Source organism: Zingiber officinale, chromosome 2B (assembly GCF_018446385.1).
Source record: "Zingiber officinale cultivar Zhangliang chromosome 2B, Zo_v1.1, whole genome shotgun sequence".
NCBI classification, from domain to species: Eukaryota; Viridiplantae; Streptophyta; class Magnoliopsida; order Zingiberales; family Zingiberaceae; genus Zingiber; species Zingiber officinale.
In genome coordinates this window covers 51,677,606-51,749,694 of record NC_055989.1, presented here as the reverse complement: position 1 = coordinate 51,749,694, position 72,089 = coordinate 51,677,606, and the positions used below count along the sequence as shown (strand labels likewise).

The 72,089-nt window shown below is 39.6% G+C and overlaps 1 protein-coding gene across 1 annotated transcript; it reads left to right on the top strand.

The window, feature by feature from the left end:
- Nucleotides 1–18,674: 18,674 nt before the first annotated feature.
- Nucleotides 18,675–22,100, top strand: LOC122048280. The gene is made up of 4 exons (XM_042609870.1): nt 18,675–19,008; nt 19,284–20,394; nt 20,597–21,558; nt 21,655–22,100. The coding sequence occupies exons 1-4, from the start codon at nt 18,675–18,677 to the stop codon at nt 22,098–22,100; spliced, it is 2,853 nt and encodes a 950-aa protein (XP_042465804.1).
- Nucleotides 22,101–72,089: the final 49,989 nt, after the last annotated feature.

Below are 72,089 nucleotides of genomic sequence, written 5' to 3'. Positions count from 1 at the left end.
CAGTCAATTTGTCATGAATTACAACATGAACGAAATTGACAAACCATTGCTCGAGCTGCTAAGCATGTTGAGAACTACTGAGCTAAACCATAAGAAGGTTAACCCCAACTCCATTTTGATGGTGCAAAAGCATAAAGGCAAGGGCAAGCCTAAAGGTAAGGGAAAGTCCCAAGGCAAGGCAAAGGCAAGGCACTGAAACCTAAAGGAGGGGTTGGCTAGGATGCTACCTGCTTCCACCACTGCGGTTAGACTGGGCACTGGAAGAGGAACTGCAAAGTATATCTGGAAGATCTCAAGAAGAAGAGAAGTGAGACTTCTACTTCAGGTATATATATTATAGAAGTCAATCTATCTATTTTTGCATCATGGGTATTGAATACCGGATGTGCTTCTCACATTTGTACTAATGTGCAGGCGCTGAGAAATAGCAGGGCATTGACAAAGGGCGAGGTGGACCTACGAGTAGGTAATGGAGCACGGGTTGCTGCTGTTGCTGTAGGGACTTACTTTTCTATCTCTACCCTCTGGCTTGTACTAGAATTAGATGAATGTTGTGATGTGTCTGCTCTTACCAAGGACATCATTTCAGTTTCTTGTTTAGACAAGAAAGGTTTTTCGTTTATAATAAAAAACAAATGTTGTTCCGTCTATTTAAACGATATGTTCTATTGTAGTGCACCTCTGATGAACGGACTCTACATTCTAGACTTAGAGAACCTCATCTATAAAATAAGTACCTAAAGGTTCAAGTCAAATGAAATGAACCAAACCTATCTCTAGCATTGTCGCTTAGGTCATATAAATGACAAATGCTTATCCCAGCTCCATAAAGATGGTTTGCTGGACTCATTTGATTTTTGAATCATATGAGATATGCGAGTCATGCCTATTGGGCAAGATGACCAAGACTCTCTTTAGTGGACACAGAGAAAGAGCGACTGACTTGCTAGGACTTATACATAATGATGTATGTGACCCTTTCAATGTCGCTGCCAGAGGTGGTTATAGGTACTTCATTACATTTACTGATAACTTCAGTAGATATGGTTATGTGTATTAGATGACACATAAGTCTGAATCCTTTGAAAAGTTCAAAGCATTCAAGAATGAAGTACAAAACCAGCTTGACAAATAGCGAAAGAGCGACTAACTTTCTAGGACTTATACATAGTGATGTATGTGGCCCTTTCAATGTTGCTGCCAGAGGTGGTTATAGGTACTTCATTACATTTACTGATGACTCCAGTAGATATGGTTATGTGTATTTGATGACACATAAGTCTGAATCCTTTGAAAAGTTCAAAGCATTCAAGAATGAAGTACAAAACTAGCTTGGCAAAAGTATTAAGATACTTCGATCAGATCGAGGTGGTGAATAACTTAGCCATGAGTTTCGTGACTATCTAGCTAAGTGTGAGATTCTATCCAAACTCACTCCTCCTGGAACACCACAGTGGAATGGTGTATCTGAAAGGAGAAATTGTACCCTATTAGATATGGTGTGATCTATGATGAATCACACAGATCTTCCTATATCTCTTTGGGGCTATGCTCTAGACACGGCAGCCTTCATACTTAATCGTGTTCCATCCAAGGCTGTGATAAAGACACCATATAGGATATGGACTGGGAGAGATGCCCAGGTGTCTTTTATGAGGATTTGGGGTTGTGAGGCTTACGTTCGACGTCAAGTCTCGGACAAATTGGGACCCAAATCTTATAAGTGCTATTTTATAGGATATCCCAAGGAAACGAAGGGATATTACTTCTACATTCTCAGTCAACACAAAGTAGTTGTGGCTAAGACTAGGATATTTCTAGAAAGGGATTTTGTTTCTAGAAAAACTAGTGGGAGTACGTTCAATCTTGAAGAAGTTCAGGATATGAACCATGGCACTGAAGCCTTGATGGAAGTTGAACAGGAACCACAAAGTGTTGTGAATGATGAGATTGTTCCACAAGGAGTTGACGAACAATAACCAGTTCAAGTAGACCTACCTCTTCGCAGGTCTGATAGGATACGTCGTCAGCCTGGGAGATACTCATTTCTCTTGTCTGACCATGATGATGTTATGCACGTTGAGAATAAGCCTACCTACTATCAGGAAGCTGTGATGATACAACTCCGGATCAGCTCCAAGCCAATGAGACCGAACTGCAAGTCCAGATGTACGTCCCAAACAACGAGGAGCATGAAGAGGACTTGCACGTGCCAGCTGAGCAGAGAGTGAAAACAGAGGTCAAGCAAGTTCAACATGCTGTACAAGCATTGACATCTCGTACCTTGGAAGGGCAGGCTATGGAGTTACAGTCGATGTCATGCCGAATGATCAACTTCATACAAGTTGACCCTAAGATGGGCCAATTAGCTGCGGAAGAATGGAATATCATGATGCAACATGTTCCTAGCCAAATACCATACTAGAATGGTGGAGAAACTCACCATTCTGGTTGGAATTGGTGTGCCATTTAATGCCACCTACATTTTGGATGAATTCCCAAGTTGGAGGATAGCTAGAGGACTTGCATTCATCATCTTCTCTTTCCATGCATTGGAAACTACCATTTGTTGGAAAGGGAGTGTGCATGAAGACTTGCATTACTTGCATTCATTATCTTCTCTTTCCATGCCTTGGAAACTACCATTTTCAGTTCTATATAATGTCTTGAGTAGATATCAAAGAGGGTAGCAAACATTATATTTTGAGAGAGTTTTCCTCCTTGTTGTTGTTCAGCAACTCTGCAGGGATTACGGGTGAGCACTTGTAATTCTCAGCACTTTTATAATATTGGTTCTTGGTTTTGTTATAATTATTGGGTCGATATTCTCCATTGTTCTCATAATATTGGTTCTTGATTCTCTATAATCAACGGGTCAATATTCCATCCCTCCGAAACCTCCTTTGGGCGATCCCAGAACTGAGTTCCAATCTTATTGTTGCTCTCACGACATTGTTCGTCGAGGTTCGCATCATCTTTGGTATCAGAGCCAAGTTCCAAATCAGGTTTATCTATCTTTCCTAGTGTTTATTTTGTTTTTATCACCACAATCTTGTTATCTTCATCTACTTTCTAGTATTGTTGCAAAAAAGAAAAGAAAAAAAAAGAACAGAAAAGAAAAGAAAAACAAAAAAAAAAAGAAGAGAGCAGAAAATAAAAGGAAGAACAAAGATCGTTTGATTTGTTTTGATTGCATCTTGTGATGTGATTCCGTTTCCATTTGCACGTTTCTTTTCAACTCCGTTTACCATCTCCATTGTGCTGCTTTGATTTCATTTTCTCTATCTTATCATCAATTCTATTTTGCTTCATCAAATCATCATTTCTGTTTGCTTCATATCTGTTGGTGCAACCTTAGGTCAAGGTTGACCTGGTTGACCCGACTCGAGTTGACCTGACTCGAGGTATATTTTGATGTTTGACAAGAATAGAGAAGTTGTATTTTGATGTTTGACAAGAATAGGAACTTGGGGGATTGTGGGTGCAACCTTTGGTCAAGGTTGACCTGGTTGACCCGACTTGAGTTGACCTGATTCGGGAAAAGTCCAAGTATGGAGACTTGGCACGGAAAAGTCCAAGCAGGGAGCTTGGCACAGGGAAAAGTCCAAGTATGGAAGCTTGGCATGGGAGGTCGGAGAGGGCTCGGTAGCTCGTTCTCTGGACTGGACGAAGTCAGAGAGGGCTCGGTAGCTCGTTCTCCGGACTATGTCCGAGAGGGCTTGGTAGCTCGTTCTCTGGACCGGACGTGGAAGTCGGAGAGGTCTCTGTAGCTCGTTCTCTGGACTAGGTTAGAGAGGGCTCGGTAGCTCGTTCTCTGGACCGGACGTGGAAGTCGGAGAGGGCTCGGTAGCTCGTTCTCCGGACTAGGTCAGAGAGGGCTCCGTAGCTCGTTCTCTAGATCAGGAAGGCTTTAGGTTTAAGGCTGAGAAATTGGATCGATCTGCTGACCGATCCAGTGATACTATGGGTATCTGGATCGGTCTGGCCGATCCGGATGACTCTGATTCTCACGTGGGTCATCGATCCGGTGACCGATCGGTAACCAAACAGTTGGGAGAAGGAATAGGAGGATCGGTCGTGGACCGATTCTTTGATCGGTCCACGACCTATCGGGGCCTAAACCCACTCTCGAGAGTTGGGATCGTCAGGGACCGATCGGCCTAGGGCTGATCGGTCCACAAACTGATCAGGGCCTAAACCACTCTGAGAGTTGGGATCGATCGGGGACCGATCGCTAGTGCCTGATCGGTCCCGGCCGATCGGATCCGTCTGGATCAATCGGTGGAGCTCGATCGGTCAGTCTGGCCGATGAGTCTGGCGGCTAGATTTCGTGTCTTCTTCTTCGCAGTTCATATAAATCAAGAGGTGGAGGGCCTCTACATAATGATCTTCGACTTCTTCTTGCTCCCACCGATCCTCGCTCTCCACTGCTGAAGCTTCATGTGAGCTTCCCTCGGCTGGACTCCAACTGATCAGTTGCTGCTATTGTTGGCATCCGTGAAGTGGTTGCTTCATCACCAGTCGACGAGAAGGCAAGCAAACTAGTATTTTTACATTCATATTATTCTTGGCTTCTTGCTTTATCTTTGTACTCCGATCTTGCTGTTGCAAGAGAGATTCTGGCGAGGTTTCTCTGCCCAGAAGAAGTTTTTATTAGCAGATTTTACGGGGACTCATCCACCTACGAATTGATAGGATTCGTCCACCTTACGGACACGCCGAGGAGTAGGAGTATCATCTCCGAATCTCGTTATATCGTCGCGTTTGATGTTTGATATTCTCCTGTTTCGTTTCTATCTTTTATTTCCGCTGCGCTAACTAAAATTGCAGGAAGAAACGTGAATTTGGGGTCGGCTATTCACACCCCCCCCTCTCTAGCCGCGTCCAAAGGTCCTAACAAGTGGTATCAGAGCGAGGTCGCTCTTATTCGGATTAACACCCGGGGGAGTACGAGCTAGAGAATGGATCAACTTGGAGAAGACGTCACGATTCCACCCTTCTACGATCACGACGACATCGCGTATTGGAAGGTAAGAATGAAGTATTTTTTTATGACTAACCTAGTAAATTGGAATTGTGTACAAGTAGGTTTTATTCCTCCGGTGGATAAAGAAGTAGAACCTCTCGAGAAGAAGAAGTGGACGAAGGAACAAATCCACGAATCCATAATCAACGATGAGGTAACGAAAATCTTTGAATTTTCATTCCCTAATGATATCTTGTGTAAGATAGGTGGATACAACAATGCCAAGGAGTTGTGGAACAACTTGGCTAAGTTCCATGAGGAGAGCTCCAATTCAAGTCATGAAGAGAAGTCAAGTGAGCCAAGTAGCTCACATCATGGAGGTATGGAATTAGAAGTTGAGGGCTACTCAACATCTAAGGAAGAAGAGGAGGAGAGTTCTTCTTCAAGATTGGAGCAAGAAGAAGAAGCCTCTACCTCCGGAAGGGATGAAGGAGAGAGCTTATATCCATCCTCAACTCTAGGTAACTCAAGCAACTTAATTTTAAGTAAATTACATATAATGTGCTTTGAGTGTAGGGAATATGGGCATTACAAAAGTAAATGTCCAAAGAGGATTAGGAAGACTCCACCGGCACCAAAAGTCAAGGAAGCCGGAGTCCCGATACGCAAGGGCAAGGAGCACGTGGTCTGCTTCCAATGCAAGCAAAGGGGACATTATAGGAGTCAATGTCCAAGGGGGAGGCAACCTCACAAGGATAAGAGAACAAGCACATCTATGGGGGGAGCTAAGGCAAACCGTAAGGTATCCTTTAAGGCACATTCTTGCAATTCTAATAAGACACATGCTAGTAGTTTTATTGCAATTGTCAATAATGATAAGCATGATAACCATAGAAACCGATACATGTGCTTAGGTGCCAAACATGTTAGCCTAGATAAGGACAATGCTAGAAATGCCAACCCTAGAGTTAACTCATCTAAGGTTAAGGAAAACCTAGATAGGAATCCCAAAACAACGAGACATATGCCTAGGAATACCTCAAAGAAAAATGGAAAATTAAAGCTTGAGGTATTAAAGAAGGAAAATCAAGTCTTGAGGTCAAGACTCGACACTTTAGAAAAGGCTCTTAAGAATTTGGAGAAGTCAAGGGTCAAAAATCAAAGCCCAAGGACATGAGAGGTTTTTGTCACAAACCTAAGTCTCAAGTGGTCAAGCCCGCTTATCATAATGTTCCATTCGATTATGGAACAAGACCTAGGGCTAAGAAGACCATCACCAAGGTCACAAGGGGAGTCACCCCTAGAGTTGATCTTGATGAATCCCAAATGACCACGACTTTAAAGCCTAGGAGGGTCATTAGGAGGGTTGCTAGGGAAGTCATCCCTAGTGAATATTTAGTGAACCCAATGAGCTCAAATAGGTATTGGGTTCCTAGGAGCGTGATTACTTCACGCTAGATGGTTTAGGGTGTGTCAACCTTAATTGGATAGGTAGTTAACCTACTCATGGAAAAAGGTGGCATTTTAGGAATTTTCAAGGTGTAATCAAGCCTTGAAAATGAAATTAAAAATTATTCCTAAGGTGATTAGGATGTGCCAACCACATTTGAGGAGTTTTCTAGGGTCAATCTAATTGGCACATAGTGATCTAAAAATCTTTAGTATATGATTTTAGGTCTATTACACTTAGGAATATAGAATTTATGGTAAAATGATCAAAATTATCAAAAATGGCAACTAAGGCTAGAATTAGGTATTTTCTATACCTTTATATGTTATTTGCCAAACATTGTTTGTCATATGTCATGTCATGACATCATATTTAACTTATTATCATTTGAAATGTCATGATAATACTTAGGTTAGTTATATGTCATGCCTTATTTAAGTTTCATACTTTATGCCATGACATCATAACATTGGCACATATTTGTTGGGTTTTTCGGACCGCGAAAACCGCTTTTTCGCGTCGCGGAAACCCCGAATCACCCTAGCCAACGGATCTCGTGCGAAGAATATAGAACAAAACAAAATTACGAGTACGAGTTTACACCTTAGATCTACTCCTAGATCTACATGAAGAAAGAATATACCCTTGATGCGAAGCCCTTCGCAATCCCGCTCGTCCTCGGTTCGCCGGATCTCGAAAGTGTCAAAGTAGACACTTCTCTATGTGTATCCACACAAGCAAGAGAAGGAGAAAAACCTCTAAGGATGTGCTAGCAACCTTAGAGATCAGTAGTGGAGGAAGAGAGGGAGAGAAGAGAACCAAGGAAGAAGAAGATGGAGTTACACATAAAAAATGAAACTCCTTTTCATGAATAAAAATGGCCGGCCACATTTTTGGCTTGTAACTCCCATGGAATATCAAGAGTCACCCCTCTTGATAACTCCCATGAGGTGGCATTTGGTCAAGTCAAACTTGACCAAATGAAGAAGCCTTGATGATGTGGCATTGGTCAAGTCAAAGTCAAGTCAAAACTTGACTCTTCATCTTCCTACTTATGTCAAGTCAAACTTGACCACTTCTCTCCCTTGGTTGATCTAATCTAACCATTGGTTTAAGTCAATTTTAATTTAGTGAATCTCTATTCATTGAATTAAATTAATTAAATGAGTCTAAGTCCAAATTAGACTCACTTAACACATGAACCAAATTGAGTCCAACTCAATTAGCCTACCTTGGATTACTCTTAATCCAATTTGGTTCATCAATTGAACCTAATCCTTTAGGTTCATCAAATGAACCTAATCTCCATCTAATTGCCCTTTGTGTGTGACCCTATAAGTTCTTGTAACGTTGGCAATGCTCCTAAACTCATTTAGAAGCATAAGTAATGAGCGGTATCTAGCAACACATCATTACTACCCAAGTTACAAGAATGTTGAGATCCAACATCACCTTGTGACTACTAATTGTGACTCCTCACAATATATGACAAGTGTCCTTCTATCCTAGACATCTAGATTGATCAATGTGAGGCATAGACCGTGTCATCCTCTAATCAATCTAAATCTTGAACTCCAAGTAGACTCACTAAATCAAATGAGCTCAATATCTCATATTGACTCATTTGGGCATGACCATGCACTTCGTGGTCTCACTCTATCAAAAATATCGATGTCTCTCCCGTCATATAGGAGGGATAGATCCCATCTACATCACTCACATCCCTCTGCATAATTCGTTACATACCTAGTAATCGCCTTTATAGTTCACCCAGTTACGGGTGACGTTTGACGAAACTAAAGTACATAACTCCTTATGTAGGGATCCATGGTGACTTCAGGTCTAAGGACTAATAGTCATACTAATAGCCACATGAGAAAGTATATGACACTCATATAAAGATTCATGATACTTTCTCATGGCGGGTCATTCAGTATACATTCTCCAATGTATACCCATGTGTCAACTCGATATCTCTATATCCATGACTTGTGAGATCAAGTCATCGAGTTGACCTACATGCTAGTCTTATTGCATTAACATTGTCCCTGAATGTTAATATTCGACTAGGAATGATTAAGAGTAGTGTTCCCTATATCATCTCACTATCGGTTCAACTAACCGATTGATATAGGTAAGAACCGTCTACTCAAGGACGTTATTATACTTAGTTTATTTGGCACCAATACAAGTAAGTATAATAACCAAAAACCAAATGCCTTTATTTATATAGAATATGATACAATAAGTCCAAAATACAATCATCAAATGATTGGCTCTAGGGCTCTAGCTAACAATCTCCCACTAGCACTAGTGCCAATCAGTGTAGGCTCTAAGCCCAAATGACCTAGTGTGACCATCATGCTTCTTCTGTGCCAAAGCCTTGGTCAAGGGATCTGCGATGTTAGACTCTGTATCTGCAAATCTTCACATCTCCTCTCGATGATCTCTCGAATGAGATGGGAGCGCCGTAGTATGTGTTTGGTCCATTGGTGTGAGCTTCGCCTGTGCTATAGCTCCATTATTGTCACAATAGAGCTCAATGGGATCAGAATGCTAGGAACCACCCCAAGTTCGATGATGAACTTGCGGATCGCCTCCGCCTCGATGCAGAATGTACTCTGTTGTAGAATCACATCGTATCCCGAACTCTTCCACTCCACCATTAATGCAAAATACGAACCCCGATTGCGATCTATAGTCATCCTGGTTGGAAGCTAGCATCACTGTAACCCTTTACAGCTAGCTCATCATCGCCTCCATATATCAAGAAATATTCTTTAGTCCTTCTTAAGTACTTAAGAATATTCTTGACCGCTATCCAGTGACTTTCACCTCGATCTGACTGGTATCTGCTCGTCATGCTCAAAGCATACGAGACATCAGGTTGAGTACATAGCATGGCGTACATGATCGATCCTATGGCTGAGGCATAAGGGATCTGATCCATGCGGTCTCTCTCCTCTCTAGAAGAGGGACCTTGAGTCTTCGAAAGACTCACGCCATGTGACATCGGCAGAAATCCCTTCTTGGAGTTCTGCATGGCAAACCGAAGGAGTACCTTGTCAATGTATGTACTCTGACTTAGGCCAAGTAATCTCTTAGATCTATCTCTATAGATCTGTATCCCTAGAATGCGGGATGCCTCACCTAAGCAACTCCCTAGCCAAGTCTTGACAGACTGAAGCATAGGGATGTCCTTCCCAATGAGTAGTATGTCATCCACATACAATATGAGGAAGACAACTATGTCCCTTACAACCTTCTTGTAGACACAAGGCTCATCTTCGTTCTTGATGAAACCAAACTGTTTGATTGCATCATCGAATCGAAGATTCCAGCTCCGAGAAGCTTGCTTTAGTCTATAAATAGACCTATGCAGCTTGCATACTCTACTAGTATGCTGTGGATCGACAAAACCCTCAGGTTGTGTCATGTACACATCCTCGTGTAGGTTTCCATTCAGAAACGCAGTTTTGACGTCTATCTGCCATATCTCGTAATCATGGTAAGCTGCAATAGCAAGCATGATCCGAATAGACTTAAACATCGCTACTGGAGAAAATGTCTCATCATAGTCAATACCATGAATCTGCTTGAAACCTTTAGCTACCAAGCGACCCTTATAGATAAGTCCATCCATATCAGTCTTTCTCTTAAAGACCCACTTACACCCTATGGGTTTTACCCCTTCAGGTGGATCAACCAAAGTCCATACTTGGTTGGTGTACATGGATTCCATCTCGGATTTCATGGCTTCTAGCCATTTCTCGGAATCTGGTCTCATCACAGCTTTCTGATAGGTGGTAGGCTCATTCTCTATGAGCACAACGTCATCATGGTCAGACAAGAGAAATGAGTATCTCTCAGGCTGACTGCGAAGAGGTATGTCTACTTGAATCGGTTGTTGTTCCTCAACTCTTTGTGGAACAACATCATCCACAACACTTTGTGGTTCCGGTTCAACTTCCATCGAGGCAACAGTGCTATTGTTCGCATCTTGAACTTCTTCAAGATCGAACGCTAGTCTTTCTAGAAACCAAGTACCATTCTAGAAAGCCCCCAGTCTTTGCCACAACTACCTTGTGCTGACTAGGAATGTAGAAGTAATATCCCTTAGTTTCCTTGGGATATCCAATGAAAAAGCACTTGTCGGATTTGGGTCCTAATTTGTCTGAGACTTGACGTCGAACGTAAGCCTCACAACCCCAAATCCTCATGAAAGACACCTGGGCTTCTCTCCCAGTCCATATCCTATATGGTGTCTTTATCACGGCCTTGGATGGAACTCGGTTGAGAATGAAAGCTGTCGTGTCTAGAGCATAGCCCTAAAGGTATGTCGGAAGATCCGTGTGACTCATCATAGATCGTACCATATCTAATAGGGTACGATTCCTCCTTTCGGATACACCATTCCACTGTGGTGTTCCAGGAGGAGTGAGTTGGGATAGGATCCCACACTCTGCTAGATAGTCACGAAACTCATGGCTAAGGTATTCTCCACCTCGATCGGATCGAAGTATCTTAATACTCTTGCCAAGCTGGTTCTGTACTTCATTCTTGAATTCTTTGAACTTTTCAAAGGATTCAGACTTATGTGTCATCAAGTACACATAACCATATCTACTGAAGTCATCAGTAAATGTGATGAAGTATCTATAACCGCCTCTAGCAGCAACATTGAAAGGGCCACATACATCACTATGTATGAGTCCTAACAAATCAGTTGCTCTCTCGCTGTGCCCACTAAAGGGAGTCTTGGTCATCTTGCCTCGTAGGCATGACTCGCATACCTCATATGATTCAAAATCAAATGAGTCCAGCATACCATCCTTTTGGAGATGGGATAAGCGCTTGTCATTTATATGACCTAAGCGACAGTGCCAGAGGTAAGTTTGGTTCATGTCATTTGACTTGAACCTCTTGGTATTTATGTTATAGATAGGGCTCTCAAGGTCTAGAAAATAGAGTCCGTTTATCAGAGGTGCACTACAATAGAACATATCGTTTAAATAGACGGAACAACATTTGTTCTTTATTATAAACGAGAATCCTTTCTTGTTTAAACAAGAAATTGAAATTATGTTCTTAGTCAAGGCAGGCACATAACAACAATCATCTAATTCTTGTACTAGCCCAGAGGGCAGAGATAGATGGTAAGTTCCTACAGCAATAGCAGCAACCCGTGCTCCATTGCCTACTCGTAGGTCTATCTCACCCTTCGCCAATGCCCTGCTATTTCTCAACGCTTGTACATTAGTACAAATGTGCGAAGCACATCCGGTATCTAATACCCACGATGAAGAAATAAAGAGGTTGACTTCTATAACATGTATACCTGAAGTAGAAATCTTATTTCTCTTCTTCTTAAGATCTTCCAGGTATTCTTTGGAGTTCCTCTTCCAGTGCCTTGCTTGTCCTTGATATAGGTGACAAAGATGTTCAACCATATCGTAAGCGTCCATCAACTCATGTTGCTTCTGAAGCTCAGAGTTCATGGTCGCGAGCATAAGACAGGACACATCTAATGCGTCATCTTGATGCTTCTTGTAAGCATCTCGGTCTGCTCGCGTGGCAGTGGCAGGAGGAGCCTCCGGAATGGGTGAGAACTATTCTCAGGTTCCTGTACCAGTCCAGGAAATTTGCTCCGTTGAGCTTGTCCTTCTTAAGGACAGATCGCAGAGAGAAGGTGTTCGTATTCGACGTCATGGAAATTCTACAACAGAAATAAATGTAGAAATAAGTATCATATTCTTAATCATTTAATTAGGCCTTTAACTAAATGATGCTCCCACTGAATTCTATAATTCATGTGGGACAAGATCCACATCATACTAACCCTTGAGTTAGCTTTGGCTAATACGCCCAAGACTTAGTATGATCGGTAGGTAACGATTACCAATTACATCTCTATGCAACTCTTGTTTATAGGATGAAATCCGCATTTATATTAAAACTCGAGTTAGCTTTGGCTAATACGCCCGAGAATTAATATAAATGTGATTTTGTCCTACCTTTCCAACCATTGGAAGAATGCCTATAGTTGTACTCGATCCAATCGAGTAAACTAGGAATACTCAATCTAATTGAGTTTGTACTCGCCCATGCGTTGATAGGCGGGACCAAGATTGTCCCTCCGTACCCTACCAAGATAGTATGTGTTGCTCTGCTTTGGCAGATTCAACAACATCATGCGATCGAGGTAGTGGTAGGTATCACGGCATGGTAGGCATTTTGAGTTGTCGTGATTTAGATCTAATCTAAATGATGTTGTATCATATACACAAAATAGATCTAATTTAATCGATAGAGTGCATCTTGTACACGATGTAGATCTAATCTAATCGTAAGGGTGCATCTTGTGCACGATTTAGATCTAATCTTAATCGCTAGGTACTAATTAATTACTTAATTAAACATGCATCATATACACAAGTAATTAACTAAGTTTTGTGATTAGTCATGACCCTACTACGATCTTCTCAAGCCAATGAGAAGATCGGATGGTCAACCTAAGGTCAACTTCTCAAGCGCCTTCCTTTAGACCACCTTGTGTTGCTCGCGCCTTCCTCGTAACTCCGTCTCGAGTGGACCTTCCACAGCTCCAATTTTGTACATTACAATTTTGAAACTCGAGTTACATTCGAGTCTAAATCTAATTTACAACCAGAATAAAAGAAAGGCACGACGCGCAGGTCGCGAAAATAAAATAAAATAGAACACGCACATCATATCACAGCGCGCAGGCCGTATTATGAATTACAACACAAATTGTCCAATCAAATTGGGTCTTTGGGCCATGACTATCACAAAATTAATATATAATTCAAAATTATATACTTTTCATAATTTTCTGTAATTTTACAGATTTTATGAGTAAAATTTTCCGGGCGGTCCCGATTAGCGATTTCGGGCGCAATCGCGGAGCAAATCCCCTTGCGGGGTTAGGGGCAGTACCCCTACCCGCGATCTAACCATCGCGAGTTGCTCCTAAGCGATCCTATAGCGCCTAAGTCCGCTGTCCCAAAACGATTTGGGTCGAAACATTGCCGTTTCGGAAAATTCTTCTCGGTAGTCGAAGCCTACAAGTGTAAAAACATTTGTGCTTCGCTTCTACGAGCAAAATACCCATAAAATCTTAAAAATTAGGAAATTCACAGAATGTTATAGTATGCATATTTTTCATAAAAATACGAATCTAAACTCGTACTCGACCGCTTTTTCGTGTCGCGGAAACCCCGAATCACCCTAGCCAACGGATCTCGTGCGAAGAATATAGAACAAAACAAAATTACGAGTACGAGTTTACAACTTAGATCTACTCCTAGATCTACATGAAGAATGAATATACCCTTGATGCGAAGCCCTTCGCAATCCCGCTCGTCCTCGGTTCGCCGTATCTCGAAAGTGTCAAAGTAGACACTTCTCTCTGTATATCCACACAAGCAAGAGAAGGAGAAAAACCTATAAGGATGTGCTAGCAACCTTAGAGATCAGTAGTGGAGGAAGAGAGGGAGAGAAGAGAACCAAGTAAGAAGAAGATGGAGTTACACATAAAAAATGAAACTCCTTTTCATGAATAAAAATGGCCGGCCACATTTTTGGCTTGTAACTCCCATGGAATATCAAGAGTCACCCCTCTTGGTAACTCCCATGAGGTGGCATTTGGTCAAGTCAAACTTGACCAAATGAAGAAGCCTTGATGATGTGGCATTGGTCAAGTCAAAGTCAAGTCAAAACTTGACTCTTCATCTTCCTACTTATGTCAAGTCAAACTTGACCACTTCTCTCCCTTGGTTGATCTAATCTAACCATTGGTTTAAGTCAATTTTAATTTAATGAATCTCTATTCATTGAATTAAATTAATTAAATGAGTCTAAGTCCAAATTAGACTCACTTAACACATGAACCAAATTGAGTCCAACTCAATTAGCCTACCTTGGATTACTCTTAATCCAATTTGGTTCATCAAATGAACCTAATCCTTTAGGTTCATCAAATGAACCTAATCTCCTTCTAATTGCCCTTTGTGTGTGACCCTATAGGTTCTTGTAACGTTGGCAATGCTCCTAAACTCATTTAGAAGCATAAGTAATGAGCGGTATCTAGCAACACATCATTACTACCCAAGTTACAAGAATGTTGAGATCCAACATCACCTTGTGACTACTAATTGTGACTCCTCACAATATATGACAAGTGTCCTTCTATCCTAGACATCTAGATTGATCAATGTGAGGCATAGACCGTGTCATCCTCTAATCAATCTAAATCTTGAACTCCAAGTAGACTCACTAAATCAAATGAGCTCAATATCTCATATTGACTCATTTGGGCATGGCCATGCACTTCGTGGTCTCACTCTATCAAGAATATCGATGTCTCTCCCGTCATATAGGAGGGATAGATCTCATCTACATCACTCACATCCCTCTGCATAATTCGTTACATACCTAGTAATCGCCTTTATAGTTCACCTAGTTACGGGTGACGTTTGACGAAACTAAAGTACATAACTCCTTATGTAGGGATCCATGGTGACTTCAGGTCTAAGGACTAATAGTCATACTAATAGCCACATGAGAAAGTATATGACACTCATATAACGATCCATCATACTTTCTCATGGCGGGTCATTCAGTATACATTCTCCAATGTATACCCATATGTCAACTTGATATCTCTATATCCATGACTTGTGAGATCAAGTCATCGAGTTGACCTACATGCTAGTCTTATTGCATTAACATTGTCCCTGAATGTTAATACTCGACTAGGAATGATTAAGAGTAGTGTTCCCTATATCATCTCACTATCGGTTCAACTAACCGATTGATATAGGTAAGAACCGTCTACTCAAGGACGTTATTATACTTAGTTTATTTAGCACCAATACAAGTAAGTATAATAACCAAAAACCAAATGCCTTTATTTATATAGAATATGATACAATAAGTCCAAAATACAATCATCAAATGATTGGCTCTAGGGCTCTAGCTAACAATATTTTCACTTATGATATCATTTTATGCCATATCATCATCTCTTGCATTTATGATCAATTAAATTTATTTAAGGATAAAAACACAATTTGATATGGAGATCTAATTGTTGTTTAGAAAATGCATGAGAACTTAGCTTAAGATGACCTAAACCCATATCTCACATCAAAATTGACTTGGATGTGTTTGATACACCTTAGATGTGTGTGAGATATTAGGATGATGAGTTAGGATCAAGGTGCATAATTCTTGTACCTAGATGAGCCTAATTCGAATTTGAGGATCATAGGGAAAACTTGTGTACAAGTCATGTACATTTAGCCCTAAGATTGTGGTCCTAAATTGAATGGTTTAAGATCATTTCAAAATTGATTTGAAAAACCTTGATGAAGCTTTTCTAGTGATAGCATTCATCATTGAGCAAGTTGATACAAAGATGGATTAACCTTGAGCTATTTCAAAGTCTTTCGAACTTTGTATTAAGATTAAAAAATGGGAGTTATTTTCATAGAAAACTATTTTTCCATGATAATATATGTTATGAGGAATGTATCCTCTAAATTTTACAATTTTTGAAATTTTCTGTAATTTTTTAGGGGTTTCTAAATTTCGAGAGAAAAATCAGAAATTCTTATCAAAGAATTGTGGACCGATCAGAGAAGATTCTGATCGGTCCAGGGAAGTCTGGATCGATCTCTGGACCGATCCAGGGCAGTGTGGATCGGTCTGGTGACCGATCCAATGGAGTCCTGATCGGTCTGGTGACCGATCAGAGCGTGCTAAAATGTAAGTTGGTGCTTTAGATTTCTAAAGGGTTGAAACTCTCCAAGACATTGTTGGTGCAATGGTCAAGGAGGAGTTGACCTTTAGGGGGAGTTTTACCTAATGGTCAAGGGGGAGTTGACTTTTAGGGGGAATTTTTGCTCGTCAAGTTTTTTTTGATAAGTGTTTATCACTAAATTGATTGTTGATTTTAGTATCAAGGGGGAAATTAAGGGTTTCAATGAAAGGTATGAGACTTTCATTAGGAAGAAACTCTTGACCTTGATTCACTCTTTTTGATGTGTGTCAAAAAGGGGGAGAATGTCCAGAGAATGTTCAAGGAAGAACATTGGAGTTTGGGGAGAATGTTCAGAGAATGTTCAAGGAAGAACATTGGAGTTTGGGGAGAATGTTCAGAGAATGTTCAAGGAAGAACATTGGAGAACTATTGGAAAACCTAAGTTAGGTTATCGGGTTAACCTAACTTGATTATGATTTTTGTCAAACATCAAAAAGGGGGAGATTGTTGGTGCAACCTTAGGTCAAGGTTGACCTGGTTGACCCGACTCGAGTTGACCTGACTCGAGGTATATTTTGATGTTTGACAAGAATAGAGAAGTTGTATTTTGATGTTTGACAAGAATAGGAACTTGGGGGATTGTGGGTGCAACCTTTGGTTAAGGTTGACCTGGTTGACCCGACTTGAGTTGACCTGATTCAGGAAAAGTCCAAGTATGGAGACTTGGCACGGAAAAGTCCAAGCAGGGAGCTTGGCACGGGAAAAGTCCAAGCAGGGAGCTTGGCACAGGGAAAAGTCCAAGAATGGAAGCTTGGCATGGAGAGGTCCGAGATGGGACTCGGCATGTGGAAGTCGGAGAGGGCTCGGTAGCTCGTTCTCTGGACTAGGTCCGAGAGGGTTCGGTAGCTCGTTCTCTGGACCGGATGTGGAAGTCGGAGAGGGCTCGGTAGCTCGTTCTCTGGACTAGGTCAGAGAGGGCTCGGTAGCTCGTTCTCTGGACCGGACGTGGAAGTCGGAGAGGGCTCGGTAGCTCGTTCTCCGGACTAGGTCAGAGAGGGCTCGGTAGCTCGTTCTCTAGATCAGGAAGGCTTTAGGTTTAAGGCTGGGAAATTGGATCGGTCTGTTGACCGATCCAGTGATACTATGGGTATCTAGATCGGTCTGTTGACCGATCCAGTGATACACTGATTCTCACTGTGGATCATCTGATCAGTCTGGTGACCGATCAGTAACCAAACAGATTGGGAGAAGGAATAGGAGGGATCGGTCTGTGGACCGATCCACCTATGGCATGATCGGTCCACAGACCGATCAGGGCCCTAAACCAACTCTCTGTGAGAGTTGGGATTGGTCTGGGGATTGATCAGCCTAGGGCATGATCGGTCCACAGACCGATCAGGGCCCTAAACCACTCTCTGTGAGAGTTGGGATCGGTCTGGGGACCGATCAGCCTAGGGCCTAATCGGTCCCCTGACCGATCAGATCCGTCCTGGATCGATCAGGGTGGAGCCTGATCAGTCCAGGTCTAGCCGTTAAGTCACAACGTCTAGATTTATGTGTCTTCTTCTTCGCAAGTTCATATAAATCAAGAGGTGGAGGGCCTCTACATTAACAGTGCTGCGACTTCTTCTTGCTCCTGCGATCTGAGCTTTGCTGAGCTCTCCACTGCTGAAGCTTCGTGTGAGCTTCCCTCGGCTGGACTCCAACTGATCAGTTGCTGCTGTTGTTGGCATCCGTGAAGTGGTTGCTTCATCACCAGTCGACGAGAAGGCAAGCAAACTAGTGTTTTTACATTCATATTGTTCTTGGCTTCTTGCTTTATCTTTGTACTCCGATCTTGCTGTTGCAAGAGAGATTCTGGCGAGGTTTTCCACCCAAAAGGAGTTTTTATTAGCCGATTTTCCGGGGTCTCATCCACCGACGGATTGATAGGATTCGTCCACCTTACGGACACGCCGAGGAGTAGGAGTATTATCTCTGAACCTCGTTATATCGTCGCGTTTGAGGTTTGATATTCTCCTGTTTCGTTTCTATCTTTTATTTCCGCTGCGCTAACTAAAATTGTATGAAGAAACGTGAATTTGGGGTCGGCTATTCACACCCCCCCCTCTCTAGCCGCGTCCGAAGGTCCTAACAATATCTTCTTTCTATAGTTCCTTGATTGATATCGTAACCTCGATCCAGCTGAGCCTAGAATCGGTATTCTGAGTTTGTTGGGTTGAATAAGTGTTTGTTTGTTTTGACTTGCTTAGTTTCTCTAGATCTTTTTGGAGGAAAACAAGTGAGCAGAGAGAACTCAATTTTCTGAGCGAAACACGAGTGTTTTTGTGACATTCAACTGAGTGCAAATACGTGAGGGAGTGAGTGAGGATCCTCCTTTGTTCATAATATTTCAGTTGCAGCTCACTATGTCTTGAGAGCACGGTGGCAGGGTTGATCCAAGTGATGGAGGAGGGGCTAATCAGACTACAATCATGCGGGCTATGCAGCAACAATTTGAGCGCATGAATGTCGTGTTCAATGAGATTCGAGATCAGTTGGATAGGCATGAGGATCGGCTCGAACAACTTCAGCAAGAGCCATTACCTAGGCATCGGAGACCCGACCAGCGGCCACATTTTGCTCCAAATGTCCCAGTTGATGACTATGATGATGGAGCGAGCAATGAAGTGGTCTCCAATGCTACTTGGAGGAGAGCTAGGGATATCAGACCCGAAAGGCCAAGGCATGTTCAAAGGCAACACCGAGAAAGGGAAGCCGTAGATCGTAACATGGGCACCATCAAGCTGTCCATTCCTCCATTTCAAGGTAAAAATGACCCTTATGTTTAAATTGAAGGGGAGAGGAAAGTTGAGCTGGTATTCGATTTTCACAATTACTCGGAGGAGTAGAAAGTGAAGCTTGCTGCGGTGGCTTTTACCGACTATGCCATTATATGGTGGGATCAACTGACCTTGAGTAGACGTCGAAACCGTGAGCTTCCCATCGACAATTAGGAGGATATGATAGCCGTTATGAGAAGAAGGTTTGTTCCATCTCATTATTATCGGGACTTACATTTGAAATTGCAAAGTCTGAAGCAGGGTCCATGACTGTGGAAGACTACCACAAGGACATGGAGATAGCCTTGATTCGGGCTAACATTGAGGAGGACCGAGAGGCGACCATGGCTCGGTTCATTTGTGGCCTGAACCGTGAGATTGCCAATATTGTTGAGCTGCATCACTACGTGGAGCTTGACGATGTGGTACACATGGCAGTGAAAGTTGAAAGACAACTCAAGAAAGGAGTGCGATCATCTTCCAAGTATGAGGCTGCAAGTTCATCCCCTTGGAAGCAGAAGTGGGGATCATCAAAACCAACTGAGAAAGTAGTTTCAAAATCAAAGGGAGAGACGAATGTGGCCAAGACACAACCTAGCATCAAAGATAGGGGTAACTCATCTTCCCAACCTCAAAGAAATCGTGACATCAAATGTTTTCATTGTTTAGGATCAGGTCATATTGCTTCTCAATGCCCAAACAAACGATCAATGATCATATTGGATAATGGGGAGATCGAAACTGAAGAGGAAGATGAAGGAAATGAGTCTACTCCATTAGTTGAAGATACTAGTGATGTTGAGCTTGCTGTTGATGGCCAAGCTCTTGTTGTGCTGAGAGCTCTCCATATGCAAGCCAAAGAAGACGATGACGGGCTGCAAAGGGAGAACATCTTCTACACCCGCTGCCATGTGAAAGATCGGGTATGCGGTTTGATTATTGATGGTGGCAGCTGTGTTAATGTGGCAAGCAAGTTAATGGTGGACAAGCTTGGTCTACCTACCTTGAAGCATCCAAAGTCATATAAACTCCAATGGCTCAATGACAGTGGAGAAATGAAGGTAACCAAGAAGGTCCTTATTTCATTTACGATTGGAAGGTATACAGATGAGGTTCTGTGTGATGTTGTACCCATGCAAGCTAGCCATTTGCTTCTTAGAAGATCGTGGCAATTTGACAGATGGACCACACATGATGGGTATAAGAACCGCTACAGCTTCAGCAAGGATGGTAGGAACATTACACTTGCACCTTTGACACCTCGTCAAGTATTTGAGGAACAACTCCAGATAAAAAAGTCCGTTGCAGCAAGAGGAAAAGGTGTGGTTCAGATAGAAAAAGAAAATGAGAGTGAAAATGAAAAAAAAAGATGGTGGACTAAGAATGAAAAAAGAGAGTGGAAAAAAAGAAAAGATTGAGAGTTCGGCCTTGAAAAAGAAAGAAGAAAGAAAAATGAGCTTCTATGCAAAAGAAAGAGAGATCAAAAGTGCTTTTAACTCCGATAGACCGATGATCTTGTTTCTATACAAGGAGGCCTATCTTTCTTTGGCTGACCATAATCTTTCTTTGCCTAGTGCTGTGATGTCTCTTTTGCAAGATTTTAAGGATGTCTTTTCCGAGGATACGCCACCTGGGTTACCACCCAAAAGAGGAATCGAGCATCAAATTGATCTCATTCCGGGAGCTTCCATTCCAAACCGACCAGCTTATCGAAGTAGTCCAGAAGAGACCAAAGAGCTTCAAAGGCAAGTCGAAGAACTTATGACCAAAGGACATGTTCATGAAAGCATGAGTCCCTGTGCTGTGCCTGTGCTGTTGGTTCCAAAGAAAGACGATACTTGGAGGATGTGCGTGGATTGTCGAGCTGTAAACAAGATAACGGTAAAGTATCGTCACCCTATTCCTCGCTTAGATGACATGCTTGAAGAATTACATGGATCCACTATATTTTCTAAGATTGATTTGAAGAGTGGGTATCATCAAATTCGAATTAAGGAAGGAGATGAGTGGAAAACAGCTTCTAAGACAAAACAGGGGCTATATGAATGGTTAGTGATGCTATTTGGATTGACGAATGCTCCTAGCACATTTATGCGTCTCATGAACCATGTGCTACGTGCATTTATTAGAAAATTTGTTGTTGTTTATTTTGATGACATTCTGATCTATAGCAAGAGTTTGCATGACCATATTGATAATTTGAAATGTGTGCTTGAAGCTTTGAGGCGTGAAAAATTATTTGCTAACCTTAAGAAATGCAGCTTTTGCGTAGATAGGGTTGTTTTCCTTGGATTTGTTGTTAGTTCCAGAGGCGTGGAAGTTGATGAGGAGAAGGTGAAAGCTATCAGGGAATGGCCTACCCCTAACACCATCACTGAAGTAAGGAGTTTTCATGGTTTAGCCGGGTTCTATAGGAGGTTTGTGCCAAATTTCAGCACCATCGTTGCCCCTTTAACGGAAATCATCAAGAAGAATATTGGATTTAAGTGGGGAGAGACACAAGAAAAAGCCTTCAACGCATTAAAAGAAAAGCTAAGTACTGCTCCTTTACTACTTCTACCAGATTTTTCTAAGGTTTTTGAAATCGAATGTGATGCTTCTGGTATTGGTATCGGTGCTGTTCTTATGCAAGAAAAAAGGCCAATTGCCTACTTCAGTGAGAAGCTCAATGCTGCAGCGTTGAACTACTCAACATATGACAAGGAGCTCTATGTATTGGTGCGAGCTTTGGAGACATGGCAACATTACTTGTGGTCCAAGGAGTTCATTATTCACACGGACCATGAGTCACTGAAGCATTTGAAAGGCCAAGGTAAATTGAATCGCAGACATGCTAGTTGGATTGAATTCATTGAAATATTTCCTTATGTGATCCAATACAAGCAAGGAAAAGAGAATGTGGTAGCAGATGCTTTGTCACGCAGGTACACCCTTATCTCTACCTTAGGGTCAAAGTTTCTTGGATTTGAGGACCTGGAGGAATTGTATGTGAATGATGCTGACTTTACTGATATCTTTAAAGTATGCGAAAAGGGTGCATTTGATAAGTTCTATATACATGATGGTTACTTGTTTTGAGAAAATAGACTTTGCATTCCCCAAAGTTCTTTGTGTGAGTTGCTTGTTAGGGAGTCACATGGGGGTGGATTAATGGGGCATTTTGGAGCTATGAAAACCTTGGACATTTTGAAAGAACATTTCTTCTGGCCTCATATAAAAAGAGATGTTGAAAGGATTTGCATTAGGTGCCTTGCATGTAAGAAAGCCAAGTCTAAGGTGCAACCACATGGACTTTATATGCCTTTGCCTGTGTCTAGCCACCCTTGGACTGATGTGTCAATGGATTTTGTGTTAGGTTTGCCTAGGACTAGGAATGGCCGAGATAGTATTCTTGTGGTTGTGGACCGATTTTCAAAGATGGCACACTTTATCCCTTGCCATAAAATCGATGATGCTACACATGTGGCAAACTTATTCTTTAGGGAGGTGGTCCGTTTGCATGGGGTCCCTCGAACAATTGTTAGTGATCGAGATGTGAAGTTCCTCAGCCATTTTTGGCGAGTCTTGTGGGGAAAACTTGGGACAAAGTTGTTATTCTCTACCACTTATCACCCACCAGACTGATGGGCAAACCGAGGTCGTTAATCGAACCTTGGGAAATTTGTTGCGTTCTGCCATTGGGAAGAATTTGAAAGCATGGGAAGATTGCATACCATTCATTGAATTTGCATACAATAGGGTTACGCATTCTTCTACTAAGTATTCACCTTTTGAGATTGTCTATGGTTTTAATCCATTAACTCCATTAGATTTAATTCCATTACCTGTGGATGAGATTGCTAGCCTTGAAGGTCAAGCGAAGGCTGATTTGGTGAAAAGGATCCATGATAAGGCAAGGCAACACATGCTGAGGAGGAATGAGCAGATTGCAACCCGCGCCAACAAGGGACGAAAGCCGATTACTTTTCAACATGGAGACTGGGTCTGGGTTCATTTTCGAAAGGAGCGATTTCCGAAACGAAGGCAATCCAAGCTGAACCCACGTGGTGATGGATCATTTCAAGTACTGGAGAAAATCAACGACAATGCATACAAGTTGGATCTTCCAGGTGAGTACCAAGTGTGTTTAACCTTTAATGTTTCTGATCTTTCCCCTTTTGTTGTTTCAGATTCGAGGACAAATCCTTTTGAGGAAGGAGGGGATGATACAACTCTGGATCAGCTCCAAGCCAATGAGACAGGACTGCAAGTCGAGATGTACGTCCCGAACCACGAGGAGCATGAAGAGGACTTGCACGTGCCAGCTGAGCTGATAGTGAAACCAAAGGTCAAGCAAGTTCAACATACTGTACAAGCATTAACATCTCGTATCTTGGAAGGGTAGTCTATGGAGTTACAATCGATGTCATGCCGAATGATCAACTTCATACAAGTTGACCCTAGATGGGCCAACTAGCTGCTGAAGAATGGAATATCATGATGCAACATGTTCCTAGCCAAATACCATACTAGAATGGCGGAGAAACTCACCATTCTTGTTGGAATTGGTGTGCCATTTAATGCCACCTACATTTTGGATGAATTCCCAAGTTGGAGGACAACTAAAGGGAGTGTGCATAAAGACTTGCATTCATCATCTTCTCTTTCCTTGCATTGGAAACTACCATTTGTTGGAAAGGGAGTGTGCATGAAGACTTGCATTACTTGCATTCATTATCTTCTCTTTCCATGCCTTGGAAACTACCATTTTCAGTTCTATATAATGTCTTGAGTAGATATCAAAGAGGGTAGCAAACATTATATTTTGAGAGAGTTTTCCTCCTTGTTGTTGTTCAGCAACTCTGCAGGGATTACGGGTGAGCACTTGTAATTCTCAACACTTTTATAATATTGGTTCTTGGTTTTGTTATAATCATTGGGTCGATATTCTCCATTGTTCTCATAATATTGGTTCTTGATTCTCTATAATCAACGGGTCAATATTTCATCCCTCTGAAACCTCCTTTGGACGATCCCGGAACTGAGTTCCAATCTTATTGTTGCTGGGTCTCGCGGCATTGTTCGTCAAGGTTTGTATCATGTGATGAGCCCAGATTCTGAGAAATTGCTAGAGGTCATGAGATCTGAGATGAAATCCATGTACATCAACCAAGTATGGACTTTGGTTGATCCACCTGAAGGGGTCAAACCCATTGGGTGTAAGTGAGTCTTTAAGAGAAAGACTGACATGGATGGACTTATATATAAGGGTCATTGATAACCATGATTTTACTGCATTAATTTGATTCATTTATGCATGGTTTTGAGGTTGATTTTATAGGTTTAAATCATGGTTACATCATATTTTGTGCATTGTATCTATTTTGGACCTAATTGCAAATTATTATATTTTTTGGTGTTATTTGGTGCTAATATTTGATTCTTATTTTGTAGGCATCAAAGGATCTTGGATTTGGATCTATTTGGACCGAAATTGGGCTCGAATCGGAGTTCAAACAAGAAGATCAAGCTTTGGAGCGTTATAGGTCGTTCATCAAGAATAGGACAGATCTGAACCATCCGTTGAAGATCTGGCCGATCCAACCTAATGTGGAGCAAATCTGAGCCATTGATGAAGATCCAGAAGTTTTGATCCAGATCTGAGTTCATCTAGCAATTGATCCAGTCCGAATTAATCTGTACCGTTCAATGAAGACTGGGCCGATCTGGGCCATCCAGTGATGATCTGATCGATCCGACCTACGGGAGGGTAGATCCAGACCCTAGATCAACATCAGTACCTTCGTATCAGATTTTCGATGACTTTTCACCGCTGATTTAGCCCGGAATCATCTCAACCGTCCATTCCAGATCCAGATCTGATTTAAATGAGAAGCTACAGTACCCAGCTTCTTCGTCGACTCCACAGCGTGCAGCAGCCTCGTCCTCGGGGTAATCTTCCAGATTTCGGCCCCTTTTTTTCTCCAATCACTCTCCCGAGCTTCAATCTCGGTAGTGAGCATCTCGACGGCATCATCCCGATCTTCTGGAGCCATTGGAGGGTGTTCTCTCCGGTGGAATTTGGCTCGCGGCATCTCCCTTTTCACGCTCGATTTGGAGGTGGTCTTCCAATCGACGGCTCCGATTCCCATCAGCAACATTCGGAGGTGGTCTTCCGGTGTTCCTGAGCTTCACTCGACGTTCATCCGCGTTCCACAGCCTTCCATCAGATCCAGAGACCAGATTTTAGTTTTCGGCCATTCTTGGGGTTTTGGGTTGTTTCCAACGTGCCGGGGGTGGTCCGTCGGCACTTGTGAGCATTCCTCGAATTGATTTGCAGCTTAGAATCTCCACTGAGGTCCGAAATTGGGTGGTTTCGATTTTGGTACTCTTGTGTGACGGAAAGAGTATGAAGTTTGTGAGTTGATTGTGAGAGGATTGGTTTTTATTTCATTCTAGTTCTTTTTCTTACTGTTCAACAGCTATTTAGAACAGATTTATTTTAATGGTTGTTATGTTTTAGCAAGTAGTTTAGCATTTCTTTACTTAATTGAAGCTTAGTTTAAGTCTTCTTTGAAGCTTGTTTAATTGATAAGTTGTAGGTTTCAAATTAGAGTTTAAATCATGCTTTAGATTAGATTTATTTCTATCTTGTAATTTCATATGTAGTTTAAGTGTGGTGATGATTAAATTATAATGTAGGGTGACAATGCATTATGGTTTGATTGTTGGCACACAAGTAGATTTCACTATTGCTTTAGATTAATTTCTTATTCGCTATGCTTTACTTTTGTTAGATTTAGATTCAAGCTTAAACCCCCCATTTATTTGTAAAACTCCCCAAATTCCATTTATATGTTTAAAACCCCAAAAATAGGAATAAAAAGACAATCCTAAATTATATTCTACCGTTGGTTCCTCGGGATCGATCCTGGGCTCGTTACTACAACGTTATTGTGAAATTAAGGGGTTCAGTGAAAATACATTCGTACAATTTGATTAGCGGGTGTGACAGATTCACTTTATCAAATTTTGGCGTCGTTGCCGGGGAGTAATATGCAATGTTTGGTAATTTTAGGATTGTTCTTTATTTTGGAAAACTTAAAATTTTTTGTTGTTTTGATTGCTTTCATGCTTATATATCCATGTGTTTGATTTTATATGTTCCTGAGTCTTTTAATTTTATTTGCTAGTGTTTCAGTGTAAGAACAAGAAATTTTTTCTACCATGGATCCATATTATCAGTATTTTGGAGATTGGAGTCAGAGTTATTTTTATCAGCCTCAGACTGGGATTTATGCGCCTGAATATCAGTATGAGGATGTACAAGAATAGTTTGCAGAGTCAGTTTGGAAATGCAATGAAGTTATTCAACAAATGAGTGAACATCAAGAGCAACAATTCTCAAGGATACAGAACATATAGTTACAATTGGATCAAATTGCATCATCTATCAACCAGTTACAAAAATAAAGTGCCAGTGAGGAGATGGATTGTGGAGCTCTTGTTAGGCCTGACACTGCATCTACTTCTTTACTAGATTCTTTTAGTACTTTTTATTGTTGTGATGATGTAGTTGTTCAGATTTCTAATTCTACTGATAGTGTTTCTTTAGATGTTGTTGAAGATGTAGGTATTGTTGCAAAAGATAATATAAGTGTAGGGGAGTGCTTACTGGAAGCATTACCTCAAGAATCACCAAGAATGGAGGATGTAAGTGTAGGGACTTGTGCTATGGAGCCAAGCACCCAAGAATCACTACATGAAGTTGAACATTCGCCAGAACTGGAGTGTGAGCATTTATTTGTGGAGAAAGAGGTAACAAACACCACTCTAGGTACCTCTCAAGATGACAAGGTGAGTATTTTGTGTAATTTTTCAGAGAATTTTATAAAGGTACCAATTGTTGATTTTATTAGATGTGATTCATTGTTTGATACATTTTCTACTCACACTAATATTCTCCTATTTTCTTTTTGCCCAACATGTGTGTGGGAGGTGTTTTGTTTTATTGATGTTGTAGGAGAACATAAACTTCCAGAGTGGGTATTAAAACTGAACTGTCTACGACCTCCTGAAAAAGCTAAGAAGGGAAAAATTAGTAATAAGAAGAATTTGAATGGAAACACAAATACTCCACTTCTGGGGTGGATTCTACTTCTAAACCTTCTTTAACCACCGGGAAATGAAAGGGGAGTTGGTTTCAATTTCGCTTTCTTTTGCATTTTAATTCATGCTTTGTGTCTAATAAATTCTTTATACGTTTCTTTGGTTTCATATTTTGCACTTGCACTTTGTTTTTACATTTTACATTTTATTTCCATACTTTGCATTTAGTTAGTGCATAGCATTTCATTTGAATAAAATTCACCATGGGAATTTTCTAAGTAATATTTGTAAGATGGTAAAAGTCTCTTAAATTTGACCATTAATTTTAGGTCATGGGACATGAGTGGATACTTTTCTTACATGACATTGGTTAATGAGGTAGTGGATTCCAATTTGATCAATTGAGCATGATTGCATGAAAATTACCTAGAGAGGACCACTTTAAGCCTATACATTATTATTTTCTTTGTGTGACATGCACTCATAGCAATTGAAACTCTAGAACTTGCTTAGTTTCTTTTCAAAGTCACAATAGCATTTGTGTGCATGGAAATTGAGGATTTTGTCAATTTTGTTCCCCTTCATACTTTCCAAATTCCAATTCCTTTCCTCACAATTTTCTTGAAACATTTTTATCTAACATTCAAACCCTTGATTATCTTTGCTTGTCATTATTTCATTGAGAGTTTGGATGAATTGCTTGATGAGTAAGGATGCACTTACTGGAGATTTTGCAATGGTTAATGGGGATTGGTTCATTTTCTTTGATTGTGATTTTGTTGGTGGAATTCTTGGTGCACTTTGATTTCTCTATTTGAAGGAAGGATTTAGTCCACTCAAGTATTTTCTATTATGTATGGCTATTCCTGGATTCTGAAAGAAAAAAAAAACAGTTTAGAAGCTAGAAGAATAACATGTATTGAAGCTGGAAATTGTGTGCACTGGTTTGTGCCACTTTTGTGCCAACTTTCTCTTTAAACTCTCAAATCATTGAGAAATTCAAGCAAATGTATTGTATGCTCAATGGCAAATGGTGTGCCATTCCTTCCAAGCTTTCACTGAGTTAAAAAAATCTGGAATAACATAAGAACTGGAAATTTAAAAAAATAACAGAATTTGGAAATGTAGAATTGAAGATCTTCATGTTCCAAAATTGATGCTATGGTGTGCTTCAATCTTTACAAGGAAACAGTGGTAATGAAGGTAGGTTTGCTGAATCTGAGTTGTTGAGAAAGAGTGCTGATTTCTAAAATTGGCAGTTGCATTTCAATGCTGAAATCTAGCTTCTGAAATCTAGCTTTAATTCTAAATTTTGGTCTAGCTTCTGAATTTGAATTATGAATTCATGAATTGCATAGATTAACTCCATTTCCGAGACCTTGTAGCTGCTGAAGATAGCATCTTAACAAATCTGTAGAGCTGGATCAGTGAACATAGTGCTGGGATAAACAAATTCGGATACTGATTTCTCAAGCTTAAGCTCGAGTCAAACCACAGAAGCCTATATTCAGAAATGGTTGTCTCGCAAGCTGAATCTACAGGATGAAAATTTATGAGACTAAGTTGTAGAAAATTGGGTTTTGAAATGCTGAAATTGTATCCTGTTTAGTGCAAGTTTGTGTGCTGATTATGAGTGGTAGGAACTGGAACTATAAACCTTTGTATCAGAATAACCAGAGGGATCTAAAACTTATTAATCAGAAAACTAATTTCTGAATCAGAACTTAAAGATTCAAATCTGTGAAAGGCTGATAGCGGTGCCAATTCTTTCTCACTAATTTGTAGCTTACAACTGAATTTTCAGAGAATCAATTGGCACAAACTGCAATTGAGAGTTATTGCAATTGCTGTAAATAACTGAAGAGAAAGAAACTACGATTGCTGTAAAAAAATAACAGAGAAGATGTGATTGCATTGCATTCCTTCTAATGCTTGTAAGAAATCTATGTGCTAGCTTAGGCAAGATTCCCTTGGATTCCAGAATTATTTACTTGATAAGTTTGAATCTGTTGGCAGAGCTTTGTAGATCTTGCAGAGACACTGGAACATGTTAGGCTTGAATCCTAATTCTGAAATAGAAGGAAGTGCAGTGCAGGAAATGACTGTGGACCTTATTAGTGCCAAAACCTGCTGCTGTCTCTTACCATGCTCTTGCAGGGCTGAATTTGGTTTGGATCAGTGATTTTCCAGATTGAAGTCTTGATTAATGAAGCTGAAGTTGCAGAAATTGTAGAAATTGATCTTTATCAGAATTATTGGACCTGTTCTTTATCAGTAATCTGCAACAACATCTATTTGGTTTATTGTGTGCCAAACTGATCTACATTTCCAAACACCAACCTTTCAACCAATTTCTGATCGGGAACAATTTCGAAGAGTGTTTACTCACTTAAATCAATACCCAGGTGCTGCAATTTCCACTTGAACTACAAATCCAAAAGCTATAGAGGAAAGGAAAGGGCAAGGTGTTGATGTCACTGTCGATTTCAGATGTTGCTGCTGTAAAGCTTAATAGGTATGGAAGAATCTAGCACGTCAGAAATGAACTGATCAGCCTAGTGCAGGTGTAAGGAATCAGTAAGAAAAGTTGGACAGAGTTATAATTCTGGAAATGAATTCTGCTGGCTAGACACTGAATTTGATGTTACAGATTGGATTGGAGGTTGGATAATTGAACGACTCTTATAGTTCTCTCGTTCTTATGAATGATGAAATTCAAACCTACTGAAACTTAATCCAAGAATTTATGTATGCTTTGCTGAGAAGTTTGAACTATGAATCAAATTGGAATTGATCAGTGCTAATTCCTAGTGTAAGTTGTACAATTTCAACATTAAGATGATCCTAATCTTGATTATCTGGAATCTGATTTGTGAAATCAGATTCACTGTGATACCTCAAAGACTTCTTATTTGACTCATGGTAGCTTTTAAATCCAGTGTATTTCTTTTATGTGAGTAGATACCAAGTTCCATTTCTTTCCCAGTTGATGTGCATTTGATTCTTGATACTGCACTTGTAACAGTAGGAGCCTTTGATACTTTTTGATTTGGAAGTGCAGAAGTGCAGATTTGTGAGGAGAGCTGGAAATTCTGTAAACGCAGATGGAATGTGGCAAGATCTTGTTTCTGGATAGGTTTTAGAGAAATGAGTAAGTTTCAAGGAATCTACAGGAATGGTAAAATCAATAGTTCAGAATTTTCAGAAATGAGCAGAATGAAGTGAGTGCTGTTTTCAGAGGAATTCCTTAAATTACAGAATATGCAGATTGAAATCAAATCTAGAATGATCTTACAGGATTGCTGAACCAACTGAGCACGAATTGATGTAGGAACAAATTGTTGAATTGTTTGAGTTGTGTACCATTTGCAGATTCAAAATTCTGAAACTAAGAGGATTGAGCTTTGGTTTGAGAAGTTGAATTGCTGGAATAGTGTACAATCAGCAGAACCAGAATATGGAAAGAAGGTATTTTCGAGTACATGTTTGATATATGTTTTGTATAAATCTTCTTCAAAGTTTTCCAAAGAATTTTATATCTGAAACTGCTCAACTGAGGTTGTATTAGCTGGAGAAACTGAATTTTGACTCTTAAAAGTCTCACTGTCAGTTTGAATGTGTCAACTTTAATTTGCATGCCAAGTTTTTGTGGCAGTTTACTATCAATGATAAACTCAATTGATGCAACTCTTAAAAGATTTCTGAAGTTGTAATATGACAAGAAACAATCTTTTTGAGTTGGAATTCATGAGCTGCAATTTAATGTTCTTGCAATTGTTTATAACCTGAACCATGATGCAGAATCTGGAATTTTGATCTCAATTCTGAAATGGATGTCCAAGAAGCTTAATCCTCTAGTCAGAAAGCTGCTTTAGATAGCAATGTGACAATTCTATAGAGCAGAATCAGTGAGTATATTAAGCTGGGAAACACAACTTGATAGGTTGTTACTGAAATTTCAGGTTTAATTTTTGGAATCTATAAAAAAAAATAGGAATGCAGTTAGGAATGCAAGAATGGTGTCATTTGATAATGTTCTGCATTGTGTGAGATTTGCCATTGAACATAAATAAGATGCAGTTTTGATTAAGACCAAGTGCAAAAGAAAATGTAAATTAAAAGGAAAATTAAAGACAAAAGATGCAGCAATACATCAGCTTGAATCTGAAACTGATATCAGAATTTTTGAAACTCTTACATAACAAAGTGCTAAATGAAGCCCTGTACAAAACTTAACTCTTCATGGATCAAGGTGAAATTTTTGAAGTGGTAGAGGTCGGATGATTGTAGATTTTATTGATTCTGAAATTGAACTCAGAATGCAGAGCTGTTGGAAGTTGAGCTCTGAGGTTCTGAGATAAATAGATGCTGCTGTAATAAAATTGGGAATTGGGTATATGACTGCTGTTTGAGTCTGTAAACCATGTTTTTCAGCAGTCTAGAGGTTCAATATTGATGGTATCTATTGCTGCTGAAATCTGAATTATTGATTTCTGAAGTTTATGTTGCTGTATTGCTTGAGCAATTGAAATTCATTTCAAGTTGTGACTTCTTGCTGATTCTGGGACTGTTTTTGTGAGATTCATTAGCTAATATAAAAAAATCAGAGACTCAAAGGAAACCGGGGATTAGATGAAGCTGTGTATACAGAGCTGGATCTGCTGAAGCTGTTTTCTGATTACTGAAAATGCAGTGCAGTGCAGTGCCAAAGAAATCTGCATGTTTTGTGAAGAATTGCAGAGGCTACTGATCTTGGAATGTTAGTTGAGTGCCAAATATAAGTGATGATAGCAACCAATTGTGAGAACTTTGTAACTAAAGAAACCTCAGTAATAACAGGAACAGAGGATGAGGAAATATGCAGGATGAAGTTAACAATTCTGTGCCAATTTGGGAAGAGGATTGAGATGAGTTGGATCTGCCGAAACCTATAAAGCTTTCAAGTATGCAGTGTAAATGGTCTTAAGAAATAAGACGGAGAAGAATTGAGATTTTTGTTGGTTAAACAATGCAAAGTTGATACAAAGTCAAGGAATTGTGTAGGAAAATGCTGAAATCTGCACATTGATGCATGGAACAGAGTTTAAAACCATTCATTCATGGAAAAAAAATTGAAATCCGAATGTTGTTTTAGTATTGTTAGATGCTGATCTGCCTTCTCCAAAGTTTACAAGATTTTTAGACAAAGAATAAATTTGATACCAAACAAGTACACAAAGCTGAAAGGTGAAGACAGAGTCAAGTCAGTAGCAGTTGTTTGGACTGTTATTGCAGCAGGAGAAAGTCAAATTAGAGCTGTAATTTTGTGTTATTGCAAGAGAAGAGGTTAAGTCTTGAAGCCGTGCAATTGTTGAAGAGATCATGAAAATCTGAAAATTACAACAGAATTGTGAGCTGCTTGAATTCTGAAATTGCAGTAAGCAGAAGCAAATTTGTATGGCACAGCAAGGGTCTGAACAGGAGATAAATAAGCACTGATGAACTCAAGTTCTAAAATTAAGCTAATGAAGCTATTGAAATCTGCCAAACAGGAAAGCAGTGAGTTCTGATCTGTTGGAATAGAAGGAGGAAGAGATAAGATTGAAGCAAGAGAAGGTTGAAGCTGATTTCTGAATTTAAAGCTGAAACTTAATGTTGTTTATATTTAAGCTGATGTTGACCAAATACAATTGGAATTCAATCTATAGTTATTGACAGTGTTGATTTCTGAATATAATGCATTTAAGCTTTGAAATCTGATATTAATGTGAACTTGTTGCTGATTTGGATATTTTCTGTGAGTTTTGAAGTAACTCTTTAATCCGGATGGTAACTAAGAAATTGCATACATAATTCCATTTTAGAGAACTTCTTAGATTCAGTAAGAATGGATTTCTGATATTTTTGAAACTGGAATTGCAGCAATGACTACTTTGTTTAGTGCCAAACCTCTATGAGTATCAAACAATTATATCGTATGATATGTTCAATTTCTGTTAGTGCAGCCTTATTTTGAACATATGCATCAAATGGATCATCTATTTCTGCTGAAATTGTAAGAAATCTGTAACTGAAGAAAATCCACAGGAAAATAATAGAAACAGAGGAAGAGAAGTGATGAAAACCTGTAGAATGAAAGGAGTACAGTGGCTAGAAGAGTTTCGAGTAAGTGAATGGCATTTGTTGTTTCTATTGTCCGAGACGGCCAAAGATTTAAGTGTGGGGGGAGGAATCTCTTCTCCATGAGATGATTTGAGATTATTTTTGAGCTTCCAAAATGCTGAAATTTAAGTGCAAAGAGCAAAGACAATGAAGAAGAAAAAATTTGAAAAACAGTGGCAAAGACTAAGTGTATCAAAAGAGTATCAAGATTCTTTGTTTGCCATAAAATTGAAGGAGAGGTTAGCTTGATATGTTGAATTTGTAATAACAAATGGTATACAACTCTTTTTACATCAAAATGGTCAACTCATCAAGTATATTCCTCCAATACTCTCATCTTCTCATTTTCTTCATTAATGCCTTTTCTTTTGTCAATTTCATTCACTTTAAAATTTCATTTACTTTAATTGTTCTTTTTGCTTCCATTTCAATTCTTCATGATATTTTCCTTTTGATTCATGTATGCTATGTTTTATAGTGGTGGAGAAGTAGAATATAAGCAAGCTTATGGTAGTGAAATGTTGTGAGTTGCATTGAGTGAGCTCCACTTATACACATGCTTGAGTGTGAGAGATAGATTAGGTAAATCCCTTGTGAGATTGCAACTTGTTTAATTTTTCAATTGGATTGAAACTACCATACTTACTGATTATTGTTTGGATTGTATTCATGATTGTTTGTGATCTTTAGATGGTCTTATTAAATTCTTTTTACTATCTTTTAGATATTGATAGGGAATTTTCTATGGAGATGATTTTTAGTTTTCTTTACTTGCATGGGACGTTCAAGACTAAGTGTGGGAGATTTGATAACCATGATTTTACAGCATTATTTTGATTCATTTATGCATGGTTTTGAGGTTGATTTTATAGGTTTAAATCATGGTTACATCATATTTTGTGCATTGTATCTATTTTGGACCTAATTGTAAATTATTATATTTTTTGGTGTTATTTGGTGCTAATATTTGATTCTTATTTTGTAGGCATCAAAGGATCTTGGATTTGGATCTATTTGGACCGAAATTGGGCTCGAATCGGAGTTCAAACAAGAAGATCAAGCTTTGGAGCATTATAGGCCGTTCATCAAGAATAGGACAGATCTGAACCATCCGTTGAAGATCTGGCCGATCCAACCTAATGTGGAGCAGATCTGAGCCATTGATTAAGATCCAGAAGTTTTGATCCAGATCTGAGTTCATCTAGCAATTGATCCAGCCCGAATTAATCTGTACCGTTCAATGAAGACGAGGCCGATCTGGGCCATCCAGTGATGATCTGATCGATCCGTCCTACAGGAGGATAGATCCAGACCCTAGATCAACATCAGTACCTTCGGATCAGATTTTGGATGACTTTTCACCGTTGATTTAGCCCGGAATCATCTCAACCGTCCATTCCAGATCCAGATCTGATTTAAATGAGAAGCTACAGTACACAGCTTCTTCGTCGACTCCACAGCGCGCAGCAGCCTCATCCTCGCGATAATCTTCCGGATTTTGGCCCCTTTCCTTCTCCAATCACTCTCCCGAGCTTCAATCTCGGTAGTGAGCATCTCGGCGGCATCATCCCGATCTTCTGGAGCCATTGGAGGGTGTTCTCTCCGGTGGAATTTGGCTCGCGGCATCTCCCTTTTCCAGCTCGATTTGGAGGTGGTCTTCCAATCGACGGCTCCGATTCCCATCAGCAACATTCGGAGGTGGTCTTCCGGTGTTCCTGAGCTTCACTCGACGTTCATCCACATTCCACAGCCTTCCATCAGATCCAGAGACCAGATTTCAGATTTCGGCCATTCTTGAGGTTTTGGGTTGTTTCCAACGTGCCGAGGGTGGTCCGTTGGCACTTGTGAGCATTCCTCGAATTGATTTGCAGCTTAAAATCTCCAATGAGGTCTGAAATTGGGTGGTTTCGATTTTAGTACTCTTGTGTGACGGAAAGAGTATGAAGTTTGTGAGTTGATTGTGAGAGGATTGGTTTTTATTTCATTCTAGTTCTTTTTCTTACTGTTCAACAGCTTAGAACAGATTTATTTTAATGGTTGTTATGTTTTAGCAAGTAGTTTAGCATTTCTTTACTTAATTGAAGCTTAGTTTAAGTCTTCTTTAAAGCTTGTTTAATTGATAAGTTGTAGGTTTCAAATTAGGGTTTAAATCATGCTTTAGATTAGATTTATTTCTGTCTTGTAATTTCATATGTAGTATAAGTGTGGTGATGATTAAATTATAATGTAGGGTGACAATGCATTATGGTTTGATTCTTGGCACACAAGTATATTTCACTATTGCTTTAGATTAATTTCTTATTCTCTATGCTTTACTTTTGTTAGATTTAGATTCAAGCTTAAACCCCCCATTTATTTGCAAAACTCCCCAAATTCCATTTATATGTTTAAAACCTCAAAAATAGGAATAAAAAGATAATCCTAAATTACATTATACCGTTGGTTCCTCGGGATCGATCCTGGGCTCGTTACTACAACGTTATTGTGAAATTAAGGGGTTCAGTGAAAATACATTTGTATAATTTGATTAGCGGGTGTGACATATTCGCTTTATCAGTCATCTGGTAGCTAAAGGTTTCAAGCAAATTCATGGTATTGACTATGATGAAACTTTTTCTCTAGTAGCGATGTTTAAGTCCATTCGGATCATGCTTGCTATTGCATCATACCACGATTATGAGATTTAGCATATGGATGTCAAAACTGCGTTTCTGAATGGAAACTTGCTCGAGGATGTGTACATAACACAACCTGAGGTTTTTGTAGATCCACAGCATACTGGCAGAGTATGTAAGCTGCATAAATCCATTTATGGACTAAAGCAAGCTTCTCGGAGCTGGAATCTTCGATTCGATGATGCAATTAAATAGTTTGATTTCATCAAGAATGAAGATGAACCCTGTGTCTACAAGAAGGTTGTTGGGAGCACAGTTGTCTTCCTTGTATTGTATGTGGATGACATACTACTCATTGGGAATGACATCCCTTTGCTACAATCTGTAAAGACTTGGCTAGGGAATTGTTTCTCAATGAAGAACTTAGGTGAAGCAGCCCGTATTCTAGGCATAAAGATCTATAGAGATAGATCTAAGAGATTGCTTGGCTTAAGTTAGAGTACATATATATTGACAAGATATTACTATGGTTTTTCATGTAGAATTCCAAAAAAGGATTTCTGCCAATGTCACATGGTGTGAGTCTTGCGAAGACTCAAGGTCCCTCTTCTAGAGAGGAGAGAGACCGCATGGATAAGATGCCTTATGCTTCAGCCATAGGATCTATTATGTACGTCATGCTATGTACTCGTTCTGATGTTTCGTATGCTTTGAGCATGACGAGCAGATACTAGTCAGATCCAGGTGAAGGTCACTGGATAGCGGTCAAGAATTTTCTTAAGTACTTGAGAAGGACTAAAGAATATTTCTTGATATATGGAGGTGATGATGAGCTAGCTGTAAAGGGTTACAGTGATGCCAGCTTCCAAACTGACCAGGAAGATTATAGATCGCAGTCAGGGTTCATGTTTTGCTTAAATGGTGGTGCTGTGAGCTGGAAGAGTTCGAAGCAGGACACAGTTGCTGATTCTACAACAAAGGCTGAGTATATTGCTACATCAGAAGCAACAAAGGAGGTAGTTTGGATCCGCAAGTTCATTACTGAGCTTGGGGTGGTTCCTAACATAGTTGATCCTTTAGAGCTCTATTATGACAACAATGGAGCAATTGCATAGGCTAAGGAACCTCGCTTACACCAGCGGACCAAACACATACTACGACGCTTCCATCTCATTCGAGAGATTATCAATAGAGGAGATGTGAAGATTTGCAGAGTACCCACAGAGGCTAACATCGCTGATCCCTTGACCATGACTTTGGTATAGAGAAAGCATGATGATCACACTAAGTCATTGGGCCTTAGAGTCTACACTGATTGGCACTAGTGCTAGTGGGAGATTGTTAGTTAGAGCCCTAAAGCCAATCATGTGATGATTGTTGTATGGACTTGATGTATCATATTCCTATATGTTTATAAAGGCATTTCTTTATAGTTATTATACTTACTTGTATTAGTGCCAAATATCTAAGTATAATATCGTCCTTGAGTAGAAGGTTCTTATCTATATCAATCGATTGGTTGAATCGATAGTGAGATGATATAGAGAACACTACTCTTAATCATTCCTAGTCAAGTAATAATATTCAGGGACAATGTTAATACGCTGAGACTAGCATGTAGGTCAACTCGATGACTTGATCTCACAAGTCATGGATATAGAGATATCAAGTTGACACATGGGTATGCATTAGAGAATGTATACTGAATGTCCCGCCATGAGAAAGTATCATGGATCGTTATATGAGTGTCATATACTTTCTTATGTGACTATTAGTATAACTATTAGTCCTTGGACTTGAAGTCACCATAGTTACCTACATAAGGAGTTGCATACTTTGGCTTCGTCAAACGTCACCCGTAACTGGGTGGACTATAAAGGCGATTACTAGGTATGTAACAAATTATGCGGAGGGATGTGAGTGATGTTGATGGGATCTATCCCTCCTATATGACGGGAGAGACATCATGATTCTTGATAGAGAGAGACCAATAAGTACATGGTAATTCCCAAGTGAGTCAATATAAGATATTGAGCTCATTTGATTAGAGTGAGTCTACTTGGAGTTCAAGATATAGATTGATTAAAGGATGACACGGTCTATGCCTCAATTGATCAATCTAGATGTCAAGGATAGAAGGACATTGTCATACATTGTGAGAGTCACAATTAGTAGTCACAAGGTGATGTTGGATCTCAACATTCTTGTAACTTGGGTAGTAATGATGTGTTGCTAGATACCGCTCATTACATATGTTTCTAAATGGGTTTAGGAACATTGCCAATGTTATAAGAACCTATAGGGCCACACACAAAGGGCAATTAGATGGAGATTAGGTTCATTTGATGAACCTAGAGGATTAGATTCATGTGTTGAACCAAATTGGATTAAGAGTAATCCAAATTAAACTAATTGAGTTGGACTCAATTTGATTCATGTGTCCAATGAGTGTAATTTAGATTATGATTCATTGAGTCAATTTAATTCAATTAATAGAGATTCATTAAATCAAAATTGACTTGAATCAAAGGTTGGATTTTTTCAACCATGGGAGATAAGAGGTCAAGTTTGACTTGACTTGAGAGGGAAGATGAAGGGTCAAGTTTGACTTGACCATTTACCACCTCATTTGTGACATGACATGGGGCCGGCCAATGATGGTGTTCCACATCATCAAAGCAAGCTCAAGTGTGTGCCACCTCATGAGGAAAACCAAGAGCCATGACTCTTAGTCTTCCATGAGTGGCCGACCACTTAAAGAGGAGGGGAGTTACAATTGTGTGAATTATTTTTGGTGTGCTCATTCAAGTGATCTTCCTCCTCCTCTCTTCTTCCCTCTCCCTCTCATCCTTGCCGTGACCTCTAAGGGTGCTAGCACACTCTTAGTTTCTTCTCTCCATCTCTTGTTCGTGTGGATACTTCTAGAGGTGTGTCTGCTTGAACACACTTAAGATCTGAAGAACCTTGGACGAGCGGGATTTGTGAAGGGCTTCGCTTCAAAGGTATATCCCTTGACATGTAGATCTAAAGTAGATCTAGAGTAGAAAAACTAAGTACATGAAAAAAGTTTATCTTCGCACGGATCCAATGGCTAAGAACTTCGGGGTTTCCGCAACGTAAAAAGCGATTTTTGCGGCTCAAAAGTTCTAACACTAGTTCCTACACCTTTATGTGGATTGAATGGTGATGTGTTTCTATGTTGTATGACCGAGGGACGTTGGTGACAGGTTGTCCCGCTAACGGACTTCATAGGGATTATGACTATTTAATCGCTAGAGGTGTAGATCAAAATCCCTTGCCAGTTGTCTTCTGCAGGAGAAAACCAGCAACTTCCTACAAATGCATGTTAATTAAGGATATGAAATTGAGAACCATGATACATCAATGAATATCACAAAGAAACTAAATTCGTAGAACACTCACAAAACCAAATACTTTATTTACTTTTCTATTTCTATTTCTATTTCTAGTTACTTAGTACATTCCCTAATTTGTTAATTGTTTAGCTACTTCTATGTGAGACGTCTCTTGTGCTTATAACCAGTCCCTGTGTTACTGACGATGTAATCATGCAATTACAGTGACGTAACAATCATGCCCATCATTTGCTCTACATGCAGACAATCAAATGTCTCCCTTGTGGTTGAGAGGGTTGTCAGTCATTTATAGCTATTCATTCATCCATTCGACTATTGTGGGAGAGTGGTAGCTAGGAGTGGAGCTAGTCCTATCGTGCTCACTTGGTCACTTAGTGTTATACTCTGTTAGCCTTGGTCACTCATGAGTAGTGGTATCTAGAGGGTACAGTAGTCAGGGGGCTAAAGATGTGAGTAGTCAAGGACCCTGATGCTATGTAGCTAGATGGCTACTTAGCAAAATGTTCACCTCGGCTACTCTATTGTGGTATCTGGAGGGTAGTACAGTTGTTATGGACCCAAGCCTCTCAGCCATACAAGGGTCGTGGTGTCTGGAGAGGTGCCCGGGTGACCTTGGAGCATGCATGCGCATTTGCATATAATGTATGGTGCATCTGTGGAGATATATTTGCATACATATCTAGTAGATACTAGTTACATGTGATTATGATATGTTGCACTTGTTTGAGCTATGATTGTTACATATGGTTGTCATGCTTCATACATGTCATTTATTGTATATGTATATATTGTCGGTTATATTGCTCAGGTGTTACGAGCAGATCTGTTGTTGATTCTAGATGAGTTTTATAATCATTGTACCGTATATGTCAGTTTCAGATTTGGTATGCCCATTTATTATGTTAGTTATGATTATGTGCATTCCTTATGTTGGATATGACTATGAGTATTCATTATGTCAGTTATGTCTAGGTGTATTTATTATGTCATATACGATCTTGACCTTATATGTCAATACCATATTGGGTAGGTTCATTTACTATGACATTATGATCATGATATTATGTGCTAGATTCAGATTGGGCATGTACATTCTTTAAGTCAATTTATGACCATGTTCTTATTTCCCTGATGAGACTGTATACTTTGATCTCCATATTTTTATATAGACCATGAACTATCTTGTCTATTATCCACTGAGTGTCCCGCACTCACCACCGCATTTGTGTATTATCTTTTCCTCAGGTAGTAGGTAGATGATTGTGGAGTCGCTTGGAATATTCTGTCTGTCGGTCCCACGTCACATCCGAGGATGGTTTTTGGTTTTGCTTCCTATTTTTCTTGCATTATGATTTATGAACTTGGCATTGTATTACTTCAATTTTATTTTGGAGTTTTGCTATGTTTGTATCTTGTATTTATCTTGTTGTGATGATGTGTAAAGCCTAGCTATCTAGCAGTTTGTTGTTCTTGATTTATGGGCTTTTCTTTCATTTTCCACTATGTTTTTAGTACAGCCGTGTGGGTTGTTTATTATACAACTACGTGGTTGTGATTATTTTGTTCCAGCCGAGTGGGTTGTGCATATAACTTCATGGTTGTGTATGTTCCAACTATGTGGGTTGTTGATTATATCTTGTGAGTAGCTGTGTGGCATTGTATATATGATTCATATTGTCACTATTACAGGGGAGATGTTGTCCATTTATCAGGCAATGACTCCTCTGGGGCTTCACAATTTTATTGGTATTAGAACCACAGGTTTACGAGGCTTATTTCTTGTATTTTGTATTTCATATTTTATTTTCTCAATGTGACATTTTGAGATTTTGGGACCAGGCTACGACAGGACATCTCCAAGCTATAGAAGATATGTTTGTATACTGTTATCATACATTTTTGTTAGTACAAGTATAGTTATCTATGATAGTTATGATATATGTTGGTACTATTCTGTTAGTACTTGTCTAGTTGTTTGTATCATGTATTACATGTGTGGACCAGCTATTATTCAGGTCTACCTAACCTTGTTGGAGATCAGAGATTACAGTCTCAGGGGATTCCTTATACCATACCACCGGTATATTAGTTTTGTTACTACTAGTGGGTTGAGAGTTAGAGTCACATACCAGTCTCTGCTATTATTAGTTGGGTAGTGGATAGTATTTGCATACTCATGTTGACTCAATCAGTAGAGTACCGATTCATTCTTGATTGATTTACTCTTGTTGGTTCGGTTGATAGAGCACCGATTTACCCTTGTTGTCTTGGTCAGTAGATGATTGATTTACTCTTATTAGTTTAGTTAATAGAGGACCTATATTTCAAAGGGAGTTTTTGAACTCTTAAAGAATTCTTAATTGTATTTTAAAACCTAGAAACTTAGCATTTGGAAAAATTATGTTTGCTTACTTATGAACATACTTACTCATTCTTACTTATTATCTATGTACTTAATTATGAACTGTGTTGCCATAATCAAAAAGGAAGAGATTGTTGGTACAGGAATCACTAGATGATCGAACTTGAGTTTTGATAATGGAAAAGGGTTCTAAGTTAAGTGTTATTATTGTTCTAACAAGTTAAACTGAGTTCAGGAAAGTCCTAAGTAATCTTAGGCAAAGGGAAAGTCCTAGCTGCGGTTAGGCAATGAAGTCTTGGTTTGGGGGACTAGGAAATGCCTTGGTGGGTTGAAGACATTGGGTGAAATCCTAGAGTCGAGGATGCTAGGTGAAAGTACTAGGGGTCGTGGACACCAGGCAAAAGACTAGACGAATCAGGGATCAGGCGTCCAGCATGAAGTCCTGATATATTAGACACTAAGAAAAAGTCTAGATGATTTGGAAGACCGGTCTGGTAAAAAGTAATCTCTCCTGAGAGTAGTAGGTGAGAACGCGTTCCCAGAGAGAGGGAACAGTAGGACGTCAGTCCGACCTAGAGTTTCAATAAAACTCAAAGTTAAGACCAGACAATCCAAAGACTTATATATATATATATATATATATATATATATATATATATATATTAATTATTACCTGAATTAACTCTTTTTTTCAGAAAGTGAGTGTTGGAAAAAGGGTGTTCGAGTGCTCGGAGTCAAGGTGCCCGGAGCTTATCAGGTCACCTGGAAGGCTTCGACGAAGCAGCAACCCGAGCGGGTGCCTTGCTAGGCACCTTGGTAGTCTGAACACCCGGACGACCAAAATTTAATTGACACGCTAAGTTGGAGTGTGATGACTGGTAGATCCATGTCAGTGGTTCAAGCGCCCAGAGGGGGACCAGGTGCCTAGACATGGATTAACTTCAAGGATAAAGTTTCGATGAGAGCTCACCATGTCAACACAGTCCAAGCACCCAAGAGGGGATCCAGGTGCCCAGACCAGGCTATAAAAGGAGACTTCAACTAGCAACTTTGATACATCATTCCAACCATCTTCCGCTTCTGCATGTTGCTCTGACGATTACTACACTGAAGATTTGATTCTCCAAGTCATCGATATTATTTTTATTCAAGTTTCTTGTACTCAAATTATAATCATTCTTGTAACTTTCTGATTGATTAGCATTTGCCCACTGAAAGCTCTCTCACATGCAGATCTTGGAGTAAGAGTTGCCACAGGCGCCAAACCAAGTAAATCTTGGCTTGTTAGTGTTGTCTCTTTTCATCAGTTTCTTTATTCTGTTGTGATTGCTTTTTACGCGAGTGTTTTTCGAAAAATGTGAAAGCCACGAGCGCTATTCAACCCCCTCTAAGCATATCAATCCTACCAAAAAAGGCAAGCATCAACTGTCGCTTTAAAGAATGTGTTAGTAGGACACGTGGCACTTACACATAAATGGGCATTTATGATGAATGAGATAGCCTAATCATTACGTTGAAGAGCTCCTTCCTGCGTATCAATAATACACCATTGCGCATATCGATTAGGAATTCTTTAAAAAAATATGACTAAATGTTGAATAAAGGGTGAGTGGGAGCCTGGTTTAGAGATCATGTTAGAGATATATTCGCCCAGTTGGATCAATAAAGGAGATGATCGGAAACACAAGACTTGAGTCCGTCCAGTCAATCGTCTACCATGCCTCCTTTGACTAGACTTGAAGGAGAGGTTAGTGATACGAGTTATAATGAATGGACCCAAATATGATGTGGGAGTCAAAGTTAAGGGAACGTGAGAGTCAAAGTCAAGGTGAGGTGGTAATCCAAGTTAAGGGGAAGTGGCAGTCAAGGGGTCACTCACAATAAAACTTCATTCCTCGCCTAACAGTAAGGCCCTCAATGTCAGGACATGCGGCCAACAAGTCGGTCTGACCAAAGGAGCCTAGTGCTCCCTGCCTATAATAAATCACCTAGTATATACTCGACCAGCCATCATCCATCTAGGTTTAAGAAAGTCCCAACCGACTACAAGGTCGGCTGGGTATAATATCCGAACAGGACCCAGGGATCTAGCGTCCCGCAGGTGCCTAGTATACAATGGGATAATTTATCAACTCTTACATCTCATTCTTCTGTCCTCCTGTATATAGGCGGGCAGATAAACAATTGACTAGAGTTATAAGGCTTAATATCCTTATCTTTGCCAAGTAAACATACACGACAAATCTCAAAAGAAACTTGATTGGATTTTCAAAGCTCAAATGTCACTTCAGGGACAAGCCTCCTGGTACAAGACTATCGGCTGAAAGTACCGGTCAGGCCACTTGGGGGATTAGTTATTCATTCTTTAGAAATAAGCATCTATCACACCCCGAGAGTAAGATTGTCCAACAAAAAATGGACAGCACCTCCCCTATAGTAGTGACCAATGGAAATAGTATACATAGCCACATGGCTACTCACAAGTTAATAACATCCTACACGGATAGATGTAAACATAACCACGTAGTTTATAAGCAAGCCATATGACTAAAAGTAAACACAACCACATAGTTTATAATTAGCCCACACGGCTGAAAGTAAAACTCAATGGAAGTCACAAAATAACGATGACAAAACCCCAAAATGACTAACTGTGATACGGCTCGGCTTGACACAACATCAACAAACCAAGTATAAGATACCACAAGACCCAAACTCCAAGTCCACGTCAAGTTATTACAATACGAAGTTCACAAATTCAAAACACAAATAGCGCAAGAAACCAAAATCATAAAACCGTCCTCGAATGTGACATGGGATCGGCAGTCAGGATCCTCCAAGTGTCCTTGTATACTCTACCTATTCCTTGGTGAAAGATAACCAATTCAAAGGGTGGTGAGTGCTAGGACTCAACGAGTAATAGACAGATAGTGCATGAGCATAATATATATAGAGAGGGAGCCAAAGGTATATAATCTCATATAGAGAAAGTAATATGAACTACAGAGGTATCATAATAAATATTTATACTTGAATCGATATACTAAGCTAGTAATAGAAAGTGAGGGGTAGTGAGAAACTACAGTAGTACTACTCATAACTACAAGGGTGTCACACCCCAGGTAGTCCCTGCCAGAAGAAATTTCGGCAGCATCTCCCCTGTACGGGTGACAATATGAAACTTCCTATAATGCCCTCAAGACAATATATACCTCAGCCAACACGGCCGGAACAATAACAATAAAATATAATAACATACCACGCAGTTTAATATCACAATCCACTAAAACAACGATAAGGAAATCATCTCAAATATCCTACTCAACTACACCCATAAAACTCAAATCTTATATCCTACTCAACTACACCCATAAAACTCAAATCACAACGACGCAAATAAAATCAACTCACATCTACTGCCGTCCAAGAAGGTATGTTGCAGAACATATCCAAATAAAACCCAACGATAATAAAGGATCATACAAGACCCAAGTACAAAAACAAGAACAAGTTGAAAACACAGTCTAGATAGTATTATAGGAAAACCAAGAGACCAAACAAACATTCTTGCGATATACAGGGGAACTAGCGACTGGAGATCTCTGGACAGCCTCAACCTAAAATAGTAATATCAATGGGGTGAGTCAACTCCTCAGCGGGTAACTACTGACATGCATAGTAAAAAAATAATCAATAGCAATAATTATACATACAGTCTCCTGATATAGGAATGATAAATGCAAATTGAAATATATAGGAGAAAAACTGTACTAACCAGGACCTGGTGTATGGATAATAGACCGAGAGGTATAGAAATCTTGTATGCATGTCAAGCATATGCATCCACCAAATATGCAGCAAACACAAGCAATCAATGCATCAATGCGTATGATGCTAATGACTTGTCCTGGTCACCCCTAACGCCAATCAGCCATCTCACACACGATGGTGAGACCGAGTGGGTAAGGCTGTGATAACCGTGCACTCTGTTGTCACTGCTCCTGATGAGTGACCGAGTGGACGGGATGCTGTCGGAGGACACCTATCCTCCTACCCCAAATCATAAGTGGGGGAGCTCAATGCTCTCATCTCCTTGAGCCAGTCTAGAGGAGGAATCCCTGCGCTGCGTCATACTATCCATGAGCGGACCAATGGAGCCAAACAGAGCAAAACTGTCTACCGGCTACCACGCTGCATCACCTGACCAGCGGAGCCTAACAGAGTAGAACTGTCTGTCGGCTACCATGCCGAGTCACCGGACCAGCGGAGCCTAACAGTAGAACTGACACACACCCTGTCTGACATACCACTGACCCATGAGTGGTGGTATATGCAGATCTATATAAATGACAATGTGCTCAACAATAATGGAGCCGACTATCCCACAGCATGCAATCATGCGAGATGGTGCATGACACTAAGCATGGAAATATCCTGATTCTGTCCATCTCTACATAATGTGTACCATAGGATAAATAGATCCAATCAATGGTCTAGGTACACAGGGCAGATATGGTATAAAAACCTAGGTCCTAAACATAATAAGGCATGGTTATGTCACTACCCTTATAAGCATATATAATCAGGTGGGTACTAACATGAAATGCAAAACAGGAAAGCAAAAATAAGCATGTAACAGGTATCCGGTAGTGACAAACCGATACAGATATAAAACATAATAATTACTACTTGTAAAAAATTACTATGCATATCAAATGACATATCAAAATAGATAAGTCAAGGTACCCGCCTCCAATAAGAGGATCATATCCGAAATAGATCCCTCATCGACACACCGTCTCGAGTCAAAGTCCTGTGTCAAACAATACATATATATATTTTATTTAGCTAAATTCATATAAATAGCTAAATAAAATCTTTAACCCTAAATTAGGGCGAAGCCTAATCAACACATAAACATAAACCTAATTCACACTTAACAAACTATATAAAGAATCAAACCTATCCAAACAAACTCACCCAAATTGATATCCTAGCCTACGCTTCACAGCCGCAGAAATTCGTCGCCAAAATCTGGTGACCAAAATTACAATGAAGTTGCTGCCGGAACACAACGGAGCTGCTAGAATCTATAGCTTCTGTGGCAGCAATACAGACAATTGTCAATCTTCAAAACAGCAAGCACCAGGAACTAGGGAACGGGAGGAAGAAAGGTTACCTGAGGTAGGTCAAAAAGAAAGGTTGTTGCCGGCGGTCTCTCTGTGACGATCAGCGTCGAGGATAACTAGGGGTCGCCGATCCGGATGGTGGTCCAGCGCTAGTCCTAGGGCAGAAGAGGAGAGGACGACACTGCTCTGGCGTCGGCACACAATAGCTGTCAGCGGTGCATGAGTGCCGGCGAGGAGAAGACGTCGACGGCGAGCAACGTGAGTCTTGACGAAGAGGAAGAGAAAGACGCTTCAGGCACAGGGATGGCGGTGCTCAGTGATAATGGTGGCGATCAGGGCGACGCGAGAGGCGATCGATGGCTGATCGAGAGCGGAAAAGGAAATCGGTGAGGAAATGAGGGGATCGGAAGAAGAAATAGGAGGAGTAGGAACTGTCACGTGCGGTGTCAGTTAGGAAAAGGAGGAGACGGGCGTGAGAGGAGAATGGCTCGGCGCGAGGAGGTTAGGGGATGGTCAGGTCCATTTGAAGTTAAGAAAGTGTATCCTTTTAGAACAGTAGATATTGGAACTAAAAAGTTGGGAACTATTAAGGTAAATGGGTAGCGTCTTAAGAGATATGTACATGGCATGAGTTTGGAAGAGAAAGAAAAATCTTACTTCTCTGAACCTCGTCCTCCAGAGCAGGGAAAATTGTCGAGCTAAAGTCTCTAAACAAGCGCTTCTTGGGAGGCAACCCAAGGGTTATTTTAGTTCTTTTCAGTTTTAGTTCTCACATTTCAATAGTTAATACTTTTAAATTTGTTTCTTCTTTTATTTTCAGGTTTAAAATATGTTCCATGAGCTAGCCGTGACTTCTTCATGGGCATGGAAGTCGGGAAGGGGCGAGATCAACAAAACAGGGCTTGGTCGTGTAACACCCATAAAGTCTCTAGTAATTTTATATAGTTTTGCATGATTAGAATGAGTTTTATGTGGGTTCCTTCTACAAAATAAAAAAAGAGAAAATAGAACCAAAAAGAGGCATGGCCAAGGTGTGAACCTTGAACCTCTTAACAAGTGGCAAGCTTTAAGTGGTATGGAATAACCAATATGCCAAGAGGAAATATTGTTAGAAAGGAAATGGAATTTGTGGTTAAAGGTAGGAAAGGTAAGGGGACACTTTTCTTCTTTCACCAAGAATAAGTGAGAGGAATGAAGAGAGAAAAGCAAGAGAATGACAAGTTGTGTTCTTCCCTCTTCCTTTTATTTAGAATAAATAGGAATAAAAAGATAAGAGAAAGAAAAGTTCATTCTTCCTTCTCCTTTTATTTAGAATAAAAAGGAATAAGAGGGCAAGGGAAATTGGTTTTCTCCTTCCTTCTTCTCCTACTTCTTCCTCCACCGAAATCCTAAGTTACCCCTCTCCCATTTCCGAAAACAAACTTAAGGTTTCTCCCTAAAAAAACTACACAAGGAAGAGTCCTTAAGGCCTAATCCTTCTCACAAGCAAGGTACACAAAGGGGAGTCCTAGAAGCGGAAGTCTTCTTCTTCTCCTCCACCAAGGGTACTTTTCTTAGTAAATCAAGCAAAAGAAAGTAAGTATTCCCCTCACCTGCAGTACAAATAGTTTTCCTCATTATTTTTCTTTATGTTGCTAAAAAAACTTAGAACCATGATCCTTTGGGTTTCGGCCAAGAAGAAATAAAAGGATTAGACAAAGTTTAAAACCTAAACTATGCTTGCTTATGATTCCTCATGGTGTGTAATCCATTATATGATGTTGGTTTTCATGCTTTATGTTGCTTAAAAGCTTAGAACCATGCTCCTTTAGGTTTCGGCCAAGAATAAATAAAAGGATTAGAGAAAGTTTAAAACCTAAACTATACTTGCTTATGATTCCTCATGGTGTGTAATACATTATACGATGTTGGTTTAAGGTTTTCATGCTTTATGTTGCTTAAAAACTTAGAACCATGCTCCTTTAGATTTCGGCCAAGAAGAAATAAAAGGATTAGAGAAAGTTTAAAACCTAAACTATGCTTGCTTATGATTCCTCATGGTGTGTAATCCATTATATGATGTTGGTTTAAGGTTTTCATGCTTTATGTTGCTTAAAAGCTTAGAACCATGCTCCTTTAGGTTTCGACCAAGAAGAAATAAAAGGATTAGAGAAAGTTTAAAACCTAAACTATGCTTGCTTATGATTCCTCATGGTGTGTAATCCATTATATGATGTTGGTTTAAGGTTTTCATGCTTTATGTTGCTTAAAAACTTAGAACCATGCTCCTTTAGGTTTCGGCCAAGAAGAAATAAAAGGATTAGAGAAAGTTTTAAAACCTAAACTATGCTTGCTTATGATTCCTCATGATGTGTAATCCATTATATGATGTTGGTTTAAGGTTTTCTTGCTTTATGTTGCTTAAAAACTTAGAACCATGCTCCTTTAGGTTTTGACCAAGAAGAAATAAAAGGATTAGAGAAAGTTTAAAACCTAAACTATGCTTGCTTATGATTCCTCATGGTGTGTATTCCATGATATGATGTTGGTTTAAGGTTTTTCATGTTTTATGTTGCTTAAAAACTTAGAACCATGCTCCTTTAGGTTTCGGCCAAGAAGAAATAAAAAGGATTAGAGAAAGTCTTAAAACCTAAACTATGCTTGCTTATGATTCCTCATGGTGTGTAATCCATTATATGATGTTAGTTTAAGGTTTTCGCGCTTTATGTTTCTTAAAACCTAGGACTATACCTTTTGTAAGTTTCGGACAAGAAGGAAATGGAATGGATTAGGGAAGTTTAACTCCAACTAGACTTGCTTATGTTTTCTCCCATGATATACTATGTATTATGTGATGCTAGTAGGATGCTTTCCTTGTTTAAAGTTGCTTAAGATTTAAGATCATGTCCCATGCAAGTTTCGGCCAAGATATGAGTTAGGGTTTGTTGAAAGATCAAAACCCCAACTATGCATGATAATGACTCTTCATGATATGATATGTGATATGTGAACTTTATGTCACCATGTTATGCTTATGCAAGGCTTATGTATGATGAAATGCCTAAGAGATGCTTCCCTATAAGTTGGGACTAAGAGCACTCTTCATGATATGACAAAAAACATGATATGCTATTTTACTTTTGTATGGCTTGTACCGGACCCTAAGAATGGTCCATGGGATGGGCTCCTAAGTTGCACCTAGGTTGAAGTACGGGCCTAGTTCCTAGTAGGTTCGAGATTAGCTACCTTGGATTTATTTAGGATGCGCGCAATTCATGTATGTGGTACAATGCCGAGCCCTCATGTTGAGATTTATGTTTAAGTACCTATATGATATACGTTTTCAAAAGAACATCTTGCATATACTTATTTCATGCTATATGATTATGATATATGTTTTCAAAAGAACATCTTGCATATACTTATTTCATGCTATATGATTATGATATATGTTTTCAAAATAACATCTTGCATATACTTATTTCATGCTATATGATTATGATATATGTTCTCAAAAGAACATCTTGCGTATACTTATTTCATGCTATATGATTTTTATGCTTTAGGAAGATGCTCTCTTGAGATATGTCTATGATACCTAGATGAACATGCTACTACCTTATGCTTATGCTCTCATATGCTATGTTTATGATTTGCCCAAATGAGTATGACACTACTTTATGCTAGCATGAAATGTTAAATCTAGATGTTGGTTAAATGAATATATCACTACTCCATGTTTAATTCATGATTTATGGCTTTTGTGAGTAGGAAAGGATCTTACTAAGTCTATGTGCTTATAGTTTTAAATTTCCTTGTACTGCAGAAAAGGGTAAAGAATGGCAAAACTAAAGGGAGCAGCAGGAAGGGCAAAGATGTGTGTGGCAGTGGCATGGTAGAAGAGATATGTTTCTGTGTTTCAAGACTTATGCATGTTCTAAGTTTTGCATGTTAACTTGTTTTCTACTTGATGCTTTTAATGTTTGCTACTTGACTATCTCTTTTTATTATTTCCATGAATCTTGAACTAATAGGCACTTGGTTTAGTTAAAAAATTGCTAAGATCCTTTTTTTTTATCATGACTTGAATGTTGGGGTAACTAAACTATGCTTGAATTCTATGTTATCTGTAGTGATTAAATATTAAATTAAGTTACACACATGAATGCTAAGCATTTTCGCACGTTTAATATGTTTACATGATTATATTGTTCTCTATGTATGTTTTAAAATTTAAGAATTCTTCCGCTGCAATGATCTCACATGCATGTATGTTCGCGTAGCGCCGCCCTTCCTTATCAGTAGGGGAAGGGCGGGTGTTACAGGTCGTGTGTCATACACGGCCATGTATGACCTACAGAGAGGGAGGATGCATGGGTCGTGTCTATATGACATGGTCGTGTAAGCACACCCGAGAAGAAAATTGGTCCAGCCGTGTGCCAGACACGGCCGTGTGAAGAATCCATAAGAGGGAATATGCTTGGCCATGCCTCACACACGGCCGTGTAACAACCCAGAGGAAATTTACATTGTCGTGTCTTCTAGCACGGTCATGCAAGGCTTCTTGAGAAGGGAAAGGAAGAGGTCGTGTCTCATACACGGCCGTGAGAACGGAACTAAGAGGAAAATCATTGTGGCTATGCAAATAGGCACGATCGTGTAGGTAAACCCGAAAAGAAGAATGTGCAGGCCATGTAATCTTACATGGGCGTGTGAAGAGCGAAGCACGGCCCAGCCCAAACCTTAAAGAAGCTAGGGCACGGGGTGTGTGGCTCACACGGCCGTGTCCGCCGCACACCCCGACCCTCTCTTCTTCTCCTTCCTATCTCATTTCCTTTTACCTAGGGTTTCATGATACTTCTTCTAATTTCTTCCTCTTATTCTTCCTTCAAAGCTTCAGTCTTTCTAACTTCTACCATGTCAAATGCAATCAAGGAGACTTCATTTACAAGAAAAGGGAAGGAAAAGATGGTTGCCACAAAAGAAAGAAACTCTTGTTTCAAAGGTATTTCTGATAACTTTGGTATTATCTTTTCTTGCAATGAACAACAACTTAGATATTCTTCCTTATGTAAACATTCTCTCTTGAGCACCAAATTCGTTGATGATACAACTTTGGATATATTAGGATTTAGGGATGATATAGCTTGGTTATTTGAAAGAATAGGTTGGAAAGGTTTGATGAATATGAAATACCCTATTTACCCTAGAATTGTTTTTGAATTCCTGAGTTATGTAATAGTTGACAATGTTCAAGGTGGGGGGAAACTAAAATTTCGTTTATTTAATGAGGATTATGAATGGACATTAAATGATTTTAATACTTGTTTTGAATTGCCAAAGAATGATGTATGTACGATCTTACCCCAATTTGAAAATTCACATTTTTGGCAACAAATTTCTGAACAATCACATTTTAGCCGTCACAATTCTAGAGCTCCTCACATTATTAATCCCATTTTTAGATACATTTATTTAGTTATGAAAAACACTATATTTGGAAAAGAGGATAAAGAGGGGTTACTAAGACTTGTAGATTTGTATTGTTTATGGGCGACAATTAATTTTGGATATTTCTTTCTTAAGCATTTGATAAAATTGGGGAAATCAGATTCTACCATACCAATTATTTTACGAGGATTGCTAACTCAAATAGCTTTGGTGTTAGGATGTGATTTGAGTGAATTAGAGATGATTGATGATTCTTGTAGATTAGACTTGAATTCATGTTTAGCAATTAAGATGATAAGGCATGAGGAACATGGATATAGTCTTCTTTTTAAGAACAATTTTCCTTTAAGATTTCCCAATCATGATCTTACCACCATTCATGTTAAGGAAAATTGGCGTTTAAAATTAGCAAATCAACAACCCAAATCATTGTCAACTTTAATTTCAAGAAATGTTCCTTCGGTTAGTCATGATGCTCATAATCTCAATTTTCAAGAATTTCATTCCGTCTTAGATAATATTCATAACGATTTGGACTCGACTAGCAAATTTCTTGCAAGTAAAGAATGCATAGAAGAGGAGCAATTTAGAAAGCTGTAAGAATGTTTTAAGAGCGAGAGAGAATTGTGTGAAAAGATTTCTAGAATAATGAATTCTTATAAAGCTCAAATGGAATTTAATGAAGATTTTAGAGGCTTTATGAAATTTTTACAGGATGATATAGACAAATTGTTTGAATATCATAAGCTTTTTAGAGATGAAGTAAGATGGTTTATTAATTCCTTTCCTTTCCACTTCCTGAATTTCCTGATTTACCACCTCCTCCACCCTATTGATTTCATCGGGACGATGAAAAGTTTAAGTCTGGGGGGTGGTTTGAAAACCTGAAAATTTTTACATTTTCTATTTTGTTTTGCAGTTTATTTTGTTTTGAAAGTCACTTGACTATTTTTGAAAAGTTTTGTGGCATCCCCATTGAAGAGAACATCAAATCCTCACTTTTATGCTTTCTTGTTCAAAAGCAAAACTGTTAGCACGTTCTTTATCTTGACTCATGATATTGTAAATGATGCTAGTATGTTTAATGTACTTCTTTTCTCTATCTTAAGTAGCATGATGTTAGCTAAGTATCATATGGAAATAAGTTTGAGTTTTGGCTTAACCTTAAGGATCTTACCTTCACTTCACTTTACTTAAACTTGAATAGTTGATATCATTGAAATAGCCATGATTCATCCTATTTGTTTAGTACTTGGTTTCCATGGTGATTTCTCAAACTTCATTTTGGTTACTGGATGAGGCTTGAATCTTGAAAAGCTCATTTGGAAAAATCAAAATATCCCAACTTATGTGCCTATGAGCTTATGTGTTTAAGTGTTGCACAATGCAATCACTTAATGTAAAAAAAAGGGTGCATGAAAAAGAATGTGAAATGAAAAAAAAGAGTATTGAAAAAGGGATATAAAAAATAGTTGTCGTGAGTGAAAACTAGCTAGTCACCCCTTTGAGACCGAGTTAGGTTACTGGGGAAATGACTCCTATGGTTCTCCTGATATCAAGCACGCCTTTGAGACCTTGGGTTGATTGAAAAATATGAACCAAGTGTGTGGTAGGTAAGTGTGTATCACCGGAAATATTAGGAACTCAATTGGATGACGACTTGGCTAGGACATAGATTGAAAACTTGAAGAGTTTGGGGTTACTTTGCACTGTGTACAGGATCCTTATGCTTAAGATATACTTGAGTTGTTTCCATGATCATGCTCATCAATGAAACTTCTTGATAGAATTAGGAATGTGCACTAAGGATTATGATGCATTATTGAATACATGAATCTTGATTGCAACATTTTGCTTGAGGACAAGTAAAAGTCTAAGTCTGGGGGTGTGATGTACGTAGATTTTATACACTTGTTTAGCATGTTCTGACGCACATTCTTATGTTTTATACATGCTTTGTCTATGAACTTTCATGCTTCTTGCTTTGCTTTTAGCATAAATACTTCTCTTTGTTCGGAAATCTGCTCTTGTGCATTTTATGCTTTCAGGAGTTAAATTTGGAGATGAATTGATGTTCGTGGATGATTCTACAACCAAACGAAGAAGAACGACCTGGGTAATGATTGTCACACGGCCTTGCAAAGGGGAATGATCCCGGCCGTTTGGTGATGAGGGGTCGTGCTACCCTCCTTCAACCAACCAGTACACGACCATGTATACTTACACGGCCGTGTAGCCCCTCCAGTGACCAGGACTACCCAGGCCGTGTGGTTTCACACCGTTATGCAACCTTCCCAGAACTAGAAATTGGCATAGTCGTGTGAGCCACACGGCCGCGCAACACTTTTAGATAGGAGAAATGGCCATGCCATGTGGTTTCACACGGCCGTGCAAGCAAGCAGAGGCAGTACATGCCATGGCCGTGTGACCATCACTCGGCCGTGCGACCCTAGCCGAGAGGAGGATTGCCCTAGCTGTGTGGATCTCACACGGTCATGCCCTGGGTCGTGTGGCGCCCAAATTTGCCCCCTCTATATATAGAGCTTCTTCCCTTTTGAAAGGGGGAGGCTCTCCCTTTTGGGAGATATGTTCTTGGGGCGGTTTCCAGCCATTTAAGGGGAGATTTCTGTCCAAGATTCGACTCGAAGAGCAGAGGATTGGTTCCGAAGATCACTCACCATAACGAGATAAGCGTTCCTTTCTATTCTCTTGTTCTTGGATTGGAATGTCTTGGATTTTCTTATCTTCGGTCCTTCCTCTATTCTTTATGGAGTAGATTTCTTATTCTAGGAAGGAGGGAGTATTTGTAATGTAATTTGATGTAAGAGTCAATGGATTTGCCATCTTCTTGATCCAATGATATTGCTATGTTTTGTATCAATCTATCTTGTATTGGATTGTTGTGTTTTGTGCTTAATTCCCATTCTTGATTGGTTGTTTGTATCTCTTGTGGAATCTTGTAGAGGAATTCGCTAAATCATATGACCGAGGGGCGTCATGACAGGGTTGCCCCGCTCACGGACCTTTTAGGTGATTACCTTTAGGGGTAAAACAAGAACTTGCAAAGAAGTAAGATGGATTGACGTGCTTAATTATATATCTTAATGCTAATTGATTAGGGATGCGTGTCTATGTCGTATGACTAAGGGGCGTCATGACAGGGCTGCCCCGTTAATGGATCTCATAGGGATTCATTACTCTTTAATTGCTTAGGGTTTAGATATAAGTCCTTAATCGGTGTTTTCTGCAGAAAACAACCGGTGACTTCTTACATTCATTGTAATTGAGGGCAATGTTTGATAGATTACATTACATCAATGATTATATCACAAAGAAACCAAGACTCCTAGAATCTTTATAAAACTAAATCTCCGCATTTAACCCTTGCCTTTGATCGTAGTTGTAAATGATCTTTTAATTGTTTGTTTAGCTAATTCACTTTGAGACATCTTTAGTGCTTATAACCAGTCCCTCTGGATATGATATCTTTTATTATTACTGACGACGTAACCGTACACTTGCGGTGTGTAACAACGGTGTTGGTAAAAGAGCAGGATGATGTACGACCGCTAGTGTACTTCTTCAGCTACTTATTGAAAGGGACTGAGTCCCAATACACGACCCTGGAAAAATTGGTTTATGGATTGGTACTCTTGGCTCGCCGCTTAAGACCTTATTTCCTGGCACACCCCATCACAGTCCTGACCAACAGCAACATGGAGATAGCAGGTCACCTCATCAAATGGGCAACTCAGTTGGGAGAGGATGACACACAGTACTAGCCCTGAATGGTAATTAAAGTGCAAGCCCTAGCAGATTTTCTGACGGAGGTCCATCAAACAGATTTTGAAGTAACCTGGAAGGTCTATGTAGATGGATCGTCCACCCAAAAAGGAAGCGGAGTCGGGATCCTCCTGATATCCCCTCGGGAAGATATCTTACAACTGGTCATCAGGTTAAATTTCAGAGCCACTAATAATAAGGCAGAATATGAAATACTACTGGTAGGGCTGCAAGTAGCTCGGCATGTCGGAGTCGCCTGGGTGGTTGTTTATTCAGATTCTCAGCTTTTAATTTAGCAAGTAGCAGGCAACTTCGAGGTTAACAATAACAAGCAGTAATTATACCGGGAAGCATATGAGAAGATGAAAGAGGATTTTAAGGAAGTCACGGTTGTTGGTGCAAGTTGCACCAGAACCAAACCTGAATTTTGATGTTGTCCTAAGTTCAAGTTAAGTCTTGTTATGATCTAACAAGTTGACTGAGTGTGCAGGATGTTTATTCAACCAGAAAAATCCTAGCTGGAGGATAGGCGGAGAAATCTTAGCAGATCGTGGAACCCAGGTGCAAGTCCAAGGAGGTCGAGAGGACCTGAAGCTTGGCAGTATGATCGAGAGGTATGGAGGACCTAATATCAAGGGAAAAGTCCTGGCGAGCCGATCAAGGCTGAGTGAAAAGTCCAAACTAGATCTGGAGGATCAAATTTTGGCAGGTATGTTGAGGTAAACAAACTGGAGGAGCGACAGTGAGGTCGGGTTCCCGAAGGGAACAACCTTAGGTCGCTTATCCAACTGAAGAAATCAGGAAGGTTTCCAAGTTGAGATCAAGACAGTTCTACTATCTTTTAATATTATTCTTACATTATACTGTTACTGTACTAATCTTTCTTTTGCAGGATGTTTTGCCTAATACTGTTTTGTAGGTACTGCACGATCGGTCGACCGAACCAGAGGATCAGTCGACTAAAACAGTAAAGTTCAGTTCAGTATTCAGATCGAACCAGAACATAGGCCAAGCCCGATCAAAGCTTGATCGGTCAACCGAATAGTATGATCGGTCAATCGAACCAGGGTGACTCATCAAAGGACAGCTCATCAGCAGCAATTAGCAGGAAAGGAAAAAAGCTGATCGGTCGACTGAACCAGAGGATCGGTCGACCGATCCAATCAGCATTAAACGACATTAAAAGAAGATCTATGGCATATTTCGATGAACAAGGAAAAGGCTTGTTCGGTCGACCGAAAAGATGGTTCGGTCGATCGAACCATTAAAGACCAGTAAATGTAAAAGATCGAGCTAGCTTCAAACTTCATCCAGAAAGGAAGGGAGCGGGTTCGGTCGACCGAACAGTGGGATCAGTCGACCGAACCTCCAGTACACCCATAAAAGCAGGCTCGAAGATAGAGGCCAGATAGTACTTTCTGATCATCTTCAAGTCTTCTCTCTGCGTATGGATTGTGCTACAAGTCATCGACTCCGCAAATCTACTCCGTCTGGAAGTACCGATCGAGCTTCAACCTACACACATAATTTTCGGTATATTTTCATATTGCACTTAATTTCAATAAGATAGTAGGATTGTTACTATCTTATTCTATTTGTACTTGTACGATCTGCTTCTCTCCGAGGATTTTAGAGAGAAGAGTTATAGTGATTTGCCCATCGGTGCGGTCAAGGACCGCGGACCTTTGAGTAGGAGTCGAGCTAGGCTCCGAACGAAGTAAAAGAACGTGTCTCTTTCTTTAATTTCCGCTGCTTAACTTTGAGTTTTAAAATACGAAAAGAAGGGTTTTTAAAAAAGCGATATTCCCCCCCCCCCCCCCCCCCCCTCTATCACAAGTTTCCCATCTATCAATTGGTATCAGAGTAGGTTAGCTCCGAAATTTCTTAACCGATTTTCAAAGCAATTTTTAAAACTCTTTTCTTTTCTTTTAGAAATATTTTTTTTCTATTTTCTTCTCAAGCACTACTGATCCCAAGACGAAATTCTTGGAAATATTTTTCTCTTAATTTCTTTTTTGCAAGGATGTCGAACTCTTATCAAGAAGGTTACAGCACCATAAGGCCTCCACTGTTCAAAGGAGAAAACTTTAGTTATTGGAAAAATAGAATGGACTGCTACTTGAAGTCCGACCTCGAGCTCTGGTTCACAATCCTAAAAGGTTACACTCTACCGACGAAAGACGGAACAACTTTAGAACCAGAAGAATGGACTCCTCAAATGATCAAGAAGGCTCAACTGAATTACAAGGTGATCAACACCATTCAGTGCGGGCTCACAATGGAGGAGTTGAACCGAGTCGGTCCCTACGACAACGCCAAAGAATTGTGGGACTTACTAGTCAAACTACACAAAGGAACCGACGACTTGAAGGTAAACAAAAGGGATTTACTTTTAAACAATTTATTTAATATAAAAATGTTTCCTGGTGAGATGGTCTCGCAACTACACGCTCGTCTGAAGGACATACTTAACGGCCTCTACCTAATCAGACACAACCTGGAAAATCGCGACACGATAAGGTATGCTCTGAACGCCTTTCTGAGGAATGCTCTGTGGGCATCAATTGTAGATGCATACAAAGTTTCCAAACATCTTTCAATTCTTAAGTTAGACGAGTTATTTTGTGAATTGGAATTACATGAATAGTCTAACACAAGCCATATAGAGAAAGGTGTAGCGTTGAATGCAGGTTCAAGCAAGGAAACAAAATGAAAAACGAAGATCGAGTCAGAAAGCGAACTAGACTCGGACTCAACGAACGGAGAAGAATTAGTCAACATGGTCCGAAAGTTGTTGACTAAGAAGAAGTTTAGAAGAAGCACCAAGAAGACCCCACCGAACCAGATCCAAAACAAATCAGAAGTGATATGTTATGGATGCAACAAGAAGGGGCATTTCAAAAATGAATGCCCAAATCAGAAAGAAGAAAGACCCAAATCAACAAGACGAAAGAAGACTCTTCAAGAGACATGGGACAAACTTCTTCCAACGAATTCGACGCGGAGCAAACGAAGCACTCGAGCCACCTTGCATTTATGGCAAGAAATGAAGATTCAGGGTCCGAGTCCGATGAAGAGTATGAATTCGAGATCTTCATCGAGTCTGACAAAAGCAACGGATCAGAAGATCCAAACATGGTAACAATTTATTCCAAGTCTAATTTACTTAAAGTAGTTAAATGTTTGTTTAAAAAATTATCTAAATCTGAAAAACAAATTAACTTGTTACTTAAGGAAAGAGACCACCTTAAGCAATAAGTTAACTTGAGTGACTCGACTAATCGAGTTCAAGTCGAAACTTCAACTCAAGTTGAAAAACTTGAGGAAGAAAATTCCGATTTGAAGGGTCAAGGCGAGCGACTCAAGAAAACATTGGCAAGGTTCAAAATGGGATCCAAGTGTCTAAATATGGTACTGTAACGCCCCTCACCCTCCTCTTACTAGTCTGTGGGAGTGGGACGTTATTTAACTATTAACTTTACTTAACAAGTGTTGCTCACATGTGGATAGTAATACTTGTAACTCTCGGAAAAACTCGAAAACATGCAATTTAGTAGCAGCTAAAACATAAATAACTCATCTCAACATTCTACTCAAGCATTTGTTCTCAACTAAATTATATCAATCTGCACATGCATGCGACAGTGATACCACTCAAATAATGGGACTAATGTGCATAGCAATTTAAATGGAAGAATTCTAAAAACATAAAAACATTCCATGAACAAACCAGCAACACGAAAGAATAATTCCAACAATGCAAGAGAGACTTAATCCACCTAAATTTCACAACCAGTCTAAATACAAAATCTAAATAAATTCTTTAGCAAGGTCTCAAGGCTTCCATAGTCCAAACATCACACATCCATCCCGCACCTCCTTGTCGCCTTCCTTTACTATAGCTTTCCTTTTCCTTTATCTACAGTAAGAGGAAATGCAACTATAAGCGAATGCTTCGTAAGCGCTGTCTACTCACAAAACTAAATGTGCATATACATATATATATACATACAACAAAACTAAAACTGAATGCTTACTGAAAAGCTACATCTGAAATGCTTCTATAAAATCTGAAACTGACATGCTAAACTAAAAATCTACAACTGCATGTTAAAGAATCAATAACAAAAGGATCTAACAGCATGTTAAACATTTGATAACAAAAGGGTCTAATTAAGCCACGGAAATCCAACAGAACACTCCCAAAACTAAAGCTATTCATGCCTATTGCATAGCACAAACCAAAACTGCACAGCAAGCTCCAAAGAGACTGTTCATGCCCCTTTCATAGCACAAACCGAGACTGCACAGCAAGCTCCAAAGGGACTGCTCATATTCATTTCATAGCATAAACCGAAACTGCACAACAAGTTCCAAAACAAACTAAACTTGCTGGAATTTACATACCTATATAAAGCTGTTTCACTTGTTCTAGGCTTATACTTTTATACTTCAAACTAATAATAACTTTACTCTTGGGCCCCAAGTGTAGTACCAAAGCACGCTCCCTAATAGAAACTGGGGTGGCGAACCACCAGTCCTACGAGGGTGAAGACCTTAGTCTTACCTGTAACGCCCCGCCCCTTCCTGCTTAAGCTGACGGGGGTTACTTATCTTTTCTTCTTAAAACAACAGAAGTCTTATCTATAGTATATATATATTTTTTTTTTATTTAAACTTTTCTTTTACTTTTCAAATCATCATCCCTAACTACCTATCATATGAGTCACATAACATGCTTAACATAAATTTAAACCATAATACTAAAGAGCATGATGAAGTGTCATAGAGTCATAAAAGAACAACATGAACATAATTCTTATTAACTAGAAGCAGGTCTTTCTCTTTAGCCAAGTCACTACTACACACGTCCTTCTTGCCCCCTCCTGCTGCTCCCTTAGTACATCCATTCTTTGCCCTTATTTGTGGTACAAGGAAAGTAAGCTGTGAGCACTCAAGGCTCAGTAAGATCCTTTCCTACTCATAAAAATGTATAGCTTAAATAAAACTTCAAGGCATAAAGCATAAAGACAACTCATCATATCATGTATGGAAGCATCATATCATAACATAATCGTAAGGTATCATGGCATATCCTAATAAAGTCATAAAGTGCATTCTAGCATAACATAATCATAATCATAACATATCATAACATAATCCTAGAGTTCATCCTAACATAACATAACATAATCATAAAGTTCATCCAAACATAACATAACATAATCATAAAGTTCATCCTAACATAACATAACATAATCATGAGCATCATGGTATATCGTAACATAATCATAAAGTGTTATGCGAGATGACTTTCAAAAACATGATTCATGCAATAATATATGCAACATGTCCTTTGAAAACTTATTACTTACATACTTAAACATAATCATAACATGGTTAGGGCCCCGGCTTGTACCACATACATAAATGCGCGTGTCCTATGTAGATCCAAGGTAGCAAGTCTTGAACCCTACAAGGCATACATGCTAGGCCCGTTTCTTAGTCCATCGACCTAGGGGAACTTAGGAGTCCATACCTAACGAGGCCCGTTTCTTAGTCCATCGACCCCGGGGCGCTTATGGATCCCACCCTTGGTACAAGCCATATAAAGTAAAGTAGCATGTCATACATATCATGGCTCTTATCATTTCATGCACATCGTATTTCTTATCATATCATACCATATAGAATTTGGGCACACAGCTCATCATAATGGTATGTAAATTTTGGGCACACAGCACATCATAAATACATGCATAGTTTGGGCACACAGCTCATCATAAATAGCATGCAAACTTGGGCACACAGCTCATCAAAAATGTCATGCATAAATTGGGCACACAGCTCATCATAAACAACATACAGCATAGCATAAGGGTTACCATCATGTATAGATCATAAGTGTGCATAATTAAACATAGAAGCATAGCAAGCTCATAAAACATGGCATATAAGATACATGGGAAACATATTTAGATTTCTAACCCTAATGTCTTATAGTGGCCGAAACATATAGTTGGGTTTTAGGTAAAAAAAACCCATACCAACATGTGAACTCTAAACAAGTATCATTTCATATACCATAAGAAAACACCATGAGCAAGTTTAGGTAGAGTTCTAGGTTTCTTAAGCTTACAACTTATTATGGACGAACTTTATCAAGCATACATTGGGTTAAAAATTATCATTCAAGCTTGTGAACCCTAAACAAATTCCGTAGCAAATAATTACAAGGAACATCATGAGCATAATTAGGTTAGGTTCTAAGTTTCCTAGGCCCTTAAACATAATGTGGCCGAAACTTGTAGGGCTTAAAGCTAGGGTTCAAGTGTCATAAAAGCATGAGAACCTTAAACAACTTTCATAGCAATTATTTCAAGGAACAACATGAGCATAGTTGAGTTAGGTTCTAAGTTTCCTAGGCCCTTAATCATAATGTGGCCGAAACTTGTAGGACTTAAAGCTAGGGTTCAAGTGTCATAAAAGCATGAGAACCTTAAACAACATTCATAGCAATTATTTCAAGAAACAACATGAGCATAGTTGAGTTAGGTTCTAAGTTTCCTAGGCCCTTCATCATAATGTGGCCGAAACTTGTAGGACTTAAAGCTAGGGTTCAAGTGTCATAAAAGCATGAGAACCTTAAACAACTTTCATAGCAATTATTTCAAGAAACAACATGAGCATAGTTGAGTTAGGTTCTACGTTTCCTAGGCCCTTAATCATAATGTGGCCGAAACTTGTAGGACTTAATGCTAGGGTTCAAGTGTCATAAAAGCATGAGAACCTTAAACAACTTTCATAGCAATTATTTCAAGGAACAACATGAGCATAGTTGAGTTTGGTTCTAAGTTTCCTAGGCCCTTAATCATAATGTGGCCGAATACATATGAGCATGGAATGAAGTTAATTCATCATATGAGCATAACAAGTTAACAAGTTCCTCATCATGAGGCACCTATCATAAATCAACAATAGAAGACATGCTTGGTTTGAGTCTTAGCTTACCTATTCTTTTTTTCTTCCTTTTTTTTTTTATTCATGTTTATCCGAGAGTCTTAGGGGTGTGATTCTAAGTTCTAAACAACATTCTAGCATATGTACATGAGATAAATCCCTACCATAAAATACATGTCACAAGAACATATTGAGCATGTCAAAATTTATATCTTTACATTTCCTAGGTCCTTCTTTTTGGTCTTACCTTGGCCAAAATTCTTCATGAGGTTTTTCTTAGATTTTATGTAACCAAATCTCATAGAACATACAAAAGCTATTGTACCACAGGTGAGGGAAACTTACATCCTTTCGCTTGTGGTTTTTCTTAAGGAGAAAAGTATCCTAAGTGCCAAGGAAGGAGAAAGCTTCTTCTTCTTGTACCTCCTTTTGCTTCTTTTTGCTTGGAAGGAATAGAACTTGAAGGCTTCTTCTCGGAAATTAGTTTTCTTGGAGAAGAACTTAACTTAGCTATTGGAATGAGGAGAGGGAAGGGGTTCTTGGTTCGGTGAAGAATGAAGAAGGAGGAAGGAGGAAGAAAGAAAAGGATTTAATCTCTTATTTTTCCTCTCCCAAACTATTTATTCCTTTTGCCAATGAAACATGTCTTCATTCATTACCTCAACTCCTCTTTTCCCTCATTCCTTTAATTCCCACGAAAATAGAGAGAGGGAGGGAAGTAGACAACTCATCTTTTGCTTGCTCCTTTTCTTAACCAAGAGGAAAAGAAGGTAAGCAACTTGGTTTTCTCTTGCTCTTTTGCTTAGTTTTCTTTTTATTTTCTTCTCACCTTTAACTAAAATTCCATTCTTTTCCATCCATATATTATTCATTATCCTAGTGGTTATCATATAATCAATTTATCTCCATTATTTGTGGGAGGTTCAAGGTTCAATCCTTGACCTCACCTCTTCTTATTCTATTTTTTGGTTTCTATTTTCCCTTTTTCTCTTATCCTTTTTATTTTCTATACTCTAAATAAAATAATATCCATATGCCTATCTTATAATTTCGTGGGTGTTACAGTACCCCATACCTCATAGAAAGTTCGTCCTCGAACTTAGAATAGTGATGTCATGTGGTACTGGACTTCCGGCTGAGTGCATCGGCCACCTTGTTCGCTTTCCCAGGATGGTAAAAGATTTCGCAATCGTAATCCTTGACCAGTTCGAGCCATCTGCGTTGTCTCATATTTAAGTCTTTCTGCGTGAAGAAATATTTCAGGCTTTGGTGGTCAGTATAAATCCTGCACTGGGCTCCATATAAGTATTGCCTCCATGTTTTTAGAGCGAAGACCACCGCTGCTAGTTCTAGATCGTGAATGGGGTAATTTATTTTGTGCTCTTTAAGTTGCCTGGAGGCATAGGCGATGACTTTGCCGTCTTGCATGAGTACAACTCCAAGTCCTAGTAAGGAAGCATCGCTATACATATCAAAGTCTTTGTTACTTCCCGGAAGAGTAAGGATCGGAGCACTGGTCAGTCTCCGTTTTAGTTCTGTAAAACTCTCCTCGCAGTCTTCCGTCCATTCATACTTTTTATTTTTTCTTGGTGAGATTTGTCATAGGGGCTGCAATTTTGGAGAAATCCTCTAGGAATTTCTTGTAGTAACCCGCTAATCCTAGAAAACTTCTGATTTCGCTGGCATTCTTTGGTCTGTTCCAGTTACTTACGGCTTCAATCTTGCTTGGATCTACCATGACTCCATCCTTAGAGATGACATGACCCAAGAATATTACTCAATCTAGCCAGAACTCGCACTTGGAAAACTTTGCATACAGTTGTTTTTTCTTGAAGGATCTGCAGTACCATATTTAGATGTTCGGCATGTTCTTCCTGGGTTCTTGAATAGATGAGAATATCGTCAATGAAGATGATCACACATTTATCGAGATATGCCTCAAATACCCGATTCATCAAATCCATGAACATAGCAGGGGCATTTGTCACTCCGAATGGCATAACTACGAACTCATAGTGTCCGTATCTTGTTCAAAAGGTTGTCTTTGGTATATCATCTTGTTTCACTTTCACTTGATGATAGTCGGACCTTAGGTCAATATTTGAGAAGACAGTTGCTCCCTTCAATTGGTAGAACAGATCGTCGATCCGCGGAAGGGGATATTTGTTCTTGATCGTCGCGTTATTCAGTGCTCGGTAATCTATACACATTCACATAGACCCATCCTTCTTTTTCACAAACAGTACCAGAGCTCCCCATGGAGAGTCACTAGGGTGAATAAGTCCCTTGTCGAGTAACTCCCGTAGCTGTTCTTGAAGTTCCTTCAACTCAGTCGGCGCATCCGGTAAGGTAATTTAGAAATTGGCTTAGTACCCGGAACTACTTCAATCGTAAATTCTATTTCTCTATCGGGTGCTAATCCCGGTAGTTCATCAGGAAATACTTCCGGATAGTTGCATACTACCCTGACCTCTTCTAGCTTCTGGCTCCCGGTTTGTCTTGTATCAGCCACGTGTGCTAGAAATCCAGTACATCCTTTGTCTAACATGCTCTGTGCCTTTACAGCTGATAAAAATCTTTCAGTTTCTTTCCCAGATTCCCCAATAAACTCAAACATCGGTTCAGCTTCAGGTCGGAAGACTACCTTCCTATTACGGCACTCGATTGAGGCGCCGTACATGCTCAGAAAGTCCATGCCCAGTATAATGTCATAATCCCGCATGTCAAGTACTATCAGATTGCAGTAGAGTTCCCTATCTGCGATTCGGATAGGTACGGCCCGCAACATATGATCCGATGGCATAACTTCCCCGGATGGTAGGGTTGTTAAGAACGTGACATTTAGTGTTTGGGGTGGTATGTCTAATTTCTTTGTAAATGGTGTTGAGACGAACGAGTGTGTCACCCTAGTATCAAACAATACTAAAGCATACTGACTGAAAATAGGCAGCTGACCTGTAACGACAGTAGAGGCGCTTGCAACATCCTCTATAGTAAGCGAGAAAATCTTGGCGTTCATTGTAGTTGGTGGAACTTCCAATCTCCCTTTGCTAATCGGTGTTCCTTCAATAGTAGCTTGCATCTGATGTAGTTGTGAGGGGTACTCTTGTTCTGGTTGTTCTGTTGAGGTGGTGCCTGAAACCGGTTAGTGCAGTCTCTGGCCAGATGTCCTTCCCCTCCGCAATTATAACACCTTCTTGTACCCTTGTGACATACTCCGGGATGCAGCTTTCCGCAGATAGTGCACTGGGGGTACTTCGGTTGCTTATTCACTGAGCTACCTTTTGCATTGTCCCATTGTTTCCTTTTTCCAGTAGAGGTCCCTTTCCAGCTTGTTTTGATACCTGAGGATCTCTGTCCTTCTGTTCGGGCCTGACTCTTATTCTCGTTCATCGCTTTCTGATAATGTTTCGTGATGAGGGCACTGCTGACCAAATCCTCTGTAGTCTGCGGTCTATTAATTCCGCAGGCCACGTTCAGTGCTATTTCGGGTCAAAGCATCTTCAGCATCAGTCTGACCCTTTCTCTTTCTGTGCGAACCAACTCTGGACATAGGCGTGCCAAATGGTTGAAGCGTTTTACTGCTTCGTTCACTGATAGGTCACCTTGTCGAAACTCGGTGAATTCGTCGTAGTGTCGGTTCGTCACTTGCATATGGAAGAACTCCTCGAAGAACTCTGTCTCGAAGTCCGTCCAGTTCATCAGATTAATCTGTCTCTTTGCCTTTACTCTTTCCCACCACATCCTTGCGTCTCCGGAAAAACAGAATGATACACATTTGATCTTTTCTGCTACGGGCCAGTCCAGTAATTCCACTATGTTTTCCACTGTCTTGAACCAGGCCTGAGCGTCCCATGGCTCGCAAGTACCTGATAAATTTTCTGGCTTCAGCCTTAGCCACTGCATCAAGTAGGTCTCCTGTCTGACCACTAGGGCAGGGGCTATCGGTGGTACTGGTGCAACTACTGGGATGATGGGTACTGCATTCGGATTTACTGGCGGGGTGGCAGGATTTTCTTGCTGACCCATCAAAGTCGTGATCGTTATTTCTATCCAGGCTAAAATAAGATCGTTATTATTCCTATCCTACCATCATGCATACCTAAGCTAAAATTGTGACTTAACATCATAAAAAAAAACAAAATAAGAGATCATACATAATATTAAAGCATCATATAAGAATTAATTTAAGCATATAGATTCTTAATTGGAGCGGCAGGATAGAGGCTTGACATGTGTGTAGTGAAAAGGCTAAACCTGGCTCTGATACCAAACTGTAACGCCCCGCCCCTTCCTGCTTAAGCTGACGGGGGTTACTTATCTTTTCTTCTTAAAACAGCGGAAGTCTTATCTATAGTATATATATATTTTTTTCTTTAAACTTTTCTTTTACTTTTCAAATCATCATCCCTAACTACCTATCATATGAGTCACATAACATGCTTAACATAAATTTAAACCATAATACTAAAGAGCATGATGAAGTGTCATAGAGTCATAAAAGAACAACATGAACATAATTCTTATTAACTAGAAGCAGGTCTTTCGCTTTAGCCAAGTCACTACTACACACGTCCTTCTTGCCCCCTCCTGCTGCTCCCTTAGTACATCCATTCTTTGCCCTTATCTGTGGTACAAGGAAAGAAAGCTGTGAGCACTCAAAGCTCAGTAAGATCCTTTCCTACTCACAAAAACCGTATAGCTTAAATAAAATTTTAAGGCATAAAGCATAAAGACAACTCATCATATCATGTATGGAAGCATCATATCATAACATAATCGTAAGGTATCATGGCATATCCTAATAAAGTCATAAAGTGCATTCTAGCATAACATAATCATAGAGTTTATCCTAACATAACATAACATAATCATAAAGTTCCTCCTAACTAAACATAACATAACCATAAAGTTCATCCTAACATAACATAACAAAATCATGAGCATCATGGTATATCGTAACATAATCATAAAGTGTTATGCGAGATGACTTTCAAAAACATGATTCATGCAATAATATATGCAACATGTCCTTTGAAAACTTATTACTTACATACTTAAACATAATCATAACATGGTTATGGCCCCGGCTTGTACCACATACATAAATGCGCGCGTCCTATGTAGGTCCAAGGTAGCAAGTCTTGAACCCTACAAGGCATACATGCTAGGCCCGTTTCTTAGTCCATTGACCTAGGAGCACTTAGGAGCTCATCCCTAACGAGGCCCGTTTCTTAGTCCATCGACCCCGGGGCGCTTATGGAGCCCACCCTTGGTACAAGCCATATAAAGTAAAGTAGCATGCACATCGTATTTCTTATCATATCATACCATATATAATTTGGGCACACAACTCATCATAATGGTATGTAAAATTTGGGCACACAGCTCATCATAAATAGCATGCAAACTTGGGCACACAGCTCATCATAAATGTCATGCATAAATTGGGCACACAGCTCATCATAAACAACATACAGCATAGCATCAGGGTTACCATCATGTATAGATCCTAAGTGTGCATAATTAAACATAGAAGCATAGCAAGCTCATAAAACATGGCATATAAGATACATGGGAAACATATTTAGATTTCTAACCCTAATGTCTTATAGTGGCCGAAACATATAGTTGGGTTTTAGGTAAAAAAAAAACCCATACCAACATGTGAACTCTAAACAAGTATCATTTCATATACCATAAGAAAACACCATGAGCAAGTTTAGGTATAGTTCTAGGTTTCTTAAGCATACAACTTATCATGGCCGAACTTTATCAAGCATACATTGGGTTAAAAATTATCATTCAAGCTTGTGAACCCTAAACAAATTCCGTAGCAAATAATTACAAGGAACATCATGAGCATAATTAGGTTAGGTTCTAAGTTTCCTAGGCTCTTAAACATAATGTGGCCGAAACTTGTAGGGCATAAAGCTAGGGTTCAAGTGTCATAAAAGCATGAGAACCTTAAACAACTTTCATAGCAATTATTTCAAGGAACAACATGAGCATAGTTGAGTTAGGTTCTAAGTTTCCTAGGCCCTTAATCATAATGTGGCCAAAACTTGTAGGACTTAAAGCTAGGGTTCAAGTGTCATAAAAGCATGAGAACCTTAAACAACTTTCATAGCAATTATTTCAAGAAACAACATGAGCATAGTTGAGTTAGGTTCTAAGTTTCCTAGGCCCTTAATCATAATGTGGCCGAAACTTGTAGGACTTAAAGCTAGGGTTCAAGTGTCATAAAAGCATGAGAACCTTAAACAACTTTCATAGCAATTATTTCAAGGAACAACATGAGCATAGTTGAGTTAGGTTCTAAGTTTCCTAGGCCCTTAATCATAATGTGGCCGAAACTTGTAGGACTTAAAGCTAGGGTTCAAGTGTCATAAAAGCATGAGAACCTTAAACAACTTTCATAGCAATTATTTCAAGGAACAACATGAGCATAGTTGAGTTAGGTTCTAAGTTTCCTAGGCCCTTAATCATAATGTGGCAGAATACATATGAGCATGGAATGAAGTTAATTCATCATATGAGCATAACAAGTTAACAACTTCCTCATCATGAGGCACCTATCATAAATCAACAATAGAAGACATGCTTGGTTTGAGTCTTAGCTTACCTATTCTTTTTTTCTTCCTTTTTTTTTTATTCATGTTTATCCGAGAGTCTTAGGGGTGTGATTCTAAGTTCTAATCAACATTCTATCATATGAACATGAGATAAATCCCTACCATAAAATACATGTGACAAGAACATATTGAGCATGTCAAAATTTAGATCTTTACATTTCCTAGGTCCTTCTTTTTGATCTTACCTTGGCCGAAATTCTTCATGAGGTTTTTCTTAGATTTTATGTAACCAAATCTCATAGAACACACAAAAGCTATTGTACCACAGGTGAGGGAAACTTAAATCCTTTCGCTTGTGGTTTTTCTGAAGGAGAAAAGTATCCTAAGTGTCAAGGAAGGAGAAAGCTTCTTCTTCTTGTACCTCCTTTTGCTTCTTTTTGCTTGGAAGGAATAGAACTTGAAGGCTTCTTCTCGGAAATTAGTTTTCTTGGATAAGAACTTAACTTATCTATTGGAATGAGGAGAGGGAAGGGGTTCTTGGTTCGGTGAAGAATGAAGAAGGAGGAAGGAGGAAGAAAGAAAAGGATTTAATCTCTTGTTTTTCTTCTCCCAAACTATTTATTCCTTTTGCCAATGAAACATGTCTTCATTCATTCCCTCAACTCCTCTTTTCCCTCATTCCTTTAATTCCCATGAAAATAGAGAGAGGGAGGGAAGTAGACAACTCATCTTTTGCTTGCTCCTTTTCTTAACCAAGAGGAAAAGAAGGTAAGCAACTTGGTTTTCTCTTGCTCTTTTGGTCAGTTTTCTTTTTATTTTCTTCTCACCTTTAACTAAAATTCCATTCTTTTCTATCCATATATTATTCATTATCCTAGTGGTTATCATATAATCAATTTATCTCCATTATTTGTGGGAGGTTCAAGGTTCAATCCTTGACCTCACCTCTTCTTATTCTATTTTTGGGTTTCTATTTTCCTTTTTTCTCTTATCCTTTTTATTTTCTATACTCTAAAGAAAATAATATCCATATGCCTATCTTATAATTTTGTGGGTGTTACATTACCAGGACCGAGACCTCGGAACCGGTCACCAGGATTTGTTTAATGACTGTTGGGTTCATCGGGCCGCGAAAACAGCTTTTTCGCGTCGCGGAAACCCCGAGTCACCCAAAGCCGTAGATCCGTGCAAAGATTCGTAAACAAAAACTTTTCGAAAAACATTTTCTTGTACGAGTTTGTAAAACCTTTAGATCTACACTAGATAAGGGTTATACCTTCGAAGCGTGCCTTTCGCTTATCCCGCTCGTCCAAGGAGTTGCCGGATATCTAGACCGTCAAGCGCCGGTCCTCTAGAAGTATCCACACGGACACGTAGGTGGAGAAAATCTCACACAAAGGTGTGCTAGCACCTTGGTGAGATTCGGCCAAGCAAGGAGGAGAGGGAGAGGGAGAGCTTGAGAGGAAGAAGGAGGAAGAATCGCCACACTTGAATGAAAATGAATTCACTTTCATTCACAAAGTGGCCGGCCACTTTCATCAAGAGTAACTCCCCATTAAATGCAATTAATGTGAAGTTAATAAGAAAATGGCTTTGTAACTAGGGATGGCAATTTTCCCCGCGGGTTTGGGGCCCCGCGGGGAAAACCCGAAATGGGGATGGGGATTCCCGATTTTTCGGGGATGGGGCGGGTTTGGGGCGGGTATGGGAATACTATCCCCATCCCCGAACCCGCCCCGAATATTCTCTTCATTTCCATCCCCCAAAATTCAACTCCTCTCTCTTCTCCCAAGCTCAACCCGACAACCTCTCAAAGTTTAAGCAGCGCCCTTGAGCTCCTCATCTGGCAGCTCAGATCTGTCGTTTTCCAAGAGATGAGCTGATGAGCTCTCCATTTCGCTAATTGCTTGCTTGTTTATTAGCGTATTTTGGCTTAAAGATCGCATCTTGAGGGATCCATATGGGAGCATTTGGATCCTCCTGAAGCCATAACCGTCGTCTTCCCTATGATGCGAGCTCGCCAAGGGCGGAGTGGTAGGGTTGAGTGGTGCTTCGGCTTCTTGCGTTCGCGGGGTTCCACGGTGTTTGTGGTTTGTTTGGGTCAATTTGGAAATGGGGCGGGGATGGGGAATCCCCGAACCCGTGGGTTCGGGTTCGGGGAATCCCCGAACCCGAAAAAATAAGAATGGGGCGGGGATGGGAATGGCAAACCCGCCCCCGCCCCGCCCCATTGCCATCCCTATTTGTAACTTCCATGAGGTGGCACACCATGATGATGTGGAACATCATCATTGGTCCACCTAATGCCAACTCACCAATGAGGTGGCAAAAGGTCAAGTCAAAATTGACCTTTGGTCTTCCTTCTCTAGTCAAATCAAACTTGACTCAATCTCTACCATGGTTGATCTAATCCAACCATTTGATTCGAGCCAACTTAATATAATGAATCTAATTCATTAAATTAAATTGATTTAATAAGTCATAATCTAAATTAGACTCATTAAATACATGAATCAACTTGAGTCGAACTCAAGTTAGCCCAATTAGGATTACTCTTAATCTAATTTGATTCATCAAATGAATTTAATCCTCTTGGTTCATCATATG

Coding starts and splice junctions, on each gene's coding strand:
- LOC122048280 (XM_042609870.1), top strand. CDS start 18,675: ATGCGGGCTATGCAGCAACAATTTGAGCGCATGAATGTCGTGTTCAAT. Junction 19,009..19,283: donor GTCCATTCCTCCATTTCAAG/GTAAAAATGACC, acceptor AGTCTGAAGCAG/GGTCCATGACTGTGGAAGAC. Junction 21,559..21,654: donor CGCATTAAAAGAAAAGCTAA/GTACTGCTCCTT, acceptor TTCTTATGCAAG/AAAAAAGGCCAATTGCCTAC.